At 35.2% G+C, this 60,948-nt stretch overlaps 6 protein-coding genes and 1 non-coding gene across 12 annotated transcripts; 5 read left to right on the top strand and 2 right to left on the bottom strand.

The window, feature by feature from the left end:
• Positions 1 to 2,704: 2,704 nt before the first annotated feature.
• On the top strand, positions 2,705 to 4,288 carry LOC127810580 (pollen-specific leucine-rich repeat extensin-like protein 4). The gene is made up of 2 exons (XM_052350125.1): positions 2,705 to 3,113; positions 3,215 to 4,288. Exons 1-2 carry the CDS (start codon positions 2,927 to 2,929, stop codon positions 4,114 to 4,116), a joined length of 1,089 nt encoding a protein of 362 aa, XP_052206085.1. The 5' UTR covers positions 2,705 to 2,926; the 3' UTR covers positions 4,117 to 4,288.
• Positions 4,289 to 4,905: 617 nt separating this feature from the next.
• Positions 4,906 to 4,978, top strand: TRNAV-UAC (transfer RNA valine (anticodon UAC)). The gene has a single exon. It is a non-coding gene; the product is annotated as a tRNA-Val (tRNA).
• A 6,260-nt stretch (positions 4,979 to 11,238) lies between these two features.
• LOC127810670 (rhamnogalacturonan I rhamnosyltransferase 1-like) lies at positions 11,239 to 16,207 on the top strand. Of its 5 annotated transcripts, none has more exons than XR_008025518.1 (10): positions 11,239 to 11,525; positions 11,838 to 12,237; positions 12,760 to 12,827; positions 12,949 to 13,037; positions 13,157 to 13,322; positions 13,485 to 13,774; positions 13,879 to 14,083; positions 14,169 to 14,326; positions 14,722 to 15,137; positions 15,272 to 16,190. XR_008025518.1 is itself a non-coding variant. In XM_052350262.1 (9 exons), exons 1-8 carry the CDS (start codon positions 11,913 to 11,915, stop codon positions 14,951 to 14,953), a joined length of 1,533 nt encoding a protein of 510 aa, XP_052206222.1. In that variant the 5' UTR covers positions 11,239 to 11,912; the 3' UTR covers positions 14,954 to 14,964; positions 15,272 to 16,190. The 5 variants fall into 5 exon arrangements, 2 of the variants coding, with proteins under 2 accessions (XP_052206222.1, XP_052206220.1); XR_008025517.1 differs by having other exon boundaries at positions 11,239 to 12,237; positions 14,722 to 14,964; positions 15,048 to 15,137; positions 15,272 to 16,188; XR_008025516.1 differs by having other exon boundaries at positions 11,239 to 12,237; positions 15,272 to 16,189.
• A 2,565-nt stretch (positions 16,208 to 18,772) lies between these two features.
• Positions 18,773 to 20,806, top strand: LOC127810023 (GDSL esterase/lipase 7-like). Its single transcript, XM_052349242.1, has 5 exons — positions 18,773 to 19,034; positions 19,159 to 19,280; positions 19,706 to 19,957; positions 20,055 to 20,307; positions 20,415 to 20,806. Exons 1-5 carry the CDS (start codon positions 18,773 to 18,775, stop codon positions 20,627 to 20,629), a joined length of 1,104 nt encoding a protein of 367 aa, XP_052205202.1. The 3' UTR covers positions 20,630 to 20,806.
• Positions 20,807 to 22,611: 1,805 nt separating this feature from the next.
• On the bottom strand, positions 22,612 to 36,589 carry LOC127809782 (uncharacterized). Of its 2 annotated transcripts, XR_008025245.1 has the most exons (13): positions 35,936 to 36,589; positions 35,668 to 35,753; positions 34,505 to 34,584; positions 31,837 to 31,892; positions 30,663 to 30,711; positions 28,390 to 28,536; positions 27,242 to 27,337; positions 25,642 to 25,755; positions 25,348 to 25,475; positions 24,707 to 24,948; positions 23,543 to 24,394; positions 23,215 to 23,442; positions 22,612 to 23,049 (listed from the first exon to the last, which is right to left on the bottom strand). XR_008025245.1 is itself a non-coding variant. In XM_052348865.1 (12 exons), exons 1-12 carry the CDS (start codon positions 36,382 to 36,384, stop codon positions 23,393 to 23,395), a joined length of 2,349 nt encoding a protein of 782 aa, XP_052204825.1. In that variant the 5' UTR covers positions 36,385 to 36,589; the 3' UTR covers positions 23,101 to 23,392. The 2 variants fall into 2 exon arrangements, 1 of the variants encoding a protein (XP_052204825.1); XM_052348865.1 differs by lacking the exon at positions 22,612 to 23,049 and having other exon boundaries at positions 23,101 to 23,442.
• Positions 36,590 to 37,298: 709 nt separating this feature from the next.
• Positions 37,299 to 39,544, bottom strand: LOC127809783 (biogenesis of lysosome-related organelles complex 1 subunit 2). The gene is made up of 2 exons (XM_052348866.1): positions 39,335 to 39,544; positions 37,299 to 37,698 (listed from the first exon to the last, which is right to left on the bottom strand). The coding sequence occupies exons 1-2, from the start codon at positions 39,431 to 39,433 to the stop codon at positions 37,432 to 37,434; spliced, it is 366 nt and encodes a 121-aa protein (XP_052204826.1). The 5' UTR covers positions 39,434 to 39,544; the 3' UTR covers positions 37,299 to 37,431.
• Positions 39,545 to 40,432: 888 nt separating this feature from the next.
• Positions 40,433 to 52,360, top strand: LOC127810260 (WPP domain-interacting tail-anchored protein 1-like). Its single transcript, XM_052349634.1, is given in 7 exon segments — positions 40,433 to 40,855; positions 41,038 to 41,123; positions 47,348 to 47,932; positions 48,254 to 48,490; positions 48,493 to 49,385; positions 50,613 to 50,795; positions 51,766 to 52,360. Coding segments are annotated over 7 exon segments (2,427 nt in total). The 5' UTR covers positions 40,433 to 40,607; the 3' UTR covers positions 51,961 to 52,360.
• Positions 52,361 to 60,948: the final 8,588 nt, after the last annotated feature.

Genomic DNA, 60,948 nt, shown 5'->3' with positions numbered 1-60,948 from the left:
CAAACTATTTATTTATTCAAATATTTATAGAGAGAAAAAAAATTTAATATCTAACTATTATGACAAATAAAAAAGAAAATGCGGATCGAGCGTGAGGTTAAGAGACTCAAGTTTATTCTTAAATCGCAGGTCTGACCTTTGTCTTTTTGAGTACTATGCTATTTTATTTCGCTTTTTTGTGGGTGTTTCCAACTTATTAGTTTAGTTATTTTTGTGTTTTATTCTAAAAGATCGTGATAAAGTTAGAGTTAGGCAAATTAATTTTTACACTTTAGAGAGTGATTCTTATAAATAAGTAACATTTCAGTTAAATCAAAATAACCAAATTAAACTGATCAAAATTGGCGATTTGGTTCGATTTAATCTGTATTTTGGCTAATTTTATTTTTCAAATTTAAGTGTTTTGGGTTTGTTCTCCGTGTTGAAAAGAAAATTAAAATAATAGAATTGATCAAAATGTCAAAAATGACATTATTTTTTGACCAAATTTTCAATTAGTTTGATTTAAATATCTGTTCGATCGGTTCGATTTGAGTTTGAAAAAAAAAAATCAGTTTATATAATTTAAATAATTCGATTAATTTAGTGTTTTTGAATCCACTTAATGCCACCGCTAGATTCGAGAGATGTCTTGGCCTCATTATAATGGAGTCAAATAACTATAGATAAAGACACCGAGTAGAAAGTGCCATGGCAATGGCCTCATGTGCAGGCATATTATAAGGGACCAAAGCAAGCACCCGTGAAGAGAGAGAACATCTCAAGACAAACCATCATTTTCATGTGGAGAATTATGTACTATGTTCTTTTCCAAGAATGATATACTTCTATACTATTATATAAATAAATATTAAATTTTAATATTATAAAACTCTTGTTAATAAAATATTTTTTAATTGAAAATACCATTTATGTATCTTGCTTAAAAAGTAAAAAATTAATTACATTAATAAGTGTTGCGTCTAAAAAAGAAAGTAAGTCCATATCTAAAGATATGCCCAATCCCAAAAGAAGAGGCCTAAAAGCCTCTTGAAAGAAGAAATTCGCAGAAATAAACTACAAGAGCATGAGGTTGTGGGATGATTGAGATTGAGGGACACTACTCTAGTGATCAAGAAATTTAAATGAGAGGTTTGCAAGAGACTTGGCTAAGGGATTGGTGTGGCCAAGAGGGCGACGAGGCCACATGAGGAGTAGTATGGCTAAGAGACTAAGAAGATCGAGCCAAGCATACCTCTAATGCATTCGCCTACAAATTTGGAAGAGAGTTAGAAATATTCATTGAAAATTGTGATTCTTCTTTCATCTGTCAGTTTCATCTCCCTTCTAAATAGGAGACTCCTCTTTTAACAAATGTACGCTCACAACTCTACAAAAACTACAACTCTATTAGCTATTTACACTTCATTCAAGAGATATTGACTTAAGCGTCGAGGCGCCCACATGCATGTGAGGTTCACCTACGCCTCTAATCGATTTCTTTCTTAGCAAGTCTCCAAAAGACTACATCTAAGACATTATCTCACACAAAAAAATTTATTATTGTATTTTGACAATAATAACAACAAGATTTAAACTCATAATTCTTAAACAAAAATTGATTTTTTTTAAACAATTTTAATGTTGCATTAAGTCTTATTTTGTTTAAAACTTTACGTAAAAAAATCAAAACGACTATTTAAATATCCGAGATTTTAGCGTATTTACTAAAATGTCTGTGCTATAGAAACCCCTATTTTCACTTCTTTTTTTTCAATAAAAATAATTTTAGATAAATCCTCTTATTAAAAAAAATTAATTAAATAGAATAAAAACAAGCGATTTCCATTAATTTTCTTTAAAACTCCTACTTTTTGCCTCACCTCAATTGGAAAAAATGGAATAAATTATTTTTAAAAAAAGTATAAAATATAAAATGAAATAATGGTGACAAAAGAGAAAGTCTAGTTGTGGGGTAGCCTAAAAGGCCAATCCGTGACCATAATTGTCTTATAGGCCGTGACTGTATGGGCTTGGTGATCTGAAAATTGAATTCTGTTCTAAATTAAGTGGTATTTCAAATGATTTTTCAATGCTTTTAATTTTACATTATTGGGTTATAATTTTTTTTTTTATATTTATTGTCTCTTTATGAATTTATGAAAATTGTGAAAGAACTTAGTCTCGGTTGGGCCAACGCAAGGCAAAATTTAAAAATCCCCCTTCGAGCGAGCTACTGCAACACAACTGATCATTTAGCCTTATAAATACAGGCTTTCCCTGCATGCGTGAGACATGAAATCATTTAGCCATTCCAATCATTCCAACTAATACTATTTGCTGGATTTGTCTATTTGTTTCTTGTTGCTCCTTTCGTCTCAAAATCGTTAGTAGATACGTACTTTTTTAAAAAATTTATTATATCTTGAGAGAATAGTCATGTTTACCTTTACACCATTTAAAAGGTAAAATTATCCTTAAAATCCGATGAATCTGTCACCCCTCAAACGTTGGATGTTTACAGACCACCCTTCTTCTCTTACCCTACAACAGATTTGAGAATGAACTTTAATCTTTTTTCCTCATAAAAATATATATGCATGCATGTGTGTGTTGGCAGAGAGAGATAGCCCATGACCATGAACTTTGTGGCCACTCAATGCTTCTCGTGACCAAACCAGGACCCACAAACAGACACATCCTGTAAATTCGAACAGCAAAGCAAAGCCAATCAGCCGTCTTCAGTCTTTTTATTCCCCTTTACATTAATTTCATCATCCCCTACTTCCATTCCACTGCATTCTTCTTGTTTGCAGTTCAGTACTGGTTTCTTCATGAATGACATAAATAGGCTTGTTGGGGTGATGCCTGTGCTTCCTTATTAATCTCCCATATACAGAGCAGATTTCCAGGACGCAGTTGATAACGTTACTCGTGAATTGGGATCATGGGAAGCCATGGAAGGCTTTGGTTTCTTAGTATGATTGTTCTTACCGTGTTTATTAATGATCTTGTTCTTTCAGAGGCTAAGAATGAGAAGAAGCTGCAGCTTCCATCTGCTGTTGTTGTGGGCACTGTCTACTGTGACGCTTGCTTCCAGGAGGGTTTCTCCAACACCAGTCACTTCATTTCAGGTTCATTATTCGTTTCCACCATTGATTAACATGGTTGAGCTCTTATATATTTTTCCTAAATTTCTACGATCGATCTGATCTGAATTCTTGTGCTCAATTAGGGGCCCTGGTTGCAGTAGAGTGTGGAGGCACGAGTTTCCGCCGGCAAGTCGAGACAAATGAGAAAGGAGATTTCAGAGTTCATCTGCCTTTCTCAGTATCCAAACACGCCAAGAAAATCAAGGGATGCTCCGCGAAGTTGATCAGCAGCAGCGAGCCCAATTGCGCAGTGGCCTCGCCGGCAGCTTCGTCTTCATCTTCACTCCATCTCAAAGCCAGAAACATTCAAGGAACTCACGTTTTCTCAGCTGGGCTTCTGGCATTCAAGCCTCGGAAACGGCCGGAGCTATGCAGCCAAAAACCAAAAGATGAATTCAGTGCCCAAAAATCCTTGAAACCAACTCCAAATGGAATAAGCTTCCCGCCGCAGCTTCAAGATCCTCCCGCTGGTCGAGGCCTCTTGCCTCCTCTACCGGAGCTTCCACCTCTGCCAGTTCAGCTCCCTCCTCTAACCCCTCTTCCAGCAATTCCAGGATTTCCTCCAGAAAGTTCTGGGCAGCCAAACACTGCAAGAAAATCTGAATTGCTGCCAAATGGAAAGGTGGAGCAGCAAGAATTAGTCCAGCCACTGCCACTAGTACCTTTGCTGCCATTGCCACCCGTCTTCGGGGTTCCGCTTCCTCCAAACCCGTTCCAGCCGCCGTCAGTGCTGCCACCAGCAATTCCAAATCCCTTACAGCCATCGCCGTCAATCCTTCCTCCCATTCCAATACTTCAGCCGCCGCCATCAATATTTCCTCCCAACCCATTTCAGCCATCGCCGCCATCTTTCAATCTGCCGCCGATACCCAGCCTGTTTCCTTCTCCTCCGCCGCCGCCAGCCTTCCCCTTTCCTCTTCCTCCAATATTCCCCGGCATTCCACCTGCAGCTCCTTCCTCCAAGAAAACCTCTAGCTCTCCTTGATCTAAAACCACTTAATTATCTAGCCATCTCTGTAAACTTCTCTAGCTAAGAATAAGTACTGTGACATGTATTTTCTCTTTTTGATCCTTCTGGTTATGATAATATGTATTACTTAACTGCCCTAATGATCATCAGATCAGTAGATTGCCTCTTTCTACGGTATTTCAGCCAATCTGATTTGCACCTATATATACTACTTGGCTTCAAAACAAAAACAGACGTGAGACTCAAGCGTGTCATTCAGTTGTTATTGTTTTGGGCTCGATCTATTAACAGTCCAGTTCCGGCCCTTATTTAGGTAACAATGAAAAACAAATGATGGACATAATTTGTCTAGATGCAGTTTCTTGAAAGTCAAATCATTATTTGTTACACCAGAGAATGATATATAACAATAGTATTTTTAACAAATCAAGCTCTTTTGCATAAAAGGTTTATATTGGGCACCATAATCGCTTGGGATGAACGTTTGTTAATCAAGATATGTGATAAAAAAATCAAGATATGAGATGCATCATTTCCAACATATTTGATCCGAAAATTATTTTAAATTTATTTTAATACTCCGTTATTTTACTCATTTTAACCAGCACTATCTTAGTAAAATATCAGATATATCCTACATCAGATAAGAAAGGGGAGATTTTGGACCATATAAATGAAGGGAAATAGTCAGTGCTCGAGTTTACATTGGATAAGAATGAACCATGATCAGTAGGCTATTAGCGTTACTAACTTGGGTGTAGTAGAAATGAAGTTGTTTTAAATGGGGAGCGACTCCATCAGCCAGATGCTGTGGTGTAGTGGTTATCACGTTAGTCTTACACACTAAAGGTCCCCAGTTCGATCCTGGGCAGCATCATCTCATCTCCATCGTGTTTTCTTCCTATGTTTTTGTCTTTCTAGACGTTCATTAAACTGGCCAAGAATGCTTTTTTCTCATTTCCCACTACTGTCTCATCCTATGTTGCACGGGGCCAAGAATGCTTTTTTCTCATTTTCCACTAATGTCTCATCCTATCCTATGTTATACTGAAACGTGAAACGTTTTCGATAGAAAATGAAAATGTGAAAATTGATATTTTTCTAAAAAAATAAGTATAAATAGAGTTCAAAACAGGAATAAAAAACGTTTTCGAAATGAGAAAACGACTTCTATGAAGTATTTCCATGCAACATAGGTCTCATCCACAAGTCCACTGCTTTAACCACCCCATTATTTGGTTTGACATTCAACAGTAAACAGACTCAAAACATTCTAAAAGGAGGACAACACTAGCCAAAAGCTTCCATCCCAGACCTCTTAATTCTGTTCTAAGCATAAAAATCCATCTAGCTAGCTAGTTCTACCTCAAGAAGCCACCCCCCCCCACCAAAAAAAAAAAAAAAAAAAAATTCAAACCTGGAACTCAGGAGAAGGATCGGTTCCCCCTAGAGAGTAGCATTGCTACAAGATCTGATTCTAGGAATATAGAGAACATTATACTGCCATGAGATAGCATTAGCAGCTCACTTACCGGCAGAAGGATGATACTGATCATAAGAACTTGCCACAACCCCGTTAGCGCAAGCCAAGTCCAATAGGTAGATAGGAACCTGAGAGTTAGGTTCCAGACTTCCAGTTTTGCAACCCACCGATCCGAAGACAAGGATTCAAGGTTAGCTTCAGATTGAATGTATTCGGGCTGTCTATAAACATGAACCCATGAACAGTTGGGCAAAAAACACTGTCCGGGATTGAAGCATGGAATGTTAACATTAACATGGAGATAACCTCGTAGAAGCACTGCAACCAACACCAAATAAACATTAAATGAACCAAATTTTGACGTCCAAATAGAACAAAAGAACAGGAAAGCACAAAACCTTGAACCTCAGTCATCGAAAAGGGTCTTTTATTCTAGCTAGGTCCATCTACTTCAAAACATTCACTAGCTAGCTTCTGCACAGACCCGAATACCTGTTCATTGCAAATGAACATTGAATAAAACGCTTCCAACTAACTAGGGTTCATCTATAATTTTGCTTTAAGAGATCATGGCAGCCAGGGGCACACGGAATTGAACTCTGGGAAGGGAAGTGTTGTCTCATAGCTAAAAGCCCATTAATGGTCAAGTAAGCCCAAAAGTCTAAAATAATTTTTTGAGTTAAAAAGCATAAATTTTCATATGCGGGGGGTCCCACACAAAGCGCACAAACACGATAAGTCCGACATTTAAAAATCTTTTTAAATATTCCAAGAAAATGATAGATAATTATCCATAACGAATTCTAAATTCTAAAATGATTATGAAATATTTGGATAAGCATTATCCTTAAGAAATTCTATCCCTAAAAAGGATAAGATAAATATCATCTATTAAGATAACTGTTATCTGTAATTCTGTTACATTTTAAATCATTTATATTTCTCTATAAATAGGCAAAAGGGGGAATGTCTTTGATATTATTTTAATACCGTTTCTTTCATCATATTCAAGATCTAACTAAAGTATCGGAGTGTTTGCGCGGGGATCTCCCCGCGCCCTCTGACTATTTTTCTATTTTTGCAGACTCAAGCGGCTTGTAGATGACGTTTCCATTCTACAAATTTATTGTTGTATCCATATCACAATAGAAAGAAAAAGCTAAATCGAGGAAAGAATGTAGGTAAATTTAATATATTTAGTGAAATTTAAGAATTTAACTATTTATTCATTAAATTTTAAATTATTATTACTTATTTATCGAACTTTGTAACTATTTATTTATTAAATTTTAAATTATTATTACTTATTTATCAAATTTTGTTCAACGTTAACCATTCATGTAACGCCCTGTTTTTCGAGTATGTAAAATCTCAGGACAATTCTAGGATAATTTTTTTTTTTTTAAAACTATTGCTAAATCATATCACTCTTTAAATAAATTCCAAAGGCTCCGTTCATTTATTTCCAAGGAGAATCATCATAAATATTAAATGCGGAAGCTAGAATCGAACCTAACATCATAACATTAATCATAATTCAGTGCTTACATCTCAAGAACATAAATTTCTCAACATGTCTTAATACATAACATAAGTTTTCAACTAACATTGGTCCCGTTTGTTGCAGCTTAATTAAAGAAATTATTACTTCTAACTTTTTAGATTATAGTTTCTAAAACTTAGAATAAGTTGTAAACTTGTTTGTTATAACTTCTCAGAAGTTGTAGTTAAACAGTTGTGGTGTTTGATACCATAAGCTGTAAAATAACTTATTTTTGTATAATTGTCCATAATACCCTTAATAGTTATAGAATGATAATTTAAAAATTAATTAATGTATATGTATAAGTTTCAAATGTTATAAAAAAAATTAATTAGTGTATAAAGAGAAAGGAAGATGGCGAGTGAGAAGAATAGATTTGAAAATGGAGATGGCGGTGGAGAAGAGAGACCATTGATTGTGTAGACAGAAGAGTAATTATTTGTTAAAAGCATGAGCAAAATTGTCAAAAAAATGTAACTGTTTAATCAGAAGTTGTAGAAGTTGGGGTACCCCAGCTTTGAAAAGGCCAGCTTCTACCCCCTCTAAAAGCTAGTAAAAGCTATAAGCTATATTCTAAAAGTTAAAACAAACACTACATACCCACTTTTTTGAAACTAGAAGCTAAAAGTTGTAGCTTTTAAGCTGCAACAAACAGGCCCATTAACCTTAAATAGGGTTCTACATCATCATTCCTCAAAACGTTCAGAATTCGAAGTAGTAGAATTTAAATACATGAGCTACATAACATACATTTAACTGATCATACAACTCATCATGCACTTTGCTAAGTGCCATTTCATGCCTCATTCATCCTCGTTTCTACTACAATCTCCATCTGGAAAGTTTGAATATTTCATGAGCAAAGCCCAAGTTAGATGATGAATCATCTAAGTAAGGGAAACAAAACATTTAATGCTCGTGTATATATGCAATGCACTTAACATCATAACTCTCATGTTTGAGTCGACTGCACCTTAAGATTACCTGCCATTTTTTCAGTCTCCCTGCCAGACCGGAGTGTATGGGTGCACCATTGGCAAAGCAACAGTGCCAGTACCTAATCCCAAACCCATGCAACGTATGACCGTAAATCTCATCATGCTCATATGCATAATTCATAAATCAAAACATATAAAATGCAATCTATATGACATACTCATAATAAGGCAGACAACATGATAAGATCATAAAGCTTGGTCTAGTTGGGAAGTACCACTTATCTTGTAAAAAGATAATTTTACCTCTAACGTAATTTTACCTCAAAATTTGCGTCGGACTTCCAATTGTACTCAATTATGAATCTTGACGTACCCTGGCACCATAATTACTTAAAAAAATCAGATTTCTAATTTCTCCAATTTCCTCCTATTATTTCCTCAAGATTATGAAATAAATACTTTCTCGTAAAATTTTCTCAATTTCTATTCACAATAATTCCTAAAACAATATTTCTAAGCCCCAGAAATTTTCTTATAATTTTAAAATCCATGTTCTATTTATTTCTCATTTTTTTCTTTGATTTTCAAACATCTATTGCCTCAAAAATCCATAATAAATACTAATAATGCATTTCTCTTCCAATTTCACTATCAAAAATTCTAGAATATCATTCTAATATTTCTGAAATTTTTAAAGAAATTTTTTAAGATAACTTACCTTCCCGCGGAGTGATTCAGTATTCTTTTATACTGAGATGAAGTCTCGGTTTGCATATCCAACAACGCTTTTTGCTACAAATTTTCACACGAACTACTAAATCCAATCTATAGGATTTTTCTCTATATTCTTTTTTTCTCTTTCTCAAATCTCTCTCTTACTCTCAAATCTTTCTTTCTTACAACCTTTCTCTTTCTAATTCAAGTCCTCAAACATTTCAAGTTTCCTCTATTTATAGAGGTTGAATTAAGTTTAGTATAATTGTAATGATCCACTATCTTTTATTATTTTAAAATTATTTTTCACTAAATCTCACTCATAATCTTTAATTATTTGTTCATACATTACTTTATCTTCCTTATTTTTCCATTAATTCACCAATTATCTTTGATTATTTGGTCACATTCTACTTTGTCTCCCACATTTCTCCATTAATTCATCATTTATCTTTGATTATTTGTCCATACCATATTTTGTCTTCCACATTTCTCCATTAATTTACCCATTATCTTTGATTATTTGTTCATACCATATTTTGTCTCTCACATTCTCTATTAATTCACCCATTATCTTTGATTATTTGTCCACACTCTACTTTGTCTCCACATTTCTCTATTATTTCACCCACTATCTTTAATTATTTTTTTACTTTAATTATTTTTCAACTAAATCTTATTTTGAATGGACTTTTCTTTCATTTAGTCCATAAATTTAAGCTCACTCTACTAACTCTAAGTCCATTTACTTAGCCTTTCATTTTTCAACTTAGCCCACTAACTATAATCCCATTTACTTAGCAATTTTTTTTTTTCAATTTAGCCCACTAATTCTAAGCTCATTTACCTAACATTTATTTATTTATTTTTATTTTTTTTAACTTAACCTACTAACTCTAAACCCATTTACTTAATATTTCATTTTTTAAGTTAGCCCACTAACTCTAAGCCCATTAGTTTTCTCAATTATAATTTTTAATTGATGTCAAAAAATATTTTAAATATAAAATTAATTATTATTATTCTCAAAATACTAGGATATTAGAATTCATCACTCGTTATATCACTGATTGATCTTACAAATGGAAAATGCTCACGTGGTTAAAAAAATTTAAATACACTTATTGAACTTTAAAAATATAACTATTTACTCATTGAATTTTGGAGTAAATTTAACATATACTCACTGAACTTTAAAAATATAATTACTCACCCACTAAACTTTGGAAGCAAACTACGTGGGAAAAGTAAAACCAAGAAACAGATAAAAAGGTCTGCTCAGATGATTCAATTCTGAAAGCAAATCAGAAACACCATAAAAAGGCTTGCTTAGGTGCCTTAATTTTGGAAGCAATGCATATGCAAAAACTCAACTCATATAACAGATAAAAATAGAATGCTTAGGTGTATTAATTCTTGAAGCAAACCAGTAGCAAAAACTCAAACTAATCAACCATTATCATTTAACCAATCAACAAATGAAAAAATTACAATTTTTTTTATTTCCATTAAGAACAATTAAATCCACAAAGATATATTCAATAATGAGACCAAGAGTTAAAAATTGATTACAAAAATCATATTTTATGCCAAAAATTAAGAGCTAAAAACTGATTACAAAAACTGTTTTCTATGCTAAAAACTAATAATCTTTGAAAACATCTTTGTGGATTTCATTATTTTTAATAGAAGAAAAAATTTGAATTTTTTTCATTTGTTGATTAGTTAAAGGATGATGATTGATTAGTTTGAGTTTTTGCTGTAAGTTTGTTTCAAAAATTAATGCATTTGAGTAGCTTGTTTTTATTTGTTGTATTGGTTGAGTTTTTGTATATGCATTGCTTTCAAAATTGAGGCACCTAAGTAGGCCTTTTATGATAATTTTTTGGTTGAGTTTATGCTTTTGGTTTGTTTCGAGAATTAAACTATCTAAGCATGCTTCTTTATTTAGTTTTTAGTTTTGGTTTTCTTGTTTGGTTTGTTTCTAAAGTTTAGTGAGTAAATAGTTATGTTTTTAAAGTTTAGTGAGTAAATAATTATATTTTAAAATTTAGTGAGTATATATTAAATTATTTAGCCACGTAAGCAATTTTCATTAATCACCTCAGATTTTGTTAGTCATGTGAACATTTTTTCGTTGATAAGATCAAATAGTAATATAACGGATAATAAACGGTTGACGTTAAACAAAATTCAGTAAATAAATAATAATATTTTAAAATTTAATAAGTAAATAATTATATTTTTAAAGTTTAATAAGTATATATTAAATTTAGTCATGGATATATACTAATTATTGGTTAATTGCACGAGGGACCTGTACTTTATGATTTATTACCTCAAAAACCGATGCAATTTATCAAAAAGGAAGGAGTAAGTGACAAATAACTTGAGCGTACATTGCTTCGGCATCATTTTTCAGTAAAATCCCCCCCCCCCCCCCCCCCCCCCCCCGGCTCTGTATAAAGCGGAGGAAAGGATTCTTCCTTCCCGTGCCGCAAAAGAGAGCATTCCCACCAATTTCCCGGTGATACCGAGCTGGGATCTTGTCGGGAAGTTCACCGTGTAAATTCGAATCTTCATTCGTTGAATTTCCTTCGGCCGATCAATGCAGATTAGGAGCAGTTTTTAGTTAAAATACATGTATGTGTATGTGGGTGAAAGAATGTCGAAGGCTATTGCCGAAGTCGCTACAGGAATCTGTTTTGAGGCGAAAATCCTTGGTGGGTTCGTTGTGAAACTTTAGGTAGTTGTCCGTGAGAACTGTTTTTTCATTTCTATCTTCTTTCTGTTTTCTTGAATTTCGAGGATTCTAGCGGCCGTTCTTGAGATTCGAGAACTGTGTTTTCGTTTTCTACTGGTTCTACAATTATATGGTCATTAATGTCTCTGGGTTTTGTGGGATATCTTTAGTTTTTCAAGGCAATGTGCACATGTTGATTAAGGTTGCAGATTCGTCTCGTTTTGCGGAAATGAGAGAAAAAAAAATTATGTTTTAGATCACTACTGATATAGAGTCTGTTCTGTTTATTTTTCAATTCTGGGGGGTTCAATACAGCAATAAATTCAAGGGCTTTGGTACATTTGGAGGGCGTAGTTTCCCCCAATTTGAGATCAAATTGGTGGTTCTACAATGTGTAGATTAGAGCAGTGTGATGACGAGTGCAAGTGTGGAGAAGAAAAAGAGGGAAGGCCTGAGATAAGCATGAAGTTCTTGGGTGAAGCCAAGTCAAAGAAATCGAGATTGATGATGGTTTCAAGGGGACAAACCCAATTCAAGCTGTGGATGTTTCGAGGAATGACAATTGTGCTATGGACTTGTATTATTCAGCTAATGGTGTTGGGCGAGATGTGGAGGCCGAGATTGTTTAAGGGTTGGCCTTGTTTTCATTGTTCTGCTATGTTGGCCGATCACAAATTCTCTTCTGTTCCACTCCCTGTTGTTCCTCCACCAAAAAGTGAGTTTCTGGCCTGTGATCTTTGTTTTAATTGTCTGTTAATCTTTTCAGATTGGAGCAATTAGTTTTGGGTCCTCGAGTTTTAATTAATTATCTTGTGTTGATGCTTTTGCTTATTTAAATTTGGAAACTCACAAGATTTTGAATCTACCTTGAGCTCAACTTTGCTTTCGGTATTTTTTCTCCAAAAGTTTTTGTCCCTTTCCTTTCTTCATTTTGTGGTTTCATTTCTGTTGGTTCTGTTGCACTGATGTCTTGTCTATTTATGAAATTACAGTTATGTACTAGGAGTTTTATTGTTCTTTATCAAATTTTTTATGGCTTCTTTTTTTTTTTTTTTTCTAGTGAAAACCAGTTTGTTCAATTAGCTGAAGGAAATTGCACTTTTTTTTTGTTGTTGTTGACAATTATTTGTTTCTGTCTTGGTGCACGGCTATCTTCAATTTTTCAGTATTTCGTCTTTGAAGTTTCTGCTAGTGCAATTCTTAACATAGTCTGTCCATTCATTGCTGTTGCTTGCAGGGATTTATAAGAACAATGGCTATCTTATGATTTCTTGCAATGGAGGACTCAACCAAATGCGAGCTGCAGTAAATTGCTATTACCTAGTCATATTCAGTTTCATTCCAAAGATTAACTTCTTTTACTGTTTCTTTTATTTGTTAATGTCTATCTTGTGTTTTCACAATAACTTATGTGACTGCGCTTCAGATATGCGACATGGTTGCTATTGCCAGACATCTGAATGTTACCCTTATCGTCCCAGAGCTGGATAAAGCCTCCTTCTGGGCTGATCCAAGGTTGGATTTGTTAATTTTGCCACTCTTGATTGAACATTTTGAAGTTGTAGCACAGATATCTCATAATAAGCGCATTCTGAATTCTTCACAGCTGTTAAAGAATGTTGTTTATTTGGCAGTGAGTTCCAGGACATATTTGATGTTGATCATTTCATTACGTCTTTGAGGGATGAGGTCAGAGTTCTCAAAGAGCTACCAGCAAGACTTGAAAGGAGAATTGAACTGGGAAAGCTCTACTCCTTGCCACCTATTAGTTGGTCTGACATTTCCTACTATCGTAATCAGGTTGGTTTTGTTTACTTCAGTATGCATCCTTTTGGACATTTCCTTTTGGCTACTTCAGGTTGGTTTGGTTTTGACATTTCCTTTTGGTTTTGTTTCCTACTATCGTAATATTTTCTCCCCTTCAATCCCATGCTTTAATGGTCTCAAAATGTTTATGAACAGATTCTTCCTCTGTTGAAGAGGTATAAAGTTGTACATTTAAATAAAACTGATGCTCGGCTTGCCAATAATGGGCTCTCTCTAGAAATCCAGAAGTTGCGCTGTAAAGTAAATTTTAGTGCTCTGAGATTCACTTCCCAGATTGAGGAATTGGGTAGAAGGGTTGTTAGGATTCTGAGACAGAATGGCCCCTTTCTTGTCCTCCATCTTAGATATGAAATGGACATGTTGGCTTTCTCCGGCTGCACTCATGGTTGTCAAGATGAGGAGGCAGAAGAATTGACAAGAATGAGGTAATAGTTTTTTCCCCCTTATTTGTTTAAAGAAAACAGTCGATTTGAAACTTCTTTTTCAGTTGTCATCCTCTTATTAATTTCTGCAAATCCCAAATTACTAGATATGCTTACCCCTGGTGGAAGGAAAAAGTTATCGATTCTGACCTCAAAAGGAAAGAAGGGTTGTGCCCTTTGACACCTGAGGAAGCTGCTTTGACATTAAGGGCACTGGGTATTGATCGCAATTTTCAAATTTACATTGCTGCTGGAGAAATTTATGGTGGAGAAAGGCGAATGGCAAATTTGGTGGCAGCATTTCCAAATTTGGTCAGTAGTTAGGAGCTATTGGTTTATTTGCACATTGTGTTATTGGGGAAATCCTGCAACAATTTGCTTTGATTTCGTGAAACAGGTTAGAAAGGAGACCCTGCTGGACTCCTCAGAGCTGCAATTTATCCAGAACCACTTGTCCCAGATGGCAGCACTTGATTATCTGGTATCTTTGGAAAGCAATATATTTGTCCCTACCTATGATGGAAATATGGCCAAAGTCGTAGAAGGCCATCGGAGGTAACATCAATGCTACATCTATTTTATGAATCTTTGTCACTCATTATTCTCCACCCAATGATTTAGTAGAATTGAGTTTTTCTCTCCTTGATTCTCTCTTTTACTAGAGCAAAAGAAATAAGGAATTTGGATAATAGCTACCCTAATAGCTCCTGCACCTTCTCTTTTCCACGTCTGTTTTTTTGTTGTCTTCCACTCTCATGCAATTAAGTCCTAGTTGAATCTTATGTTTTGGCGATTTTAGGTCAGACGAGCTCTAAATAACAGTTGTGGATGCTTAATCTTTCTTTTCCCATGAACAAATATAGCTATATAGCTACTGATATCCTTTTTCTCTCATATTTATGTTCAAATCCATGGTTCTATCTGAAAATCTTTATCTCACAACCTTCCAGATTTTTGGGGTTTAAGAAGACCATTCGATTAGACAGGAGGCTTCTTGTTGATTTGATAGATCAACACACCGAAGGATCATTGAGCTGGGCAGATTTCTCCTCCCTCGTGAAGGAGGCTCATGCAGAACGAATGGGGAGCCCCCATGAACGGCGAGTTGTGATTCCAGAACGACCAAAGGAAGAAGACTACTTCTACGCCAATCCTCACGAGTGTCTGCAACAGTCCCGGTAGCTGTCCAAGAAGTATGTGCTAGCTATTCTTGACATTAGATGCCATTTCTGTTGATCTTAAACTGTTCGTGGCTCATGTGTTTACATCTTAATAGCATTTACACTTGGGTAGAACCAAGAAGCTCTCACAGAATTCATCGAATAATAAGACTGATGTACAGAAAGACAACAACCACGCTGCCATAGTGAGTCAAATCCCAGATCAGTTAGTTACATATGTAAAGAAAGGAATACGAATAGTGATTAAATTCAGCTACTTCTTCAATGTTTGCTTGCTTGCTTGCTTTGTATCAATTCTCACTCTCTGCTGCTATTTTAGATTTCAAGCGGGCGATACAGCAATAAGAGAAACGATATTCGTACAGAATTTTTGTGAAGAATCAATCCAACCCACCCGGGAATATGGTGTCCCAGCAAGTATGATTGATATTGTTTTCGTCTGAAATGAAACCTTTGTTTCGTCTGGATGTTACAGTAGGTATGCGATTCGAAAGTGGGGGCTGATAATGGGGGAAGAGTGGGTGAACCAATACCTGTAATTTGTGGTGATAAACAAATGTGGGTGGTGGTGGTGGCGGCGGCCATTTGGCTCCTCAATGGGGCTGTTGTCTCGGGGCCACAATTATGGTTGACTTGCGAGGAGTTGGTGAATTTGCATCAACTTTCAATTCGAAGCACTCTCCAAGTCATTTTGAGTGGCCAATATGGTATCAAACCACTACTTCCTATCTTTCAAAGATGAATTGATTGAACTTGCTTTGAGCTTATTATTATTGTTGTTGTTGGTGTTGTTGTTATATATAGAAGGGCGGTTCGTGTTTTGTATGTATAAAAAAATAAATATTTTGTTGTCTATTTCTCTATTTTGAGTAGAGTTGGGAAATGGACGGGTCGGGCCGAGCTAGGCCGCCTTGCCTCCCGCTTGGCCCACCCATTTTGTGGGTTAGGTTGAATTTGGTTTGTGAGGGATGCAGGCCAAACAATGGGAAATGGGGATCGGTACGGCCCTATGACCCTTAGTAAATAAGTCAAGGCGGGTTGAGCCAAGCCATTTTGGTGGCCCACTCCTATTTTTGGTGGGTTAGGCTGGGTCACGGGCCACAAAGTACTAGCCTGATCCAACTCGTTTGCTACAGTATCGAGCCGGATTAGGAGATAGGCTGGCCGGGCGCGTCTATGGGCTGCCCAGCCTATTTTCCAACTCCAACTCTAATTTTGAGTCACTTGATAACTAAGAGTTAATATTATATATGTTAATTCACGTGAAATGGTTATTCAAATTATAAATATATTCTACATTTTAAGTGTCTTTTTAATGAATAATCAAAGGTTGGCAATATAATTGTTAAGACTTGCATCAGAAGCATAAATAGTGTTTAAGGAAGTGGTATGTTAAATGAATTCAGATTATAAAAATGAAGAAAATCTCTCTTTTAACATTTGTATATGATTTTTTTAATGTCAGATGGACTACTCATATATATATATATATATAGATATATTAGTAGATTGTCATTTAAAAATGTTAAAAATCTATACATAATGGAGGATTTCCCTTTCGTTGTCCATTAAAGAGAATTAAATTCCAAAAGTCCATTAAATAAATATATGATGATAATAACAACTATTTTATCAAACTGCATTAATTTTATTTTTAAATTTAAAAATCTGTGGTAATTCTTAAAATTCTAAAATTCCACTATCAATCATCAACCAAAAGTCTTGATATTAATTAAAGGATATGATAAATTGCACTCGAGACCCTTGGATTTCTTAAAAAGACATAAACACCCTTAGCTTATTTGAAATGACAAGAACTCCCCAGTCCCCATGATGTTAGCATGTTGCATAAGATAACCATTTTACCACTATTTTAAAAAAAACACGCACACTGTCTCTCTCTTCTCACACACACACTTATTGACTCACACACTCTCTCTCTCATTTGGTGCATATAAATAAATAAAAAAAATAAATACAATACAAAAAAAATGGAGAAATAATATTTTTCAAAAATATAAAAAATAAAATGAGAAAAACAAGTAAATAAAAATAATATAATTTTTTTTGTAAATATAATTTTTAATATAAAAAATTATTTAATAAAATATATATATAAATTTCATATCCAAACAAACATAAACATAATTTCTAATATTTATGAATTATGGTTTATTAATTAAAAACAAACAATAAATTTAAAAAAAAATCAAATATAATACAAATAATAAATTTAAAATTTTACTTACTTTTAAAAATATAAAATAAATTTAAAAATTTTAAGTTAGAGACAGAAAAATTTTCTTATCTAATTAAGTTACAGATTAAAATGAGTTTTTGATATTTTTTTAATATTATAAAATTATTTTGAAATATTTTTTAAATTACAGAAATGGTTCAAATACGTTTTTTTTTTGCTATTTTTGAACTTTTGAAAACGAAAACATTTTGGAAGTACCAAAACGACACCTCCAAAATATTTCTATACATCATAGTGTCTTTCTATCTCTCTCTCTCAAAACCATAGTTTTGTGTTTGCAGGATTAATAAGATTTTATAATAATCTTATATTGCCAAAAGTGAGAAAAAAAAAGAGACAGAAGAAAATAATGAAATTTTATGACAATTGTAACAACTCTTCTTCACAATCTTAACAAAAAGACATATATATATATATATCCTACAATAACCTCATTACTTATGGAATCAAAAGTTTATTAATATGTGAAATTCCAAAATGGCTATCAAATCAAAAGCTTATTAAATGATATTTCTATATTACATTGTATACCCTATTTTGTCCAAAATGATGTTTTTGATATTCTGTCTAATTAGAAATATTACATCTATTGTAACACTTTAATTATTCAATTAGATTTTTTATATTCATTCATTCTCAAGAAATTAAAAAAGATTATGAACTATCTGCCTATAAGGTTTTCATTTTTGGCTAACCATGGAAATAATTCAATTTTTTTTGCAAATTGAAAATTTTATCTAATATTTTCAATTTTGACAATTAGATCTAAATTACCTTAATTGAGTGTAAGTCTATCTAACATCTAAAATTGATTTAGAGAATGTGCACTCATATTAATTTGTCATGTCAAGTGTGATATAATAATAATATTTTTGAGACCCACATGAACATAAAAGTAAAAAAAAAAATGTAACATGTAAAAAGAAAAAAATAAATACATTATGTGCAACAAGATACATTTTTTGTTATATATGTGCCTCTCACAAATATTGTTATTATATAATACTTGATATATTGAGTCAACATAAACATATTTAATTTTACATATTAAATAAAATTGTACCCAATTAACCCAATTTAAATTTAATTATCAAAATTAAAAAAGATTAAATAAAATTATAAATTTATAAAAAGAATAGAATTATTTTCATGATTAGCCTTTCATTTTTGAGAAAATGATTGACAAATTAGATTTTTCGAGTAGAAATTTCATTTTATATGTCAAAGCCAAAGTATTTAGATTTCCTATTATACAATATATTTGATGTTTAATGACAATATGTAGTGCATTAATTAATTTATACTACATCTGAAAGCATCAAATTATGAGATTGCATGTAAGAAAAGCCTAATTATGGAAACAAGCTTTTCAGCTACAATATTCACTCACAAAAGAACATATTAATGCCATTTAACTTTAGAAATTGGTTAGCATTTGTAGCCTAAATGAATAATTTCCAGCAAATAATCATCCTTCGGCCACATTTTCTAGGCAACCAAACACACTATATATATTGATGATCAGTTTCCTTTCACAAGACAAGAGTACAGGGGAGGAAGATGAAGATTAATCCAGTTCAACTTGCAGTCTCCTGTTTGATTATTTCGTTCCACCTTCTTGCAGCAGCAAGCCCAGAAGAAGATCATCGTGGTAAACTGCTTGCTCCTGCTTTGTACATTCTGGGCGATTCATTGGTTGACAGCGGCAACAACAACCTGTTGCCAACTTTAGCCAAAGCCAACTTCAAGCCTTATGGAGTCACCTTCTGCAGAGGACCCACTGGAAGATTCACAAATGGCAGAACAGTTGCAGACTTTATAGGTATATATATATATAGGGCTCTTGAATCAAAAGAAAAAGGGAAATTAATTTAATGTATATCAGATATATCATTTTCCTTCCACAAATCAAAACCCTTCTTGTTGTCGTCGTTGTTCTTCTTCAGCTGAGTTTCTTGGGCTGCCATATCCTCCACCGTACATGGATCTCCGGGGACTGTTGCCGGCGACGGGGATGAATTATGCATCAGGGTCGTGCGGCATTCTATACGAGACTGGAAAAGTTATTGTAAGAGACTGATGACAATTTTTTTCTCCTCATTTTTTGTTTTGGGTTTGTTTCCATCATTAAATCAATATTCTTAAAACTCTTAAAAAGCGTAACATTATGTAACATTAATTTGATGCAATTGTCAGCTTCCTATAAGGGCTTTGGAGCATTGGTAATCTTTTATTCAGTCAGTAAATATTGATGATCCCAGTCATTGTTCCGAAAGCTCTTCTGGTTGGCAGCCCTTAGAGCCTAATTTTTATAGTGGCGGGTGGTTATGCTGCTTCTGTAAATGCATTTAATGGAATGAATGGCATCATAATGCGCGTGCGCACACACGCACACGCGCACACACACACACTTGTAATGCTGTTAATAAAGTTGCTGTTTATGGATCAATGCATCAATTAATGTGAATATGTCAAATTAATGGATGTTTGCAGGGAAAATGCTTAGCATTGGGTGATCAGATTAATTTGTTTGAACAAACAGTAACAACAGGCTTACCCATATTGTATCAACATAACCAGAAACAGCTCTCAGAGTACTTGGCCAAGTCCTTATTTGTGGTCGCTATAGGCAGCAATGACTACATCAACAACTACCTTCAACCCCATTTGTATGCCTCAAGCACACTTTACTCTCCTCAGGCATTTGCCCAACATCTCATTGATTCTCTGTCCCAGAAGCTTCAGGTCAATCCATATATATATATGGGTTTTCTTCATTAGTTGAAAGTATGCATCATTACATTAATTTAGCACTGATTTTGCTTGATTTGTTTCCTTGTAGAGGTTGCACGAACTGGGAGCTAGAAAAGTGTTGGTATTTGGGATTGGACCAGTTGGATGCATACCATCAATTGCAAAGGCACAGGAACACAATGGAAAATGCGTGGAAGAAGTGAACAGGATGGTGACCTTGTACAATGACAAGCTGGGTCCAATGCTGAAGAATTTGACAGCCAGCCTCCCAGGCTCCAACTTCATTCTTGGGAACATTTACATGTTCTCCTACAGTTCCATCCAAATTCCCACCACCATTGGTAATTAGATCTCATATTTGAAACAAGTTTGCAACTTCAGTTTCTGTTTGCCAGATATCAATCACTATTATTATTGCTGATTTTCACTTGCTGATCATGGTCATCAGGATTGACAGATTCTAGAAATCCATGCTGCATAACCTGGGCAAATGGAACATCAGCTTGCGTTCCTAGGCTGGAGCCATGCACCAACATGGACAAACGCTTCTTCTGGGATGGCTTTCATCTCACTGAAGCTGTGTATAAAATTGTGGCTTCAGACTGCATCAACAACTCCTCGGTTTGCTGGCCAACAAGCCTCAAAGATCTAGTAAAAATCTAAACATCAGACTCTTTTATGTTTTTCTTCTGGGTAAGTTGAAGAAATTAAGGATTTCCTTCCAGACCGTTTCTCTTTTGTTGTTGTCGTATTTGAAAGGGTTTGGATATGCTGCAAAGTATAGGTTTGGGTAGGGAAGACTTTGTTGTTTCCCTGTTGATTAAAGATTTCTTCTCTGAAGTCGAGCTAACATCATGATTTTTCTTTCAATAGTTTCTTTTCATATATATATATATATATATATATATTCCACAAATCTTTATGCAAACATAAAACATAAAACATTATTGTTTCATGCCAAGAACAGCGAAGAATATAAAGAATGAGAAAAAGGGTGTCCTTGGGCCTGTAAAACACAGAAAAGAGCCAGTAATAGACTTGGAAATGAGCCACAAATGGACCATTTTTGGGCTTCTTTCATTTCTGGGGTATGTTTATGTTTATACTTGGCTGTTCCAACCAGGAGAAGACATGAAAAATGGAGCACAATCTGGTTTTATAGTTCTTTTAGAGTTCAGAACCCAACTCAAAGATAGGGTTCCACCACCTGGCCTATATGTATTAAAAAATGAGTCCGGGCCACATCTAAACTTAGGGAGGGGAAGAAAACTGTAAACATAACTTAAAAATGCATATTTTGGTAGGAGTATGGTGGTTTAAGCTTCATGCTCAAGTGGTTTAACTTCTTGTTCAATTAATCTTAAAAATGCACGCATTACTGTTACTGCCATTGTAATTAAGAAAAAAAATTAGTTGATACATATCAAAATCTTTTTATTAAGTGAAATACATGTGTGATTAAATTTTAATTTGAATCAAAATCAAGGGACCTTAATTCTAATATTAACCATAATCGAATTTCTTTCGGTTCAGTTCGATCTCGATCCAAGATGAAAAATTGGTTAGGGTTATTAAATATTAATGATAATAATTTATAATAATAAATAATATTACATATTAATAATGCTTAAAGTGTTAAATAAGGCAGAATACATAATACATTGTATATAAATTATATATATAATATTTTTCAAAAATTTTATAATATGAAGAAAAAAAAAAAGAGTAGAGACCAAATTTGGACTGAATTAGATTGAACGGAATTAATTTAATTCCAATTCTAATTGGTTTAATTTTTAGTTTGAACTCTTTGCGAATTTCATTCCCAATTTGGTTTAGGACAAGTTCGGTCCAGACCGAACTGAACGAACATCTCTTAGGAAAATATGAGTTGTGTTATTTTGAATATCTTAATTAGATTTTTAGAGGAAAAAAAATTATGTGAAAGAAAAAATTAAATAAATAATTAATGATTGATATCATTGGCATCCAGGCTTGCGCTTGTTTGTTTACAATTTTTGTATTTTTATTTATTTATTTCACTATTTATAGAGAATGGGTGAACTTTAGAAGGTATTGCTATAATTTTGACAAAAATGATTGGGTTATGTTTGGATTTTAAAATTGTGAAGAAAATTAAAAAGATAGGAAAGAAGAATAAAGCCATTGAAGATAGCAAATGCTTGATGACCCCCCAAAATGGATCATTAATCTCACCAGACTTAACAAAAGAAGAAAGAAGAATAATTATTCTCACTTGGATATTCAAACATATCATCAATTACATAATATTTAGAATAAAAAAAAATGATACTTACATAATTATTGTGGATCAAATAATATTTTTGTGAAATTCAAGTCCCAATTGAAGAAAGAGCAGAAAGAAGAACAAAGCAGAGCTCCAATACAGCTAGTTCAATTATTACTAATCTAGCTTTATGATGCTAATCTTCAACAAACCTACGTATTAGATTGTGTTTTCTTTTGGTTTATTTTGATTTTTTGTGTTTGCTCTAGAGATGTCATAGCGTAAATTGTAGTAGCTTTACAATTTTTTCTAATAATATAATCTTATTTATAGAAAAAAAAAAGAGACATAGACCACGCAATACTCCATCTTATAGAAAATAAAATTGGTATAGAAATTTTACCATTCATCAACAATGTGATTACAGTTTCAAGATTGGCACAATAGCAAGTGGCCTTCTTGCTAGTAGGGTTCAATTTTTTTTTTTTTAAATCAAATCTAGACAAATTTTAGAGTGCCTACATATTGTACATAATTGATAAAGTAATTATGAGTTCAATGAATTTCCAAAACATTTTATAAGAAGAAACCTGCAAATTTAGTCTTTACCTCTTCTACGGAGTGGAAAGTGGTTATTGGAACTTATCTCTTGAAATTCCTCCACAAAATGAAGCATTTTTTTTATGCTTTCTTCCCTCCATAAGTGGTTGGATTAGGTGTTGCACTTTGAAATTCTTCCCTTTCATTGCAGGTTGCAGTTTGTGCTTCCCATTTGGTGTAGGGAAAGTATAAATGGAAATGCTTGGGATCATCCAACCAAGGGCACTTTGGCGATCTATTGAATGTCAGCAAATTGCTGTAAATTAGTTCTGTGTTATCAACCCTTAAGATATTATCCCACAAAAAGAAAAAAAAGAAAAAAGAAAAAAACAACAATTAAGGTACACAGCTATATACACTTGATCTCCAGACTAAATTCCCAAAGTTAAAAGCCTAATACCTTTGTATATAACAAAGGGCAACAGCAGAAACTCATTTTTATGCACAGCACAGCCTTCAGGTTAATGACAATGGGCAACATTATTGGCTCTGGCAGCAGTTCATCTTATGCCCACTTCATTAATATCTTTCAATAGAGCCACAAATTACATTTACCAAAGGTGGGATATATCCAACCATCAGTAACCGTACCGATCGTTTAAAGAAGTCCTTCCATCACCAGATTGCCCTGTAAGAAGCATCAGAGACTAAGAAAAAGGTACTAGAGACAATTGAATTTGCAACAATTAAGTTATGCTTATTGAACCAAAGCTTAAGAGGGAGTTTACCTTCAGGAGGCACCCAGGTGTCGTACTCGGTGTCAGTACTCTCTAGAAATGGAGGTCTCTCTGGGCCAAGCACTCTTTTCTGCCTTTTGTTATCATCCTTCCCGGTTTCATTCCCATGTCGAATGTCTCCGTCTCCAATGTGATGTGCTTTTGCCTCGTCCTCAGATGCATGATATCCTCTTTTATGTTTCAACAGCAGAGCCACGGCATCTGCTGCCCTAAATTCAGCTCCTACAGATGTTTGTGTCGGGTGTTCAGAAGCTTTGGTCTCACTGGCATTGTTCTCAACCTGCTTAGGCTTAGGCTTCCTTACTATTAGACCAGGGGCAGCATTTTCAATCTCCGACTCTGGATCTCCTTGTCCAGATTCTTGGTTTCTCAGAACTTTCTTCCTGTCTTTATAGTCAACAAACTGATCAGGCTCCTGTACGTCCAATAGGGCTTCTTGCTGAGACTCTTCTGTCTCCACGTTTCGTGCAGCCCCAAGCCATTGGGGCTTCACCACAGTATAAACGGTAGTTTTTCCCTCTGTGGCATCAACTACTTCCTCCTCCTCAATTGCTTCCAGCTTCTTGCCCAATTCCATCATCACACCAGAAATTTCCTTTTTCTTGGTGGAGCCAGTCATTGTATTTTCAGTTCCACTTTTTTTAATTGGTTCTACCAGGGTTTGCTTCACACTCGCAGAACTAGGGACCCGGGGCAGATTAGGTTTTGGATCCTGTAGATTTAATTCCCTTTTCCTTGCAGCTTCTCCTGCTGGATCGGCAATCTTCAGCAAGTAGAGTATCCTATCCAATTGTGACTGAAGGGTGGACAATTCCTCTTGGAGCTGCTCAGTTTTATCAAGCACTGCAATTTCATGCACGAAATCAGGAAAGCAAATAAAAAATAAACATCTTTAATGATTTTATGGAAGACTAGGATATTCAGCAGCTATCCTTACTTCTGGTACTACCTTTTCAAGTCTATTTTGCTTTCCTGATTCTAAGAAAGACTTAATTCAATTCAACTAGGTGAGGTTGGCACTAGCTTTCCATTTGGGAATAATTTTTTGCAGTATTGTATCATATTATATGTCCTCTTGATGTTCAGAAATGATGGATGCAAATATCAGATGAACAAACATATCAAAGAGAATTTATCACAAGCAAGATGGCTCACCTAGTTGCGATGATAAGCCAGACATATAAGCATCAAGTGTGTCTCCACTATCAGCTACACCTTCATTTTCTGATACCATTCTATCCTTCTCCTCCAAAAGCAACTTTTTTTTCTCTTCTATTTCTTTAATAATGGCATCTTTCTTATCAAGAAGGGTATCAGCTGTTTCAATTGATTGGGTTTCACCACCCTTCTGGTTGGAAGCCACCTTCTTTGTCCGGTCGTAGAACTCATCCTCATCACTGGGCATTGAGATATGCATTAGAATGATGTAAATGAAATTTCCAATAAGAATGGAATATTCTACTATTTCATATATATATATATATATTTTTTTTGGGGGGGGGGGGGGGGGGGGGGTCGGTTTCTTTCACTAAGAAAGAATCATTTTAGTGACATAGGAATAGAATACAGAAAATAAGGTGGTTACATATATTTAAGCTTATGAAAGGATTCTTGAGTGCTACTAAAATCCAATCCATAAAGAACACGCAGGTGGAACCATGGAGAATTTAAAACCTATGACAATGAAGGTATGTAACTAATGTGCTTAGCATCATAAAGGTATGTTTTCTTCTTCCACAAAAAGTAATTTATAATTGTAACTATTAAGTACCTCAAATATTTAGCAAAAAAAGTACCTCAAATAATCTTCATCTTCTGTCACTCCTTTCTTCGTACCATGTGATGTCCTTGCAGCACGTGCCCCCATGCTTTCTCTGATGCTCTCATTTAGAGTCTCTTCCAAGTTTTCAAGCTCCTCCATAATCTATAAATTACAGACAAATAATTACCCCACAGAAAATTTATGAAGATGAGAAAATAATGTAAAAGAATAATGAAAACTATGCTAGATTCCTTATCAAGGACAATAGAACTTATCCTGTCATGTATCAAGGAAGAATAGAGGAAAATCATTACTAATTCAATATTACCTGAGAAATTCTCTGTTCATTCCGAGCAATCTGAGTCTGCTGCCCTTGTGTCAGCCCACCTTGAGAGATATCCTTTGCACGAATAGCATCTATTTCTTTCTTCATATGAGCAATCTACAAAGAGCAGCACTGGATCAGAAATAGCACATAACCACAAATTCATAAGGGAGACATGAGAGGATTATTGAGAATTGTCAAAGATCAAATTCAGAACCTGTGCGCAACATGCGCACGCACACACATGCATATATTCTATAATAGGTGTAATATTTTGAAAAACTCTGTTACAACATCATCAGCACCTCAACCTAGACAATGAATGTGTTGAAAATAATTCAGTTTTTCCCTTTCTTTCAAGTGAGGCATATTGGCTTCATAGTATAAAATCAAATGAAAGTAGCAACAAAGGATAGACCATTATGCTGGAAGTTGTTTATCAATGATTGCCCCCTCAACAAGCTTCATTTGTTATTGTTGATGTATTTTACTTTTAGAAAAAAGGGGATATCAAATTATCAATAGAAAGGGATGCAAAGGAATATCCATAGAAATACCAAGTAAAAGTTGCAAGATTCAAGAAATTTAAAGGCTAGTATTTCCAACCAAGTTTCTTGAAATGGCATCCCTTAAGCTGTTATCATTCCATGAAATTAATGCATCTCTAATGAAGTGTTACCAACCAGAAGTTTTTTTTTAACATTCATCAAATGGATCCCTAAGCATGTATTCAAGCAAAAAAGAAAACTGGAACTAGCAGTAATGAAAATAAAGAAAATGCATGTAACCTAAAGCAAAGTACTTAAAACACCATTATTCATCTTATTTTTTATATATATATATAGAGAGAGAGAGAGAGAGAGAGAGTAGCAAAATCTTGGGGACCATACTACTCCACAAGCAGTTACAGCAAAGCAATCAGCTAGCATAGTCCCTCTTCATTAGAACGCACTCCAAAAAGACCAGAAAAAAAGCTCTGCCAAATGCCATTACTCCATCCCCTATGATGTCAAAATCTATCTTCCCTCCCAACCCTGAAAATAATTAACTGGCTAAACTCAACCCAAACCCTCATGATAGCACAAGACAAGGCATCCAACCCCCGTCCCCCTATCTCCCATATTTTCAAGTACCCACACTCCTAAGACTATCTGATTCATGAACAAACCTGAACACTCACTTTCCTAAGACTATCTGATTCATGTGCATTGCATTTCTTGTAATACCCACTGAACCCCAGACCTATAAAGGATTACTGACTTCTCGTATTTCTTGCACATGCAATGGCAGCACCTCTAATCAAATTTTATGCAGCAAATCCTCAGCATGCACCCCATAATGGAAGGTTGAGAAGGTTACTAGATAAAGGCAAAATATTTGGCACTATTAGTATAAAGTGGTTCCCTCTTAAGTAAGCCCTTCCTTTCATGCTTGGAAAGCTTAATTTTTATGCTTGCGCCAGAATGTATGAGATTGATAGCCTTGAAAGTTAATTTAGAAACATGTGAGCAAGGACATAACAAGATCCAAAATGCAGAGAAAATATAAAATTGTTTGCATTACAGGATCCGGTAGTAGAAAAGGTTCAAGATGAAACACTTACCTTCTCAAGTCTTTTTACAACTTTTTCACGGGTTTTTTCCTGCTTCTCTGTAAGCTGCCCCTTGAAGGTTTGCCATGTTATTTCATCAATATCATCCTACAAATCCAAGAAACTTCAGTTAGTATGATAAATAAGGGGTATTATAATTATTTTCATTCCCATGAAAGCATTAGGATTACAAATATTAGAAAGCACTTTTTTCCCTTGAATGCTTAATAAATGTCTGGAAAATGACTTCAGGTACATTCAGAACTCACAAAAACAATACTACAACTGGTTTGCCTCTTTAAAAGGAAAAAAAAACCAGTTGTATAACTAGAAGAATTAGATAATAACTAGTTGATGAATATTGTAAAGATAGAACTGACAAGCAAGTGAAAATGAGTTGAGGAAAAGAAACTTCAACGAATAAATAATAAAAAAAGTTACACTTAAACAAGTCAACTCAACATTTACTACATTGTCAAGGACTAAGGAGTTTGGACTTGTATATGCTTCCAACAAGAAGGTCACTCAAGCTCCCAACATAATTGATCAATCCATATAAAAGAGAAGGATTGGAATTGGCATCAGTCATCACATGATTGTTTCTAATAAATCAGGAAATGAAAGAAAATTCTTTTATGAATGTGGCTGGTGGCCCAGCCTTCCAGGTTGTTTCTACCACAATTCAAGGGTTCAACTGCAACATGCTTTTCTTCTTTTCTTTTTCCTTTTTGGATGGGATAGGGATATCATTCAGCCTATCCTACAGCCTTGCCTCAGATGAAGTGTCCCCAGAGAGTCTTTCATCATTCATGGATTATATAATTTCTCATTTCATTTCATATGCATATACAATCATTACATCTCAGGATCAAATTTGAAAAGGTAGTGGCCCTTTTAGTACCAGAAGTTGCAAAAGGTAGACATGTCTACTGGTATGACAAAAGGAAGCATGTCTGTCATTCCCCCAGCACAACTAATTAAAGCTTCTTATTTTTTTAAATAGGACTTACTGCCCCCATGTTAAGGGTTTAAGAATCAATCTTTGCAATACTCCAGTTCTTTCTTGCAGAGCCATTAGTGTGAAAAATTACATGTTCGCAGTCCAAGAAGGTTTCATAAAATTTTACTTCCTAAAACTGAAATGGTAAAATGGGGCGAACCTCAGTTTCTTCTATGGCATCTTCCTTCATGCCCCATGAGATACCATCAGCAAGGGAGGCTTGCACTCTTGCTCGTACAAGTGATGCTTCCATATCTTGCATTTCATCTCGCATCCTAGCATTTCTGATACCCTTCAAGTCACTTTCCTTCAAAGTAAACCACATAATAAGCTGTTATAACAGTAAGAATGCACATATACAACTGAAAACATCAATAAATCTGGTGATAAAAATAATAGGGATGCTAGTGCTGGCTAGAATTCAACAGAAAAGATCAAGCATTCACTTGTTTCTGCCTTTTCCCAGCATAAATACAAAAATGCTGCAGCTATACTTGCAAATTTAACAAACAGAAGACAAGATAATGAACTCAGGCCTCAGTTAAACTGAACAATCTTTGTGACCACTGGTCTATGGAAAAGTTACAAAAATACAGAGATCAGCGCACTGCATATTATGGTAGATTGTATAATGAAAACCACAGTCCAGAGTCTTCAGATAGGAAGTAACAGTAACCAAAAAGCACTGTTGTATTTTTGTGGATCTACTAAGGAAAAGAAGCTCAAAAGAGATGTCAATCAAAGGAGATCAAATAAGATAATCTCATTTGCACAATTTCAGCATTCATCAGGATGGGAACAGAATACACAGTTCACATCCTTCAATGGTCATATTTCTCACTACAAAAATATAAGTTCTACAAATAATTATCAACAATACATTGATAACTAATTTCAGTGTGTTTATGCAGGAGAGAAAAAAAGGTTACTTCTCCTGAAAAGGACTATAGCAAATTAAAACATGGTTTATGGACCAAAGACATGAATCTCATGGAACACGGTTTATAGACCAAACATGATAATGAGTAAACTAAAGATGACTGTGACTAACTGAAAATTCATTACTAGGAGAAGTGCAGATGTGTTTTGAAGAACAAAATCCATGAAATGATTCACTAGATACATGAAGAGAAACACCAAACATGGAAGACCACCTTGGTAATTTATTTAACAAGATGGAATAAGAAGAAACCAGTGGTTTTGGGGGATAAAAATCTGTCAGCTGGACTTTATGGCTTTGAGTGCAAGAATGTTCATTCAATTATTTTTCATGCCCAAATAAGTGGATACAAAGCTGAATATTATATTTACTAACTTTGTTGTTATATATTTAAAGTAAAATGGTGCTTTACAATGTATAAAGATGTTATGTATATAATGGGAGTTTCATGCATCACTTATATGGAAATCTTCCTATTTTAAACTAGACATCTGGACAAGCATAGTTATCAAAGGCGTGCCTAGGCGCGAGGTGCCTTAAGGCGCCAGTTTGGCGCCTTGCCTGGGCCGAGGCGACGCGGTTTTGGCGAGGCCCTCGCCTTGCGCGCCTAGGCGCTGGGGCGTGAGGCGCGCCTCATGAAACCTAGGTCTTCTAACTAAATCTTGCAGCCTAATCGCTCCTCACTCCTCCCGACTCTAGCATCCAGCTGCGCTTGCCTCTCCTCTCTAGCTCGCTGCTCGCCCAATCTTCCTCTTCCTCTCTAGCCCCAGCCGCGCCTGCCTCCTCTCTTCCTCTCCAGCTCGTTGTTCGCCCGATCTTCCTCTTCCTCTCCAGCCCCAGCAGCGCCCGCCTCCTCTCTTCCTCTCCTCTCCAGCTGGCCCGATCTTCTTCTTCCTCTCCTCTCCAGCCGCGACCCCTTGATCTTCTTCTTCCTTTCCTCTCCACTCTCCAGCAGCGCCTGCCTCCTCTCTTCCTCTCCTATCCAGCCACGCCCACCTCCTAGCTTGTTAATTTCCTCTCCAGCCGCGCTCTCTTCCTCTATTCTCCTCTGCCCACGGTCTTCTCCTCTCTTCCTCGCCTCTCTTCTCATCTGCTCTTCAAGTTGAAGCTGCTAAGGCTGCCCACAGTCTTCTCCTATCTTGTAAGTTCTTTACTTGTATTTTATTTGTTTATTTCTTGCATTCTTGCCTAATTTCTTTTGCTGGCAGCTGGTTGCTGATATCTCTTTTAAGTCTTTATAGTTTATTTCTATCATTAGGAGAATTTTGTGTAAGTTCTTTACTTGTATTTATTTGTTTATTTCTATCATTAGTTGTTTATGATTTTACAAGATTTTGAGTTTTTTTTCCTAAAAGGTGCGTCTCGCGCCTCAGGCTCCAGGACCTTTGGCGCCTTGCGCCTTTCAGAACTATGTGGACAAGTATTGGCAACAAGATAAAATGGTAGAAAAGATTAAACGATAAATGAGTGGTAATACAACAGTTTAATCTTACAGGTGGCATCAATTCAGCTGGTCCTTGGATTATGTATAACCGAGAAGAACTGCAGAAAAAAGAAAAAAGAAATAATTAGCAATAACAGAAGTTATACACATCAAAAGCATATAAATTAGGGGCACCATACAAACCCCTTGAACTATCACTCTACGTCATTTAAACCAAGCTTGCCAGCCCTTGACCCCAATTCTATAAAATGCTAGACATGTCTACCTTCATTTTATATGAAATGTGAATTGTCCTTAAGAATTAATACTGTTAATGTGGAACCCTGAAGAATCCAAAATGATGGAGATTATATAAGGCATGACGGTTAAAATGGAAAAGTGTATCCAATATTTTATGTGATAGTAGGATTCTCTAAAAGCTAAAAGGGAAATTTTTATAAGACAGATAGCTTTATTATATGGCACAAAATGTTGAACATTAAAACACCAACATGCACAAAATAGTAACAAAGATGAAAATGTCACAATGGATATGCAAACATACAAGAAAAAAAATAAAATTAGAAATGAGAATATTGGTAGCAAGGTCAAAATAGCTCCTATTGAAGATAAGATGAATGTGATAGGATTAAAATGGTTTAGTCATGTGAGGAAAAGTCATTAGCAAAAGCGGTAGAGGAAGACCATTTGAAAACTTAGTGGGAGATTCTCAGGTATAATATGAGTTATAAGGGCCTTACAAAAGATATGATCATAGAGAGAAATGATTGGTGAGCTAGAATTTATATAGCTGGCCCCACCTAGTGGGATTAAAGCTTGACAATGTCCTCATTTTTGCTTAGAACAAGAAAAATACTTTAATAATGAAAGAACTATTCAAATCAACCATTAGCAAGTGTAACTAAGCCTAAAGACTACATGTGCAACTTGCAAATCTTGCACAATAATATATAGTAAGTGTCACGTGAATTCTAGGTTACAAAATTGCAACAGTACAAATGTAAAGAACTACATCCAAGGTATGTATGAAGCATTCTAGCAATTGTGGGATGAAAAAAAATGCCAACAGTCTTGCTTCATAGCGTCCCCTTTGACTTCAACCTAATCAGGATAGATAATGAAATATGATAAAAGTATCACTTTGCAGTGAAACGATGGAATGGAATCATTAAAGAAAGTATGACATATGACCAACACCAAAGGAAAATATGAGTATTACTTACTGGCCAAATCGAATCACATCACCAACATGCAAGTCCACATAAACCCTTTTCTTCACCTGACAAATTAGAAATGTCTACCCATTAAGAAAAAAGATAATCAAATTAATAAAGATAATTCAACAAAGAATGGAATAACTTCAGAAAAATATAATAACTTTGCAACATAACTAAATGAGGGAACCATAAATACATAATGACTTCAACAATACAGCCATCATCTCGCCAACTAATGCTGCTTCAACGATCAAAATGAAGAAAAAATAAATATCATCTTGAAAATGATATCAAATATAAATAATTCTACACTATATTCGTTGTCCACTGATAGCACTGACAAGTAAAAAATTTATTACACAGAGGCAAGTACATAAGTAATTAATCCTACATTAGTGCTAATTGATAATTGATCATGTCTGAATGAACTCCTTAAAATAATTTTGATACAAAACATCAATAAATGGTAATCATCCCTAAAGAGGTACAGAAAAAGACCAAAATGGCCAATTCTCTCTTAATCATCTTAGACCAATAAGTTATTACCAAATCAACCATTTGTACTGTAGTGATTCCAGAACTCCTGACTTTGTATTTTAATCATATTGGATGAAAACCTAATGAACTTACCAACTACACTGAGAGCATGACATGTTCAACTATGCACATTGATTCACAGGTTGGATAAGATGAGACACAGCCATCTATAAGGTAATCTACTAGGAGATGATATTTCGAAAAAGAATGTACTCAGTGGACATTTTCTTGCATATTTGGCAACTGTGGAACAAGTCAGTGAATAAGTATTAAATGTATTTATTTGCATAAATTTGAGACAACAATAAACCTAAAATGATGAATCTGTCCATGGCAGCATTTTGTATATTTTATAAATTTATAAAATTAATCATCTATGAGGTCAGGTTAAGAGATTATATCTCATCTCTTAAGGTCACATCAAGGAAGCATTTGATAACTTATCTTTATCCCCCCTTCTCTAGTAAAACAATAGCCCGTTGGTTAGTGTAATCAAAGGTGAGGGCCTTGATCAGCTAGGCGCCCCAGCACTTCAAGGCTCCATGGAAGCACCTCGTCTACTTCTAAGCAAGGCAGCTTCAATCAGGCAACAGGCATTGAAGGCACTTGCCTAGGCGTTAAAAAAGGTAAAAAATAGTTGGCCCTAAAAGTCAAAAAAGGCATACTAAAAGGCACTTAAAACCAAAAACAAACACAAATAAAAGCAAAACGGGACAGAAAGGATATTACCGTGGAGTTGTTGCTATTATTAACGTGACCACCATGAGTTGCCTTCTTAATTTCTTCCCTCTTCTCTCTTCTTTGTAGTTGGAAAGGTCATTAGACATAGATCACATGATGACAAGTTGGAGAATGGTCACTAGAGTCCACTAAACCTCTCATGTGCCAAGAGGTTCGGGCAAGTGAAGTCATTGGCCGATGAAATCATAGCACATGACAATGCATGGTTAACCTTCCAAGTTGCCACTCTTTGCCAACAGGCTTGCCAATGGTAGGTAATCCCTCTAATGCCCATACGTCTCTCTCATTCTCCCTTTGGTCCATTAGTTGTGGCTTAGAGATGTGGCTGACATCCAATCTGTGTTTCTTCTCTCGCGGACTGGAATTCTAGTTTGTTGCTTTCGTTAAGCTTATAATTAGGCTATTGAAGGTTATCATATTAAGCAATTAGGTTAGTTTCTATTCATTCTTTATTCGCTTTATAATATATTACATTTTTTTATTTTTTAGTATTGTTACTACTGTAACAAATTGGTTTTGAATTTGTTTTATTCAGTGGAAGTAGGAAAAAAGATCCAGCCTAGAAATTTTTTTTTTTTTTGCAAGATTCTGAAGTTATTTGTTTGAACATTATTAAAAGAATTTATATTTGAGAGTATTTTAGAAGTCTTATACACATCATCTGATTATCTTTTTATGTTAAATACATTTATTAATTCTTGAAAATTTATTGTTTTGCTCAGGCAAGCTCTTTTTTAGAGCCTAGTGACTCAAGTAATGTCATAGTGCCTTATGGGTGCCTTTCTCATATGACTACCTTCTTCTTGGTAACTACTAATTCCTGCACATATCAAAATAATCAATCATATACTGTAGTTTAGCAATAATGAATAGTTCTATTTTCACCTTAAGCAAACGCAGTTAGTTTTAAGTAAGCAAGCAATTTATGAGGTGTTTTCCCACAACGCACAAACATTGTGAATGCAAAGGAGAAGTCAAATTCATGGAAGAATCTAACAGGCTAATTAAAAAAAAAAAAAAGCACTTGGTAAATATTCCAAACCATACACTGATGTACAGTACAGTCTAAATAAAGACAGGTGGATAATTGCAAACTACCAATTAACCGCATGTAGAGTACTCAAATATTTTCTACTACAACCACATAAAGATTACCAAGTCTACCAGAAGTGTGACAAGTCACATCAAATCACAATTCAAAACAATACTGAATGGACGGAATATGGATGATTTATTCAATTTAAATCACTAAATTCAAAAACAAGCCACAATCATAAATCCATGTTAACCAAATAAAGTTTTCCTTACTACCCCACCCAATGTCCAAATGAAGAAGTAAGAATAAACAATGCATATTTATTTAAGATTATGCCAACTTCAGCAAAAATGGACATACCTCATTCTTGTTTACAAAGGTCCCATGTGTACTGCCAAGATCATAAAGATAAGCACTTCCATTTCTCTTGAACTGAAGAACTAGCACATGGAGAAAACATGGTTCCAATTAAATAGGAATCATTCCCATCATTAAGACACAATTAAAGTCAAAAAGGCTAGAATTTTGTGCTCCAACAAATGAAAGACAAATCCAACAACGTAATCTGCAAATTGGAGCAATCAACATGTGATCCTCATAAACAATTTTTTTTTATTAAATAAACATTCAATTGGATGAACCAAGAAGCATAATTTACAAAAGCATACAAATCTAAAAAAAGTGGATCAGGTGCATCAACAAAACAAAGGATTCCATTCCTAAGAAAACTATAAGTATTCCATGGATTAGATAGCTACATTGCATACAATTTTAATTTCTTCTTTTCTTTCTCTTTCCCCCTAGTGCCAAGGAAACTTAAAGAAAAAGAACAAAACAAACTGAGAAGGTAATAGATGATTTTTGTGAAATCTTCAAGAAGCAAATTCTAAAATTCCAAACACATAAAGACACTAAATCTAATACCCTGTACCACAGACAACTATTTTCACATCCCTGGATCAAAATTGATTTGCTTCAATTTTTTAAATATTGCTTGCAGCCTGATGCATGCAGAAACTTCTTAGGCCACTAACAAGGGTAAAGAGATACTAAATCAATCAAACCTTAGGCCATGAAAAGTTGGACCAGTTATTGGACTTTGTTGTACGTATATGTCCAAAAAATTCAGCAAATTTTCCCTCATTTTTTGCTCATGACTGTCACCCGTAGTTGCATCATATATCCACATTATCATTTTTTTAAATCTACTTACATTACATTCATTTTGCTAATAGCAACTGGTTTTCTTGTTGACCTATAAAATTTTCCTCCAGAGTACATCTGTATACATTCATCACATGAAACATTCCCCCACTTACTCTACATACCTTCAATAACTGACATCACATCAGTCTCTTCACCCTCAATGGTATTAATCCTAGATAAATTACTCACTCGTTAATACTTATTGGCCTTCCCACTAAGTGACTCTTTGTTCCCACTTCAGTTTAGTTCCATTCACCAAATATATATTATAAAGTAAAAGATAAAACATAAAGGAAAGAAAGGAAGCAGGAGAGTACCCGCGTGAAAGCGAGAAATAGTTGGGTGCTCCAGGACGAAATCACAGAGATCTACACGCCCAAACATATATGCCCCCTTTTCGTATCTAGAAAACAAGCAAATAAATTCCATTTCAATAAAACAAAAGCCCAAAAATCAACAACAGCTCCCAGAATTTAAACCCCAAATCTAGATTGCATTTTACTAAATTCATGTCAAAACTGCATAAACACATTAATCGCAGAAAATTCAGGCACTAGTTCACTACTAATTCAAACTTGAACTCACATATGAAGCTGATCAATGATGGAGCCTTCTTTGAGGACTTCCAAGAAGTACTGGTGGCTGGGAGGTCCACTCCAGTCCGGAATCGTATACGGCACCGCCACATTCGGGCGCGACTCTGGCCTAGCGTCGGCGGCAATTGGCTCCTCCTGAGGAGGATGTTCGTGACTGCCTCCGGATTCAGAGGGTTCGGAACTTTTAGGCGGTGGGGGAGCCATCGGATTTTTGGGTGGTGCAGAGGTGGAGGTCAGTTCATCGTCTAGGGTTTTAGTTTCGGGCTCTGTTGACGGAGACTCTTCGGTGGCGGTGGTGCTTGGGTTTCGGGGCGGTGGTGCAGAGGCGGAGGGCAGTTCGTCGTCTAGGGTTTTGGTTTCGGGCTCTGTTGACGGAGACTCTTCGGTGGCGGTGGTGCTTGGGTTTCGGGGCAGCGGCGGAGCCATGTCGGTCGTCATGGTAGATGTGCGTGTGTGTGTGTGTGAGAGAGAGAGAGAGAGAGAGAGATGAGTCGTCGAGGTCCGGCGATTTCGTTCGGAGATGGAGGCGGCCACACGACGAAGACACACCGAAGAGCTGTGAGTAATTAGTGGATCGGGGTGAGCTTTCCGAATAACCCGTTAATTCCTTCTGCCCGGCCCATTATTTCAGACGAGTAGTGATTTTCACTCCTTTCCTTTTCTTTCGTTTTTTATTCGATTCATACATACCGTGAAGGGTAATTTAAAAAAAATATAAAATATCAAAATACCCATAAATTTTAAAATTGACTCTCTCTCTCTCTCTCTCTCACTCTCCCGCCCCGTGAGTAATATTTCTAATTTAATTCCTTCAGTTTAGTTACCAACAATTTTTATAATTCGATTTGATTCGATCTCTATATTAAAAAAATAATAATAATAATTAAATTAATTAAAATATCAAAATCAATTTTTTTATTTTTTATTTACTTAATTTAAAAATCTATTCAATTAATTTAGTTCAATTTTTTTATACAAATTCAATTTAATCAATTCAATAACAAAACCAACCAAATACTCACCCCTATCCCCACCCCACAACTATGTTAAATGGTCAAGGAAGACTTATATTTGCACACTTAGTTTCTTCTTTTTATTTTTACAAAGTTGTTTGTCCCTAACAATTTAACCATAAAAGAACAATCTTATTGTCGCTGCCACAATTAGCTATCATACTTAAACTAACAAAACCTCAATAAAATTGTAAAGACGTAGTTTAATATGAGAATGATATTTTTGAAAACAGTAGTCATATTACCAGTCTAAAAAAAATATGTTAACAGAGAGAGACACATGAAAACTGGGAGGTATTGTGGTCTCTCTGAACTCCCATCAGATGCAACCAGGGATCAGAAAAGAAGAAACAGCAGGAAGGATACTAGAATTAGAATGGCATGCACATATATGAACATTGCAGAATATACAACACAGTAGAGACAAATGAATCAAGATGTTGAGATGGATCTCAGTGGCAAGAAATGATGCTCACGAAGGGGGAGCTTGGTAAAGATGTAGCACTTTTGATTCCAGTGAAGAAACGTATTCATCGAGCATCGAAATTACAGCTTCAAATTCTGTCACTTGCTGCTCTATTGCATCAATGTGCTTCACATACTCGTCAAAGCTACCACTTTTGGATTTAAGCTGCTCCACAAAGACCCTTAACCCAGAAGCAACGTCTCCGAAGCCTTTGTACTCTTCTGCCACTCTGACATTCATCTTCTCCAAAAGTTCCAGTAGATTGTTTGTCCCCTGAAACAAGACCGATAAATTGCTGTTAACTACAGCACACTTCCTGTATAATGAATATGAACTACCAGCGAACACCCTATCTCGGCAGTCTGAAACAACGACTCTGGAGTAGATGAAGTGATGTAGAACCAAAAAGAAGAACAAGAACAAACTCAAAACACTCGATCAAAAACTCTAACTCATTCTCAATTCAATCATCTAAGATGACTCAAAATAAAAACAAACAAAATTTAACAACATGAAAGCTCAATTGTAATGAGAACCTTAATTGTTATCAAAATGAAAACAAATGGAATTTAACAATAAACTTGTGAGATTTTGTTCTCTGATTGCTAGTAATATTAAAGTTTCGGCTATGAAAGTTGTTATTCTTCTTATATTGCATTCATTCTATGAAGATTAAAATGAGGATGCTTATGCCAAGCCACTAGTATGTATCTTGTTATAATTCCTTGATTTTTTTTACTTACCATTTGTTACAATGCCACTGATGGTTTGGCATTATATCCCAAGACCACACACATGATGCGGCAAATAGCCAAACCACCACAGCAAGTGCATATCCAGACTCCACAATGCCACCACGTCAGCCAACCATGTGGACGGCCAGCTCAGGCCCCAATACTTGTAATGGCCAAGCAGGTAAGGCCCGTCCTTGTTTAAACCTGTAACCAAATGGGGGATTAATTCCAATCCCACCACACCCGGTGAGTGGCAACAGGTGCAATGTAATCAGCTTGACTCCTAGCAACTCAAGAGGGTAATGGCCGAGGATACACGCACTCATAAAAGGGGTACTGCTGAAGGTACGGATTGGGGACTGATTTCTTGAAGACAAGAACTCCCTATTCTCTATGGCTCAACCGAGTAGCCTTACTACAATCACCGAGAGCTACCGTTCACCTTTCCCTTACCCTCACTGACTTGAACGTCAGGGGGATTCTCTACCATGGATCAGGCGTTACAAATTTATTGGTGATCTTCTTTGCATTATCAACGTGGATGCAACCCAAGGTCACATCTGAACGAAATGTTTTTAAACTGATTATAAGTCAGATATGAGGTTCTGGTTGGTGAGAATGCCAGCACCTAAAACAAGAGATTGTCACAACCCAAACCCAATTTACTGAAAATGTTTAGGGTACATAACTTGGGGGTGGAGACCGTGTCACTACATCCATATTCCAAACATAGCCTCTTTCTGTTCTCTTCAGTTTTCAGGGAATCATATTGAATCTGAATCCAAGGATGAAAACCCTAAAAGCAAGATTTGGACACAAAAGAGGTTTCGTGACACTGATAATTGTATTAAATAATAGGAATCGAGATCTTGCATCAGACGTCAAAAGGCAGCCTACAAAACCTTGGCAGGCAGTATATTTCAATTTTAATTAATCACCAAACGGCTATGTAACGATAACATTCGATTGTTCATTCCATGTAGGCTTAACCATCCAACAGGGTAACCTAACTTCGATTAATGCCAATTCGCGTGGATCCCCGCCCTAACTTCAAGGTATTGAAAATCTACGTGGGAAGATCAATTTGACTTGAAGCCAAGTGTATCAATCAATTTCCAAAGAGTAGCCCTACAACACGAAGCGATCAAAAGTATGTGCAGAGACAAATTGAGGACCTGGAGTTCGCCTTTGATCATGGTGGACAGATTGGTGAAGAGATAGTTCAGTGACTCCGCTAGCTCGTCTGGTTCTCGCTTCTCTTCCTTCCCGGCCATGGCTTCGCAGGTCACGGCTCAGCTTACCGGTTATACACGGAGAAAGCGGCGACACCGGTTTTACCCCCTGCCACCACTGCGTTCGATTTCGGATTCTCTCTAAGGTGAGAAAGTCCCTTATTAACGATTTGGTCCGGTTTTAAATAATTTAAAATTTTATAAACTAAACCAAACCCGAAACTATTTTTTCTCTAAATATTTTAAGGGTGAAGTTTGTGTTGGTCCGATCAAAATATTTAAATCAAAATAAGTGAATTTGTGTAAAAAAAAATTAAATCAAATTAACTGAATAAATATAAAAATCAAAAAATCTAAATAAATATGAAAAAACAATCGAATTAACCGAAAAAATTAAAAATAAAGTATCACTTGATTAAGAATAAATGTTGTAAAAAGAATATTATTTAATTAAAATTAATTAATTAATTTTTATGGACATATTTTAATATAACAATATTATTTTACTAAAAAAATTGTTATTTTAGTAAAAAAAATATTATTAAAATAAAAATAAGTGTTATTCAAATAAAAGAATATTATTTAATTAAAAATAATTTTTATTCAATTAACTTTTGCGAATAGATTTTAATTCATAAATATTATTAGATTAAAAAGATTTATTATTCAAATAAAAATAAAATATTCAATTAAAATTTATTTTATTAAAAAATAATATTATTTGACTAAAAAAATTCTTAATTGAAAAAAATGACATTTCGATTAGTTTAATTATTTTAATATAAAAATTAAATTAAAGTAAAATAATTAAAATTGTTAAACTTAAAAATTAAATTAAAATAACCCTTATTTTGAATTAAATCAAACCGATAATTTTAATAAATTCAGTTATTTTGCTTAAACTAAAATTTTAATCCCTTTAAATACTTCAAATCAAACTAAATCATATTAATATATATAAATAAAATAAAACAGTTAATTAATTTGATCCGATTCAATTTAGCGATTAAAACTGTATACTGGCGGCCTCTAAAAATAACTAGGTCGGCGATTGTCATCGCCGTCCGGAAAAATGGACCGAAAGCTCAGGTCGATCCACTAAAAGCGAGTCGCAGATATCACTCCTCTTCCATCTCCGAACAAAATCGCCGAACCTCTACGATTCATCTCTCCCTTCTCTCTCTCTCTCTCTCACACACACACACACACATCTACAATGACGACCGACATGGATCCACCGCCGCCCCGGAACCCAAGCACCACCGCCGCCGAAGAGTTTCCGTCGACGGAGCCCGAAACCAAAACCCTAGACGACGAACTGCCCTCCACCTCTGCACCACCCGAAAATCCGATGGCTCCCCCACCGCCTAAAAATTCCGAACCCTCTGAATCCGGAGGCAGTCACGAACATCCTCCCCAGGAGGAAGTCCTCAAAGAAGGCTCCATCATTGATCAATCTCATGTGTGAGTTCAAGTTTGAATTAGTAGTGAACTAGTGCATGAATTCAACTCCGATTAATGTGTTTATGCAGTTTTGGCATGAATTTAGTAAAATGCAATCTAGATTTGGGGTTTACATTCTGGAAGCTGTTGTTGATTTTTGGGCTTTGTTTCATTGAAATGGAATTTATTTGCTTGTTTTCTAGAGACGAAAAGGAGGCGTCTATGTTTGGGCGTGTAGATCTCCGTGATTTCGTCCTGGAGCACCCAACTATTTCTCGCTTTCACGCGGGTACTCTCTTGCTTCATTTATTTCCTTTATGTTTTATCTTTTACTTTGTAATATATATTTGGTGAATGGCACTAAATCGAAGTGGGAACAAAGAGTCATTTATTGGGAAGGCTAAGAAGTATTAATGACTGAATAATTTATCTAGGATTATACTATAGAGGGTGAGAGACTGATGTCTATGTCAGTTATTCAAGTAAGTAAGTGGAGGAATGTTTCATTTGATGAATGCATACAGATGTGCTCTAGAGGAAAATTTTATAGGTCAACAAGAAAACCAGTTGATATTAGCAAAATGAATGTAAGTAGATTAAAAAAAGGGCTATTAGCATGAAAAAACCAAACATTTTTTCCTTTTTGCGATTTTATCCAAATGTTTCAATTTTGGCAATAGATGTCTGAATTGGTCGATTGGTTGCAATTTTAGTCACGACCCAAACTCGATTCGAGAGATGCGTGTACCCACTGACGTGACATGCCACATGGCGTTTTAAAACATTTTGAGTGGGCCCTACGTTAACATACGTGAAAAAAAATAAAAAAAATGTTAAATATATATAAATACACACACAGAGAAGAAGCAGGCAGAGGACAAGGATGGCAATGAAGGAGGTCGTCGGATGGCGATGACGAATCTAGAATCTAGAGGTGGCAATCAATCTGGGCTCCCTCCTGCTCACGACGACAACGATCGATTTGAAAGTTGGACCGACGACTGATCTGAGCTTCCTCTTGCTCACAGCCACCTCACAGAAAGTGACCGACAACACTGCTCTTCCCGGCTGATGACGTCCTTTGCATGTCGCCTCACCCAAGTCATCAGTCGCTTAAGCTGGTCCCATCAATGTCAATAATCGACCATCAAGCTTCTAGATTCTAGATTGACCTCCTTCCAGATTGGTCTCCATCACTGCCTCTAGTTTCTAGATTTGTCGTCGCCTCCAGCCCAGCATCGTTGTCAGTTGCCATTGCCATCTTTGTCCTCCACATAGTTCTGAAAAGCGCAGGGCACAAAGGGTCTTGGAGCCTGAGATTTGAGGCGCACGAGACGAGGCACGCCTTTGCGAAGCGAGGGGCACCTTTTAGAAAAAAAAAAAACTCAAAATCTTGTAAATCATAAAAAACTATCGAATTATCAATAATAACACATGCATATCTTTAATGATTCATTATCTTCAAATTCTAAACTAACAACATCAAAGTTGATTCATTCATCATGCAAATTCTAAACTAGAAACATCATCAAAGTTCAAACCTAAAGTCTCAAACTCAAACAAGTACCAATCATCATGCAAAGTTCTAAACAAATATATAAGCACTACAAGTCCATAAATAAGAAAATATTTTCATTTTGAAAAATGCTATTTTTCTAAATCTGAAAGATTAACTCATTATAAGGAGATATATAAAAAAATGTTTTCATTTTGAAAAACTATCTCCTGGTATTTTGATAACTAATATTCATTGTTGTTAAACTGATTTTTAATGAATTTTTCAAAAAATAGTAGGTATGTATTTTGGGGGTGATAAAATCACTAAATTCCGAGTTTATACTAAAACCAAAATTCTATTTTCTTATTGTTATGGATTTGATTTTTTAGATATTTTTATTGAATCCAAATGGGGGGTACTTTCTTATTTACATTTATGTATTAAAGTAAATGGAAGGTAAAATATAAATAAAAGAAAATGTGGACATTTACTTAAACTAAAGAAATGTAAATATGTTGTAATATATATATGCTGGAACCGAGAAGAGGGGGAGGAATTGGGCTACCCAAGTTTTAATTAAAACCTAAGTTTCATGAGACGCCCCTCTCGCCTCGGCGCCTCACTATGCAAGGCGAGGGCCTCGCTGAAATTGCCTTGCCTTAGCCCAGGCGAGGCGCTGAACTGGGGCCTAGGCACGCCTTTAACAACTATGGTCCTCCACCTACCTTCCTTCTGTGTGTGTGTGTGTGTGTATAACACATATATGTTATTTTCTTTTTTTATTTTTTTTCACGTGTATGAATGTGGACCCACTCAAAATGTTTTAAAATACCATGTGGCATACCACGTCAGTGGGGGCACACGCTTTTCGAATCGGATTTAGATCGTGACTAAAATTGTAACCAATAGACCAAATAGGGCGTCTATTGCTAAAATTGAAACGTTTGGATAAAATTGCAAAAACGCGAAAATGTTTGGTTTTTTCATGCTATTAGCCCTTAAAAAAATGATATCGTGGATATATGGTGCAACTACGGGTGACAATCATGAGCAAAAAATGAGGGAAAATTTGCTAAATTTTTTGGACATATACGTACAACAAAGTCCAATAAGTGGTCTAATTTGTCTTGGCTTAAGGTTTGGTTGATTTAGTATTTTTTGTACCCTTGTTAGTGGCTTAAGAAATTTCTGCATGTGTCAGGCTGCTATCAATATTTAAAAAATTGAAGCAAATCAATTTTGATCCAGGGATGTGAAAATAGTTGTCTGTGGTACAGGGATTAACATAGCATGACACAATTCTGTAACCTTATAAAACGATATAAATACTTCCTGCTCTCGTTTCCCCGTTTGGGGGGGGGGAGAAGCAAAACAATAGAAAAGACAAGAGAATTACAAACACCAAGTCCTTAAGGTGAAAATTTCAACTTTGGTTTTCCTAGATCTTCAGCAAATCCATATAAGAATCTATGTAACTAAAGGTTAAAATAAAACTTTTTCGGAGTCTCGTGCATGCTAATTCAATGATCATACGAAACTTCAATAATCTTCCGCCTTTTTTATTTTATTTTATTTTTTGCTTATGCTGAGACTGTTGCAACTCTTTCACGTATCTATTTTTGTATCCGGTACTTGGAATGCAAACACAGGGTCATTTTGATACAATTCGCTATTTTGTTCATTGCATATATATCTTCTACTTTTTATTAGGTGGTCTCACTATAAGAGCAATCTTTCAATTATGTTCATATGTATATAAAAATTTCCTTTGTTTTCTGAATGTCATATTCATACAATAAGAAACCAGATGGAAAGATCAATGTAAATCCATGGTGAAATTCTACAGGATTTCTGGAAAGTAATGACCTAATTACCGAAATTAAATTCAAATCGAATCAAACCCACTTGGTCTCGCACTCAGTTTCTTGAGCAAGCAATGATCGCCAAGAAGCCTGTAATGAATTGAGCACTTCAAAAAATATTAAATTTATCTTAACTAATTTAGTTTAATTTGATAGAGATTGCTTTAATTTAATTAACATTATTTGTAATAGAGATGGTATTGTGGTTATCTCACAAAAATTCAAAAACTTGTTTGACAAAAGATAAAATGCAAGAGATCTACTAAATTTACTTATCACAGTTAATAACAAAATATGTCATGACCACTTCAAAAAATATTAAAAATCAATTTAACAAAAAATAAAATACAAAAAATGTTTGAGCCAAGACCTCAAGTACAAAAGCATACAATTAACTTATCCAAAATAAAAAAGAGGAAGGGAAAGACACAATATGCTTTTGGACTTGGCTTATGCAGTAGGCCAGGGCATAGGCCTGATAAAGACATCCAAGCCCAACTTGGGCTCGCACACGAATTGCATGTGAGTCTCAATTGACACTTCCCTTGCAACAAATTTTCCATATTTATTCTCAAAAAGAACATTTCACTATCTCCCTCTCTTTATAAATGTTTGAAGTTTCTAAAAGGTACGTTCGAACGTAGAATTTTCAAATTTATATGTTCAATTCATTACGGGCAAACTTCCTCTCAATTTTCTCAAGAAACTGAGTGCGAGGTCAAGGTTGTTTGTTTCAATTTGATTTTAATTGCAGTAAGTAGGTCTTTAATTTCTAGAAATTCTATTGAATTTCACCGTGGGTTTACATTGATCGTTCCATTTAGTTTCTTATTGTATTCATTTGTATGAATACTACATTCAAAAAACAAAAGAAATTTGTATGTACATATGAACATGATTGAAAGATTGCTCTTATAGTGGGATATCACTTGATAAAAAGTAGAAGATATGTATGCAATGAACAAAATAGCGAATTGTTTGAAAAATACCCCTAAGTTTGCATTCCAAGTACTACATATAAAAATAGTTGCGTGAAAGAGTTGCAAGAGTCTCAGCAAAAGAGGAAAAAAAAGAGATGAAAGACTATTGAAGTTCTTTATGATCATTGAATTAGCATGCACGAGACTCCCAAACGGTTTTCTTTTAACTTTTAGTTACATAGATTCTTATATGGATTTGCTAAAGATATGGGGAAACCAAAGTTGAAATTTTCACCTTAAGGACTTAGTGTTTATAATTTCTCTCGCCTTTTCTATTGTTTTGCTTTTTTCCCCCAAACAGGAGAAGCGGGAGCAGGAAGTACTTATATTGCTTTGTAAGGTTACAGAGTTGCGTCATGCTATGTTAATCCCTTTTCACATTGAGCATTTTGGCTTCGTTTGGCACTAGGCACCTTGGAAGTATTTAGATTGTTTGAGTTTGATATTTAATAAGAATTTTATTGTTGTCTTTAAAGGTGACAGAGTTGCATCATGGTACTTTTAACTCCTTTTGCATTGTTTGGTTGGCATATTGGAAGTACTTAGATTGCTTGACTTTGATATTTCATTTGATCATATCCATATTTTTGCATTTGATCTTTGCTCAATGAACGTATAGAAAGTACTCTAGGAAGTGAGAGAATTTAAACTTAATTGTAGGATTCCCAGTTTCATCCTTGGGGAAAGACTCTAGTGAAGGTTTATTTCAAAAAGTAATTTTTTTTCCAAAACCAGCACAAGTATCTAAATGGATAAATAATTTATGGGTTTTATTTGTACTTGCCAACTTAGCAATCCTGCCACCTTGTCATGACCTTTGTTACCATTTTCCAATTTTTGTTTGAAAGATACTCTATATTGTTCAAGAATTAAAGGGAAACAATGAAGTTCTAACATGTTCATTTTTATGTGCAACAAAGCTTTGACATTGGATGAAATAAAGAAGGTTATGCCTTGAAAAAACTTTCCAAACATTATTGAGTTGGCTAACCCTATGAAGCACAAACACGGACACAGACATTGACACCAGATACGGGACATGGAGACACGACATTTCCAAAAAAAAAAGTAGGCATGCCAAGATATGTTAATTAGTAAAATAATTTTTATATTTCTAATTGCATAATAAAGTACTGAAACTATATTCCAAACTCATAAATATGCATTTAAAGTTATAACCCAAGATTCCAAATGAATTAGTCTAATCTAATTAGCAACCAATTCTCAAGTGATTACTCATTTCAAATTGAAAACACCACATCAAACATTTAGGATTCATAGAAAAAAACTCAATATAAGACTAGAGATAGGGGATAGATAAACTAAAAATGGAAATGCATTCCTCATTCCTTTGACCTTTTCGTCTTCAACTTAAGTAACATTATCAATATCATTTGCAAAATCCACACCCTCCATTTGAGGTCATTAAGAGAAAGATCAATCGCTTCAAGCATCCCAGTGTCCTCAAATCAGGCAAAAGAATCTCCATCCATATCTTATATCTTACTCTCTCCGTGCACATATTGTGGAGATTTTCTTGATAGAAGGCAAAGATTTCTATGAATCCAAACTAAATCTTCAGCACTCTATGGAGTCATCTTGTTTCTCTTCATGGAATGCACAAAAGAGCAAGTACACCAATTTCTTTCATAACATGAAGAGGATGATGGCTGCATAAACAAAATCTTTTAAAATTTGCAATTTTCACCCAAGAGCATTGCGATGGGTTCCCAGAGGGGACATGCATGTTCTGGACATGCCCCCTCCCATGTCCATTAAAAAATAAAGTAAAATAAGACACATCACCTGGGTGTATCTGATACGTATTGCCAGCATCTTGCCATATTTGACTTGTCGGCAACACTGGCACTGCAGCCCTAGGGGCATGTCCATGCTTTATTTAGGGTTTGCATTTGAGTGAAACTATTGTTGCATTTGAGCCTTGGACGGCACACTACTACAAGTTGCAGAAATTATTTTGTGGTACACCAACTGAACATCTTTAATCTGATATTGTTACCATTTTAGTTCATGTCTGTCTTCCGTACTTCAGCTTTCCAATTTCTGTTTCCTTTTATTTGGTATCAATTGGTGGAGAGCGTGCTACTCAATGGTTTAAATAAATGGGAAAGAAACTGATAATTTGCCCTTTCCCCCTTTGTTTTTTAACCAGATAATAGTTGTAGCATTAGGATGAATGTGGATGCTGTTCATGAGGCTCCTGCTTCTAGCGAAGACATGAATACTGTTGAGCCAGAGGCAGAGCTAACGAATATTGATTCACTTGAAGTTATCTCATCTCATGGAGATATGGTGCAAGAAGTTGGAACTGCTTTTGAGTTTCTAACTAGAATAGAATTAGATTTAGCATGTTCTTGGGAGAAGTTGATGAATTTGAATATACTTATAATGCATGTGGCAACAAGGGAAAGTGATTTTGAGGTCTTCGTATCAGACAACGAGCATACCTTGGTTGATTGTATTGTGAAGGCAATGGAATTTGATATTTTGTCTGGAATTTTGGACTCAGAGATGAGAGAAGTTCATGACTTCTTATCTAGTGTCCGAATAGATATTGTCAGTGCCGGTGAGATTGTATCTTCATGCAGGCACTTGGGACAACCTTTGAAGGAGATGGAAGATAAACTACATGATTCTGAACAGTCATTGCAACAGGCACTAGACCAGGTTTCAGAAATAAGGGTGCAATCTGCAAAGTTCCAGAAGATCCTGTCAACTTACGGTGGGGAAGAAAATTGTAATCTGCTTATGTTTGAATAAGTTGACTTCATTTTCTTTTCAGTTCAGCATTATTTTAAACTGGACCTATGCTATACTTACAAGACTCATGAGCACTGACTTGTCACAAACTTGCTTGGATAATTTATTGGAATCTGTATCAAATTCATTTGTACTGATCACTATTTTGTCAAAGCCTGATAAGACCTTGGTAGTGAAAATATGTTTTATGTTGCACATATACACTGTTGCTACTACTGTATTTTTTAACTTTTGCTGCTGGTGCCAGAATTAAACATAGTGCCACTATTTTACTTTCTAATTCACATCATGTTGGCAGGGGAAGACAACAATGGTATAGACTTGTCAGGAAACAATGAACTTTTGGACCAGAATGCAAATATCAGAATGCAGACTGCTGAACAACAGCGGCATATTCTGAGGATGCTAGAGAAATCTTTGGCAAGAGAGTTAGATCTTGAGAAGAAGATAGGTGAGTCGAGACAAACTGAGGAAGAGCTGAAATTAAGAATGCATGCTTCAGAACAGGAATTTTTATTCATGGAAGAAGAAGAGGAGTTATTTGGGAAAGGTTGTATGAGGCAGAAAATACTGCTGAAGTCCTGATGGGAATTTCAAAAGAAACACTGGGTCGACTTCTGATTGCCCAGTTAAATCTTAATGGTTCAATTAAACATGCAGAAAACTTGAGATTTGAGCTTCAGGAGTCTGTTATAAAATTGGAAGCAAAAGACAGTGCTTTGAAAAAGATCCGAGATAAATTAACCACTGCTGATTCTGAGGCTGTCCATTTGCGAGAGAAGGTGACTTCACTTGAGAAGAAACTGAAAGAATCGGATACTGAGTTGCTAAATGCAAAGGCCTCTGCTGATGTAAGTCATGCAGTTCATTCCAAAATGCATGAAATGGAGAAGGAAATCGAGGACCTGAAAGAAAAAATTTCTGGAGCAGAAAACACTGCCGAGAGTGCAGAAGCCAAGTGTAAATTGTTAACTGAGACTAATCTGAAGCTAAATGCAGAACTGGACATTTTTAGAGGTAGTGGAAGTGCGTCTGAGAAGGTTGATTCACTTGAGAAGCAGTTGGGGGAATCCAATTTTCAGCTACAGCATGCATTAGCAGCTGCTGAAGCAAGCAAGGAAAAGCAAAGCATGTTATACTCCACAGTTCATGATATGGAAAATGTAATTGAGGGGTTGAAGTTGAGGGTTTCAAAAGCTGAAAATCGGGCTGACAGTGCAGAAGAGAAGTGTATTATATTATCAGAATCCAATTCATATCTCAATGAAGAACGAAGTTTTCTTATGAGTAGATTGAAATGCTTGGAGGCAGCCCTGCACAAAGCTGAGGAAACTAAATTGGAAACTGCAAATGATATTGGCATTCGAACTAAGTTGATTACAAATTTGGTGATGCAACTGGCCCTTGAAAGAGAGCGCCTTCACAAGCAGGTTTTAATATACTGTATACTTCCCTCTGTACATGCATGCTTGTTTATAGGCTGTTCCCAAATCTCCCACCCTGGTCCTGCATCAAATAAAAAATCCTAAGACTTGATGACCAGGCAGAAAAAAATGTTGGCAGTTCACTGGTCCTTCAGAGTGACCTTATCTCTTCTTGAAGATTGGCTTTAGAAGAGTAATTAGTAAAATGTAGGGTGGGTTCTATAAGCATTACACAAAACCAGCCTCAAGTCATGGACAGGATTGTTGTTGGTGGCAAATTTATCCCAGCTCTGTCTATAACTATTTACATAAATTTGCATCATTTAGGGCCCTTGGGAATCCTGTTTTCAGTAATTTCCTACCGGCCTTAATGGCTGCTGAGGTGTTTGGAGGCTTAAATGTTCCATTCATATCTCTGAAGGGCGCACAGTTACACCTTGAACATAAAGATTGTTGTTTCATGTAACGGTTATAAGAAGCTTATTAAACCTTGTCTCCATATTGCAAAAGAAATAAAGAGCAGAGTTATCTAAGTTTGCATCACATACCACAACATAACATATCAGGCCTTAATCTCACTAGATGGGGTTGGCTACTTGAATTTTAGTTTGCCAATTATTTCTAAGATGTCGTATCAGATATGGAAAGAATTTTGAAATTTTGAAGTCAAATAAACTACTGATTATATCCTTGAGTTCTCGACACTTGGATGTACCTTAACAAGGACAAATTCATGGTACTTGGGTCGATTAGGGCAGGTTATTCTGTGCTATCCCTTAACAAGGATGAATTCATAATACTTTGATCTTTTAGGGCAGGTTACTCTGCTGTCTCATGGTAGCTCAGGGTATGGGTTGTCCTTGCCAGGTCGTGGGCAGAGAAAGGGTGCCCTGTTCCAATCTTACCTTTCCTAAGCCAGCTTCTGTGCCTCTCCTCCCAGTTTAATTTGTTTTACATGTAAAGTTGTACATATGCAAATATGAATTGCCAATAAACCACTTGCAACAGGCTTAAAAAGCTAAATAATTAGCAAGTCCAGCCAAATTTGGAAGTTAGGTATATCGTTTCCTGGAGAATTTTACGTCATAATGTACCTTTATTTGTTTATTGCCTTGGTGGAAAGGCTCTGAATTTGTATGCCCGTTCTGAAGATTCAATGGTCCATCTTCCTTGCTAAATCAACTATTTCTAAATATTCTTTCAGCTAAAAATGCTGTTTTGGGTTGCATGCAGATATTGTCATTGACAAAGGAGAATAACATTTTATTACAGCAAGCTGACAAGAATCCTTCCAGAACAAGCTATGATGATGGTAAAGGGAACTACAAGGACTTGTTCCCCAAGGTTGGATCTGGTGCCACAACTTCTGCGGGAGAAATTAAAGAAACAATCAATTTCTCAGCTACCAGTACCAAGGTAGGCACTCCATTATTCAGTCCATTGATTAATATACCTGATGTTGGGTTAGATTATCTTATGCTAATCCACTTGAACTATGTTTAAAGAAATGCTTTTATCTGCAATGCAGCTGAAACCATGTGTACAATTTTCTAGGTATCATAAAACTTCGTAGTTAGCAGGGGCTGCATTTATGACCACCAATTCTGTAGAGCTTGAACTAATGCTCTGGAAGAACAAATGTATTTCTTGTTATGGTCATTGTTTTGTATTCTCTGGAAACTGTCTTAGTGTAGGCATGTGAAATTGGCCCACTCCAGTCAACACATTGAGCCGGTTGGTTTCTCTAAAACTCTAACAGTACAAATTTGAAAGGCTCTAACAGGAGTATGGTGCTAGAAGTTGTGATGTGGGATAGAGTTTTAACAACTTTTTTCCTGTCCATTACTTCCTTTATTTAAACCAAGAGCTGCAGAAGTTGTCCTTTAAAGAAAATTGGGTGAGAGTTTATTGTTAAGTTACCTACCAAAAATGGAGGGAGAGGTTGTGAGGATCGTTGTTGGGAATTTAGGCTTTGGTACCAATTGATGCAGATAGCTCAAAGGTGCTACTACCACATCATTTGTCTGTAAATTTACTTTCCTAACTGATGCATCATATGAATACATGAAGCTGCCTCTGAGCTTTGGAATTTTTCGCTCAAGGAAAAATGCAGTTTGCCTAGTAAATATCAAGTTTCCTCTGAACTTCGATAATTCTCTCTTCAGAAAGAAGGCTAATCTGTTTGGAATATCATAAATTTTTGCTGTTAACACAAAAATGTAAATTTGAAACAATTGTGAGACTGACGTCATCTCCATGTTTCAGTTTCTTTGCCATTTTCTCTCAAGTGGTTTCCTTTCTTAACGTATTCTCTTGGCTGAAAGCATCAATTGGGGATGTTAATTTCTGCAATTTAAATTTAGACTTATTCCCCTCTGATTTTCAGGGGGACATGACATCAAATATTGCGTCCGTTGGTGAGGCAGAGTCGGAGCCTGCAGATCCTACGTCCACCCTTGAGAGTGCAAGGAATATTGATGCGAGGCAGCTTAACTTGAGATACAGTTTTATGGCAGCTGTCGCACTTGTGATTTCAACATTAGCAGCCATTTGGTTTCAAAATCGACAAGGTCAATTTTGATGGTTCTGAATAACATCTTTGTTAATGAAGTCAGTGCTTTTTAATACTTCAGGATCTTCAATTAAGCATCAGCCCACCCGATCAGATTGATTAGGGAGCTTTCTGTTACTCAGGTACATCATTCTGACTTCATCATCCTTTTTTCCTCCTTATGAATATGAGGACTTGGCAGGAGTAGAAACCAGGCCAATGATCTATGTTTTGGTGGGGGAAATGCTTTTCTGGTTGATGTAGAAATTCACAGTCAATCTATATATATATATGTGTGTGTGTAATGGAAAAACTTACATATATAACAGCCTTTGTATTTTTATTTTTTATTGTTTTTGTCCGGCAAGCAAAAAAATCTTTGTATCACAGACCCTAGTTGGATTAAAGCTCGGTGGTGGTGTTTTATCTTTTTGTTCTTGCCGGGGGGGGGGGGGAGAGAACACTGTGTTCATCAGCTAGTTAAAAGGGGTTAAAAAGTTTGTGTTCATTTTTGGCTTTCAATTTTTCCTGTTATGGACCAAGAGGGTGCTAAAGCGTAAGGCTTCTGGTCTTAATAAAGCTCAAGACAGAGACATTTTATATTTTCATGACTTGAATCCCGTCATATTTTATCACAAAAGAAGCAACTTTTATGTTGTAATGCTAGTGAAATAGTGAAATCTATAGAGCTCAAGTTTCTGGTTGTAGTTTCAAAACTTTTTTTTTTTCTTTTTGTTCTGAAAGTAGATAGTTTCACAAAAACGTATTTAGTGAATTAGTCTTGAAAATTAATTTTTAAGAAGTTAATTTAAAACACAAAATTTTAAGAAATAATAAAACAATCATAAGATGAATATGAAGGTATTTTAGTAGTTCTAAAAGTTTCAATTTTTTGAATAGCGACATTAAATGCCGCGGGGGGGGGGGGGGGGGGGGGGAGAGACAAAAACTCTTAGTTAGGCATCTTTTGTTCGTTCAAAAAGTGGGATGTAAAGATACTTTTGTTGGTAGGGATAAGGTTTAAAAATAGGAAAAATTAACTTTGTAGTCAATAATGTTTTTTCTTCTATATTCACTTATATCAAACCATATCCCGCATCACAAGGAGAGTTCTAGGGGTGATTTTATAGAACATATGGTTATAAATATAGATGATTATTTAGTTAAAATTTAGATGATCTATTATACCTGTTGAGATGAAAGTTCTAATAGGATCAAGGACTAGTAATGTTAATCTTGTTACATGAAAGATGCCACGGGGTATATTCATTTCTTTTTTTGGTGGGGGTTTTGTTATTATGATTTGACTAGATTGTTTATTTAAGGTTCTGAATTGTGATGGGCATGCAGTAGCAGCCAATTGAGTAAATGGATTGATGAATCACTTAAAAACTTACATTTATGGTTAGTTGGTTGGGCCATTGATTTGTTCATAAGTGAATCAAATCCCAAGCGAGAGAGTAGAATCTTGTAAATTTACATCACCCACTTTGCCAAAACATATGGTTAAACATAGTAGATGGAGATAGAAAAGTAGAATATAACCTTGGCATTTTCATTAATGGCTCTTGCAGTGCAGAGAGGGCCAATCAAACAAGCCAAGCCAAGCCACTTGTTGCTCTAGAAAACCTTAATTGTTGCAAGCTAGTAGTGGCTTTGTTCCAACATTATACACTCCCCTATTATTATAGGATATTTTAGGCAAAGCGGGGGGACCTTAGGCTTATTGCTTCAATCATTCTCAAATTGACAACATAGGAAGAGGCCTTTATTGGATGACCTCTTTTGTTGGTTTATTTATTTGTTACCCAAAACCCTTGTGCCATGGGAACCAAGGGGAAATTGCCACCAGGTTTTGTGAGTGAGACTTGAGAGTATTCAGTGAAATGGAGATGCAACAAAACAATAATAATAATATTTTAAAAATATTTTTTACATGCAACCCATATAACAGAATATAAAATGAAAAATGATTTTTTTTTTTTTTTTTTGGTGTGTGTGTGTGTGTGTAAAATATGTTATATCAAAACAAATGAAGCCTTAATATTGCGGTCAGTATTTATTGATCACAATCCTGGATAAAGGGAAGAGTCACATTATGTAACTAAAAGCAAGGCAGGCTTAAAATTTGACCAGTCTCCTATCATGGATTATAAATCAAAGTAGAGATTGATTGATAAACACTGTCATGAAAACAACAGAGATTAAAGTTGTGAGTTCGAGTTCAAGTTTATCTGTATGAACCTTATAATTCTCTCTATTTTTCTAAGTTGGATAATTAAAGTTTTCACTACACACACACACACACCCTCTTCACTCACTCCTTTTAAAGCAGCACACTCTCAGGCCAACATGCGGTCATCACTGACTTCAACTTTATTTTGCTAACAATTGTTTTTTATGATTTTTTTATCTTTCATAAGGTCTTTATATCTCGAATCATGTTTAAAAAGTCTCTTTTCCCATTTTTTTAACCTTTTTTTGACCAGATTTTGCCATGGACCCTGACCCTCTTCTCATAAAAACTTCTAGTCCATACATGGGGGTAACCCAAATCACTGAAACAAACTTAAAGACATAATAAAAAGAGAAGATTAGATGAGGATAAAAATGCTTCATACTGTGTGATGACACAACTATGAACATTAAACAGGGGATTTGGACTGGCACTAAACTCCACTCAAATCCTTGGAAAAGGGGGAAAAAAGAATAAAAATCTTACTCGGTAGAACTTGCTCACAGCCCTCTGGAAGTGCTCATTCATGGTATCTTCAATCAAATATTTTGGTAGAATAATGATAAATGAGTCCAAAGTTTCGGCTGAATGGGAAAAAAGTCTCATCGGCTTTGTAATCCGGCTGATTTATCAGTGCCTGTGACTATATCGGTATCTTAGGTTGCCTAGAAACAAAAAGGGGAACAGATAGACTACAAAACAAAAATAGGAAAATAACATTTCTCAAAATAATAGAAAATGAAAATGCATAAATAAAAAAATATATAAGGGGTTTTTTTTGTAAATATAATTGTTAATATAGAATATTATAAAAAATAATTATTCAATTTAAAAATAAATATAAATATTTCAGCTTGAAATGTAACGGCCCAAAAATGTTTTTTGGTGTTTTGAAAATGAAAATATTTCAAAACACTAAAATGACACCTCCAATACGTTTTCGTGCATCATGGTTGGTATCTTCAATAAAAGAGTGTGTTCAATTCACTAGGTCAGATCAACTAAAGTCTATTTTAAACATTCAATCATATGTACAAGACTATTTTATATCTAGTCTCGTATATTTATTTTTAATGTGTTCTCCAATTTTATTATATATAATATTATTTATTATTATTTTTTTACTTTAACATATATCATTTTATGTAATATCGATACAAAATTTTTAGACAAAATACATGACTAAAATAATGTGATGATTTAACAGTTTTTATTCAAAGAAGTGATTGATAATAAATCATATCTGTCTGTACACAACTTGTGTATAAATTTTCTATATCTATTGCATTAACTTAAACTACAAGACAAATTACCAAAATGCAATTAAATTCAAGACCTGAACAAGTTAATTCGATGCCACTCAAATCACTAAAGTTTCTGCTTTGACAAATTCATCAACTCTTCCTCTCTTAAAACCCATAGACTGTACAGTAAGTAAGCATCTAAGCAAATCTCTGAACACCGGACTGGACTTGAATCTAAAACCTCAATATCGATACAAGGCATGTAGGTAGGCTACCACCCTAGGTGGTATAGAACTGTTGCTTTTGCTTATTTGTTTACCTTCTTTTTTTCTTTTCTTGTTTTCCTTTTTGCCTAGCAAGAGTTTCCTTGATTTATCACTACGTAATAGTAAAATTATCATGCCCCTATGAGCATGACTCAACGATAAAGTATGTGAAATTTTACAAGGAATATCAGAAATCAAATCTTTATGGTGACATTGGTCTATGTGTGTATAAGCTGTGATTCTATTTGAATTTATTCGACGGGCGAACCAGACGAGAATGCACTCATTCACAGAATTAATCAGACAAAGCTCGAAATCTGGGTTATCAAAAAAAAAAAAAAAAATAGCATTCTCTGTAATGTAATAGAGAATCGAAGGCATTATAAATTTAAATTGTTTACTAGTGAACGCGTTACCATTATCTTCAATCTTAAGAGAAGATCTCTTCTAAGGCATATACTACCATATGTCATTCTTTTGAAGTAAAGGAAATTAATAGGATTTTGATCCCATTCAGCTCATGGTTGAGATGGAAGATTTTTGCTTCATCAATCCTTGAATTAGATTATGCCAACAATGATAATGAACTTCTATTTGTTTAATTGGCTCTTCCTCATAAGAGTTTTGATTTAGGAAAAATGTTCTACATAAAATTTTGTCATATTTTTTTAAATAAATTTATTTATATTGTTAATGTGATTTTTAAAAAATCAATTAATATTATGAATGCCATGCAAACGTCCCTAAATTGATTAGGATAATGTGAACTTGATTATCATGGTTTTGTTATCAAATGACGCTTGAAAATAAAGTAAAGAACTTTTGCTTTGTTTTGTTTTCCCTTTTTCTTTTTGGGTTGGATTGGGGTTTACTATTGAATGGAAGGGCCAGGCAGGGGATTATTTGAACAGAAAATAGTGAGCTTTTAGAGGAGAGAAACTTATTCAAGCTAAAATGCATGTCTCTTTCTAAGATAAACAAATACAATTTCATTCCTTTCCTCAAGATACTGCCTAAAACCCCCTATTTCAAGTCGATTTTCTCCTATCTCATGACATGAAATTTTGGTCAAAGAAGGTTGGAGTGGAACAGCTTTCAGGCTACAAGGCATGGGCAACTTGATTGCCACAGGGCACGAACAGATGACTGTCTTTGCTAATGTAGAGAGAGAGAGAGACTAGAAACAAGGAATACAAATAAACAGAGAAGCACTAACGAGATAGAGAGAGAGAGAGAGAGAGAGAGGACAAAAGAGACTAGAAACAAGGAATACAAATAAACAGAGAAGCACTAAGGGATTAACAATGTCTCAAAAGGTTGCAGTCCATGTAAGAGTTTGAAAGCAATCCAGACCATTTTGCACTATAAAAAATGAAAGGACAACTGCAGCTTCTTAGCAACAATTTTAGGTTATGTTTGTCACCAGTAGGAACTCTTCCTCCACCTAAATCATTACACATTGTCTTCTTCCTATGCTAAACTGAACTACGTCTTCTTCTTCTTATCTTCTTCTTCTTCCTCTTCTTCTTCTTCCTCTTCTTCTTCTTTCCCCCCCTGTGACTCAATCGATATATCGTCAAGCAAACCAAAAAAACAGTGGGTTCTGTAGCTGCATGATCAATAGACGAAGCCGAATAGTGTGTGTATTATGATCTAAAAGCAATCAAGAATATTGCAAGGACAGCGACAACAAAACAACTGTTTGGGTGACGCACAAAAACAATTGCCATTTGCTTAAAGCAAACCAAACACCTTTACTATCCACGTTCTTAGTGGATCCAGTCCTTTTTACAAGTACGTAAGCACGTTTAGCAATCGTGCAAGTTAGAATTACACTGACCTCCACCACCCATAACCCAAAACTTCACTATTCTCTAAGCATTTCATTCAAGGTGGGATTATATGATCGAAACATAAGACAAAACAGTTAAAGCATTAAACAACTGAAGGACACTGGTTCAAGCCATACAGGGTGGTGCTATATATATGTATGTAACATGACGCTACTATATCAGAAAAGTAAGGTGGTCTAGCCTGTGATGAGCTCGTACTCTCTTAATCATACTTTTTTGATCCCATGCCCTCATTCAACAAAGAAAGAAACCACAAGTAGTATACTGTCGTTTGGATTGAAGAGGCCATTAAGTGTAGCAAATGAACTTGTAACTTCTACTTGTCCAATAGACGGAGAGCAACCATACATAACTTCTACTTGTCATTTGGATTGCACACAAGGCATGTGCTCTTACTTGGAAAGGGGAAATGGAACACTCTGTCTCTTTCTTTCTTCTCATTTTATTTCATTTGGGTGGACAGTGGATAAACATATGGAGTGACATATGATGAATGTGTGGAGACCCGGCCAGAGGAGGAGGGGCAAAATCCTGAGCAGAAGAAATTGAGAGGTCGGATTAAAATCATTGTGCAGTGGTGGTGGCTAACCCTAGCCCCTTCCCTACTTATTGGATCACTAGGAGGAAGTAGAGATGTTGGGGTTGGCTTAGTGGGGTGCACAATTGGTCACCTTCGGCATGATTGACTGTACCACAAAAAATTGAGAGCCCCATGATGAGCAGCAGCATGAATTGAAAAAATAAAGGGAAAAAAAAAGAAAAAAGAAAAAAGAAGAAAGGCAAAAAAAGAAGCCAGGTCATGCATGAAGATAGACTACTGGATGGTGTTGACACGAAGTCTGGTTCTTAAATGCATGATTTAGGTAGTAGTGATTTAGGTTGCACGTAAATGGGGAAATGATATATTTTTTTAAAAAAGTAAAAAAAGAAAACGCAAAGTAAAGTGTAAGTAAAAAAAATATAGGATTTTTTTTGAAAATATAATTTTTTATAGAACATTATAAAAAAATAATTTAAACATAATACAAACAAACATAAACAATGAGCAATCAAGGGCAACACAAGGACCAAGCAAGAAGCAATTGGCGGCAACAACAAGAAGGAACAACGACGAGAACATCGGATATTTTCTTGATCCCTTCAGTTACTGAGGCTCGACTCTACGACAACATGAACATCGAACAAGGAGAAATAGTTAGAGATCAACAAGCGTGAGAGTGAAAACGACGACGAAAAGTTTGAGGTGAGGTGATCTTTGGATTCAAAAATTAAGGCTAAAGGCAACATGAGTGAAGACCGAAGAGAAGAAGAGTAGAAGAATATAATATATATATATATATATATATTTGCTGGGTAGAGATGGAATTGCTTCTGTCTCTAACCATATTTGGCCACCGAAAACACATTTTCAATGGGAAATGTGTTTTTGAAAGTTTTCTGTAATTGTAAAATGCTCCCAAAACGTTTCGTAAATTACAGTTTCAAGCCATTTCTAACGTTTTCAAAATGAAAAAACATCTCAAAAACAGTGAAACGACATCTCCAAGGTATTTCCATGTATCAGAGATAATGATTAATATCTTATGACAACTATGAAATTGTGAGTTTGAATATCTAAACTCATGCATTATAATTACATTTTATATTATAAAACTACTAAGTGTTGTGCATTTGACCATTTATTGATGCAAACCACTATTGAGATGACCACCCTTGCACAGTCCTCAATGCTCATGTCCTCAATTATGTATGGAGAAGTATTAATGCAAACCACTCTTAATTCTAAACAAGTTCATTCATCGATGATACTTTTACTATATTAGCACGTTAAACCCTATCAAAAGACTTGACTATTGCCGCGTCATGTCGTGTGAAATGATAGTTGGATCACAAAATAATGAGTATAATTTTTTATTTTTATAGGATTTTTTATAATTTAAAACTTAACGAAAGAATAAATAAGGTTTAAGAAACTTGAACTCAATACCTCATACTAAAATTCCATCGGTTCAAATTTAGCATTTTAAACCTTTGTTATTTACTTCTTTTTTCCAAATAGTTCGTATTAAATCAAGTTACTTCCTGCCTTAAGTATCTGAATTTATCATTTGTAGATATTTCCCCCAAGAAATAACTTTTGATAGTGCATGCGGCACCCACGCCTTTGTATGGTGATTGAGACAGGTATATTTTTCTTGTGTTTGCTTATAAAAGGAAGGGGGGTGGTGGTGGTGGTGGTGAGTTAAATCGGGTCGGGTAGCCCGCCCTCCGTGACTGACCAAAAGGCCGTTGCTTTAGGGCAGTGTCTCACCGTTTATTTTATTTGGGCAATTCCCCTGGCCCTTCTCGTTTTCCCTAAACGTCCCATCCGTTCATTTTGGATCCTCTTCTGTCTCAGGGTTTAGGAAACTGGTAAAGGCCAAAGGGCATAGCAGTGGGAAATGAATAAAAGATTTGAAGAAATAAAGATATGGGCATGATTGGTGAGGAAAGATAAGATATGCATACCAGGGTAGCTAGCTAGGGAGCCTCAGGTGGCTGACATGAATTCAATCATTGCTTTCACATCTGTTCATCATAAACATCATTTGTTATATATATATATATGTGTGTGTGTGTGACAATAAAAGAATGGAAAATGAACTAGTAGTAACAGTAAATAGAATTTATTGTTCGTAGAGCTTATAAGCATGTATGAACTTGATTTGTTTTAGCCCTTAAAATATACTACAGGATGTAGTTTAAGTGGTGTTTAAATATTTAATGTGGATATGACTTATGATTGCGTTTATATTATTAGGGATTATTATATTCCTGCTGTTATGATAATTCACAGATATAACAATACTACTGATAGTGTTTCATGGATGGGCTTTCCACTGTTGATATTCACAAAACTAATCCCATTGTTAAAGATAATCAACAAATGGCTAGACTCATATTTTTCTTTCTAAAATTTATATAAAAAATTTATTACCCCTTGAATTTCAAATCTAACATATTGAATATTTAACATTTATAATTTATAGCTATTAACTATTTAATTGTTTAGTCATCATTAAATGTATAATAAAAGTGTCATTAAGTATGTAAAAACAAAGTAGCAAAACATCATACTCGGCAATTCTTAAATTACAAATTCACCGATAGATAGATTGTGGGTTGCCGATTAGAATAAAGAGAACCAGAAAAGGTGGATCGATCACGACTTGTGAATTGTCGATTAAAGCAAGAAGGACGGGAAAGGGTGAATGGGTTCGTCAGAGAAGGGGAATGGTAGGTTGGTTGAGACTCGTGAGTCGTCGATCGGAGTAAAGAGGAAAAGTAGGGATCGGTCAACGAGAGATGAGAGCAAAGACGACGGTTAAAGGCAGAAAGAAATATCAGTTTAATCAATTTTTCTTCTATTCTTTTTTTTT

The sequence above is a fragment of the Diospyros lotus genome, chromosome 9 (assembly GCF_014633365.1).
Source record: "Diospyros lotus cultivar Yz01 chromosome 9, ASM1463336v1, whole genome shotgun sequence".
Lineage (NCBI taxonomy): Eukaryota > Viridiplantae > Streptophyta > Magnoliopsida > Ericales > Ebenaceae > Diospyros > Diospyros lotus.
This window is presented reverse-complemented; position numbering and strand designations above follow the sequence as displayed.

What these genes read in the sequence shown, in the direction of transcription:
- LOC127810580 (XM_052350125.1), top strand. Translation starts at nt 2,927, where the DNA reads ATGGGAAGCCATGGAAGGCTTTGGTTTCTTAGTATGATTGTTCTTACC. An exon ending in CACCAGTCACTTCATTTCAG is followed by an intron (nt 3,114 to 3,214) that starts GTTCATTATTCG and finishes GTGCTCAATTAG; the next exon opens with GGGCCCTGGTTGCAGTAGAG.
- LOC127810670 (XM_052350260.1), top strand. Translation starts at nt 11,913, where the DNA reads ATGTGTAGATTAGAGCAGTGTGATGACGAGTGCAAGTGTGGAGAAGAA. An exon ending in TCAACCAAATGCGAGCTGCA is followed by an intron (nt 12,828 to 12,948) that starts GTAAATTGCTAT and finishes ACTGCGCTTCAG; the next exon opens with ATATGCGACATGGTTGCTAT. An exon ending in GTCGTAGAAGGCCATCGGAG is followed by an intron (nt 14,327 to 14,721) that starts GTAACATCAATG and finishes ACAACCTTCCAG; the next exon opens with ATTTTTGGGGTTTAAGAAGA.
- LOC127810023 (XM_052349242.1), top strand. Translation starts at nt 18,773, where the DNA reads ATGAAGATTAATCCAGTTCAACTTGCAGTCTCCTGTTTGATTATTTCG. An exon ending in AACAGTTGCAGACTTTATAG is followed by an intron (nt 19,035 to 19,158) that starts GTATATATATAT and finishes GTTCTTCTTCAG; the next exon opens with CTGAGTTTCTTGGGCTGCCA. An exon ending in ACGAGACTGGAAAAGTTATT is followed by an intron (nt 19,281 to 19,705) that starts GTAAGAGACTGA and finishes GGATGTTTGCAG; the next exon opens with GGAAAATGCTTAGCATTGGG.
- LOC127809782 (XM_052348865.1), bottom strand. Translation starts at nt 36,384, where the DNA reads ATGACGACCGACATGGCTCCGCCGCTGCCCCGAAACCCAAGCACCACC. An exon ending in ATGCCATAGAAGAAACTGAG is followed by an intron (nt 27,338 to 28,389) that starts GTTCGCCCCATT and finishes TTGGATTTGTAG; the next exon opens with GATGATATTGATGAAATAAC. An exon ending in ATGAACAGAGAATTTCTCAG is followed by an intron (nt 25,476 to 25,641) that starts GTAATATTGAAT and finishes TGTAATTTATAG; the next exon opens with ATTATGGAGGAGCTTGAAAA.
- LOC127809783 (XM_052348866.1), bottom strand. Translation starts at nt 39,433, where the DNA reads ATGGCCGGGAAGGAAGAGAAGCGAGAACCAGACGAGCTAGCGGAGTCA. An exon ending in TGATCAAAGGCGAACTCCAG is followed by an intron (nt 37,699 to 39,334) that starts GTCCTCAATTTG and finishes GTCTTGTTTCAG; the next exon opens with GGGACAAACAATCTACTGGA.